Below are 72,089 nucleotides of genomic sequence, written 5' to 3'. Positions count from 1 at the left end.
ATAGATTTTCATTATTTAAATGAAACCTGAATAATCTATTGACTTAAATTTTTGAGTTGTAAATTGTTCCGAACCCGTATAAGCCCGGTTCAACATGTGGTATCAGAGCTAAAAATGAGATTATCCTGGGGAGACACGCGTGCTACGCGAGCCCACATCACGTGTAAGATTATATGTCGCCACGTGAGGGTAGGCGTTGGAAGTAATTGGTGGGGGGACAAATAATTGTCCCACACTAGCTCCAAGAGGAAAGTATGGGTCTGAACCCATATAAGCGCGGTCCAATAATTTCGCACATTTGTACATGGTTGTCTCGAGAACATGCTCCACTGAGTTAAATCCTTTTGACGATTATCGATGATTAAGTGCAAGCAACAACCGACCATTTCTTATTTCAATGAGCTATTTTAGGTGATGTGGACAGGACGAAATTTATAAGCAAGATGAGACGGAGGGACTATATCCCCAGGGGGGGGGGGCAACTCAATGCACGCTCTAAACTATTGCCAACTGTAATATAACAATAGTCGACTAGATCACGAAGGTAATAACATTCCAAAAGCAAACTTGCACTAAACTATTTTAAGTTGTGCACTAATAGGTCCTCATATTTCACTGAATAACTATTGTAAAAATGAGAAAGGGGGTGTAGTGCAGTGGCTAATATCCTCACCTGGTAACCTAAAGGTTCCGAGTTCGATTCTCATCAGTGGGACTACCCGTGCCCCTTAAATTAGATTTCATTTTCATTTCCTTGTACTAGGCAATGAGTTTTCTATTGTAACCGAAAAAAAAAACTATTGTAAAAATAATCATATGTTCCCTTTTCCACTTTCTCTTAAAAGGAAATAAAAAGTTTTGCATCGTAAGGAAAAGAAAGAAAGCGGGGAAGAGAAATGAATGCTTTTGCCTGATAACCGCATGATAGCCATGGTTTTTTTTTTGTTATAAAAGAGATCCAACGGTAGTTCCATTAGGTATCGAACCTACGAACTTTAAGTCAACAGGTGAAGGCATACTCTACTGCGCTATACCTCTTTAAATAACCATGAAGTTTTAGATTCGACTCTTATTAGTAGAATACATATGATTAATTATTTAGATTTTTATTTCCTTATATTAAACTCATGAACCTCCTTTTATAATTCATAAAATAGAAAGCAGAAAAGAAAATGGGTGCACATTCTTAAACCTCCAAAATTATTATTATTATTATTATAAGATGAGGGTCTAAGAAAAAGATATGAAAATCATTGACAGGCACGTGAAATCTTACTAACGAAAAGACGATAGTTTTTTTTATGAAAAAAATATTGGAGACATTACTCTCGCAATTTCGGAAGATCAAATGTAAAATTTTATTCTTCCTCTAAATAAATACATTTCTCGAGACTCGAACTTATAATCTTTCTTTTTTTATTTTTTTCGATTACAACCTTATATTGTCCTTATAGGAGTTGTAATTGTTTACCACTCAATAACACTTCTTTGATAAAACGATAGAAATGACATAACCTTTACACGTGTCATAGAACTTACCATTTATATTTAAGTCAACCGTGGAAGAATTCAAAATGATATTATACGAAGTTGAATCTGTATTGACATATGAATAGATTCATCTTGATTTGCACTGCTGAATTGCGTCAAAATAATTTGTTTCTTACTATTTGGATGCACGCTCAGCAGGATTGAAGCTCAAATAAAAGTAGAAGAATTCCCATTTCAGTAAATATTCAATTTTTTTTTTCTGGAAGATACAAAATAGGGTAAGGGTGTGTTTGTTTCAATTTAATCAAATAAATACCTAAAAGTTAGCTATAAATTAATCATAAGAGAATATGAATAGGAGGAAAGAGAGATGAGAAATGAGGTTAAATTGTGTTTGGTTTTAGAGTATGATTGCTTATTCTACTCTACTCTACTCTACTCTATTTGTGAAATAAGAAAAGATAAAAAAGTAATTATTATAAGTATCGATAAATATGTGAACGAGTGAATATATATCTATATATATATATATAAATAAGTAGATGGATAATTTATTATTAACATTATTATAAAGATTATTGAGAAATATATGAGTGATAAATTATTATTAAATGGGAGAAAAAGATAAAATAGTAATGATTATTGAATTTAGGGAAGAATAAAGTTGAGTTGGGTAGAGTAGAGTTTGTATCCAAATGCAAGCTAATCATTAAGCAAAAAAATCACACAACGAGTTAAATAAAAATATTTGATAATGAAATAATTTTATTTATTTATTGGTACTATTTACCCTTCACAAAATATCTTCCCACTCTTATCATTTCTTAACTCATCTTATGTATTTCTTTTTATAATTAATTAAATATTTAATTTTTAATCACTTAATTTATCTAAGAAGATTGTTTAATGGTTGAAAACAGGACATAATACATTTATCATACAACCAATTATGATATTTCCAAAAAAAAAAACACCAACCAAATTGATGGCACAAAACTGCTCATTTTTTTTCAACGTTCTAAATAACTTAATTAATTAAAAAGAGTGTCGTATGGTAATGCACGCTTTTTCCTAATAACCAAGAAATTCTAGCTTCGATATTCGTTGAGGACCACCCGTGTCTCTCAATTAATTATTAGGATTTCTGTTTCATCGTAGTAAATTTATGAGCCTCCCTTTGTAATCAAACCTAAACAACTTACTTATAATTAATTCAAGGAAATTATATAAAATATAAGTAAATTATTTGATGTCAAGTAATTTATTTGTTAAATTCAAATGATTCACTTAAAATTTCTTTGTTTTTCTTTTCAAATAAACCGATGAGCTGCCTTGAGTTCATTAATTTAGATTAATGATCATAATTCATATGTATATTCATTTTTTCGATGTGCACCTTAATATTCAGAAGCTTAATGGACCTCTAACTAAACCAATCGAGCCGGATCGGCGGATTATGGGGTAAAGCTCTCATATCGTAAAACTTTTTTTTTTCATTCATAAAACTCGAACTCAAGAGTTTACGTAAAAAGAATAAACAAATAAATGTCAATGCAGGTTGGTTATATATTCGTTATGTGATGGAATCCATACTAACCCATTGTTCTCGTATCTCTTCAAGACTCGACAAGACAGAGACTTGAGAATACCATTCCATTTCCTTCAGATTTTCTTTTTTTCTTTTTCTTTTTTTTTTAAAGAAAATGCATTTGCATTAGAAAGCAAAAGCAAAAGCTAGCAAAAGAAAAAAAGCTAAACAAAATATAAAGAAAACGCGTACGTTATGCTTAAAGATTTGTATATTACCCTTTTGTGTTTGGCGTGTACGTTATAGTACTAATTATTACTCATAGTTATTGTTGAGATATGTTGTCCCACGTAGAAAATTTAAGAAAGAAACCTCGAGCTTATATAAGGTTTGGGTCCAGCAACCTACCAGCTTAAACTTTTGGGTTGTAGATGGGTTTAAGTATGTATAGGCCAAAGTGTAAATTTTACATGGTATCAGAGTGGGTTATACTTTCGCGCCCTTGGTGGGCTCACATCACGCCGGATTCGGTTTCGTGGCAGTCAAGAGTGCACCTCATATTAATTAGACCCGAGAGTGGCCCGGTCTAGTTCCGAGGTAGCTAAAAATGTATCTCTATTTAGGTCCGAGTATGGAGCTCGAGGCTAATTTGGTATTTTGTCCCCCATTTCCCAAGCACGGAAGAGGATGTCCGGCTCGTGGTCAGTGACACGTGTTGGGCCACACGTCCTCACGTAAGGGCGAGTGTTGAGATATGTTGTCTCACATAGAAAATTTGAGAAAGAAACCACGAGCTTATATAAGGCTTGAGTCCAGCAACCTATCAGTTTAAGGTTTTGGGTTGCAAATGGGCTCAAGTCTGTGTATGCCCAAGTGGAAATTTTACAGTTATATTATAGTGGAGACAAATATATTGCCTAAGTTATGTTCCGAGGTATCTAAAAATGCACTTTTATTCAGGCCCGAGTATGGAGCTCGAAGCTAATTTGGTATTTTGTCCCCCATTTCCCAAGCAGGGAAGAGGATGTTCGGCTCGTGGTCAGTGACACGTGTTGGGCCACACGTCCTCACGTGAGGGCAAATGTTCAGATATGTTGTCCCACATAGAAAATTTGAGAAAGAAACCACAAACTTATATAAGGCTTGGGTCCAGCAACCTATCAGCTTAAGATTTTAGATTGCAGATGGGTTCAAGTCTATGTAAGCCTAAGTTGAAATTTTACACTTATATTATAGTGGAGACAAATATATTGCCTAAGGTGTGAAGTTATGTACATGGGTCCAAGCCTTGGCTGAGTTGGCTCCATGCATCCGATCAGAAAAAATAAAAAGGGGTCATGCACATGAGTTCACATTGATGTACTACTTCGCGTGGTTTATGCTTAAATCTTTTACACAACCATAGCTTGCTTACTTCTCAATCGATCCTCGATTTGTGAACACGATAGTTCACACATACTTTTGGAAATATGGCAATCTGCCAGCACAGACCTCACATTGCATGCTATTATTTCTTTTTGATGAAAGTGGTCCAGCGAGGAATTATTTGCTTTTGATCAAGACACTTCCAATTCAGCATGTTATAGTACTAATTATTACTCATAGTTCTATTATAGTGGAGACAAACATATGGACTAAGGTGTGAAGTTATGTACATGGGTCTATGCCTTGGCTCCATGAATCTAATCAGAGAAAAATGGGGTCATGTACATGAGTTCACATTGATGTACTACTTCGCTTGGTTTATGCTTAAATCTTTTACACAACCATAGCTTACTTACATCTCAATCGATCCTCGATTTGTAAACACGATAGTTGACACATATTTTTGGAAATATGGCAATCTGCCAGCACAGACCTCACATTGCATGCTATTATTTCCAATTGATGAAAGTGGTCCAACGAGGAATCATTTCCCACTATGGTGCTCTTTGATCAAGACACTTCCAATTCAGCATGGAGATGCCACATATGTGTGGCTCTCAGTCACTCTTGTCAATATGTTCTCATCACCAAGGACCCCTCTTTTATAACCCGCGCGCCCTGCGAATTGTTGGTACGGTAGAAGAAGAAGAAGAAGAAGAAGAAGAAAGAAGAAGAAGAAGAAGAGTAAGCAGTAGTACATTACCAAGGTGTAGAGCGCAACTAGAGTTTGATGGAGGGAGGACCGGAGAGGCTCAAGTTCCTCGGTGCATGCGGAATGTTCGGGGAGTCATTCCGGGTGATCTCCGCCCGGAAGAAGCTCTTCGCCCAGATCACGCTTGCCCTGATCCTCCCTCTCTGCGTCTTCTTCCTTGCCCACTCGAAGGTCACCCAGCTCGTCCTCGAGAACAACATCAAGACCAACGACCACGGTCAGCTCATCAATTATGACGAGAAAAATGGCGAGTACGAAGCCCTCTCCCACAAGAAATACGGTTGGGCGATTATCCTAGCCATAAAGTTCGTCTACTTCACCATCGTCCTCATCTTGTCCCTCTTCGCTACGTCAGCTGTTATCTACACCGTCGCATGCGTCTACAACTCCATCGATGTCCCATTCAAGAAGGTCATGAGGGTTGTGCCGAGAGCTTGGATGAGGCTCATAGTCACATTCCTATGGCTCTTCCTTCTTATCGTCGTCTACAACTTAATTTTTGTAGCGCTCTTCTGCCTGTGTTTTCTATTTGGTCACGTAGTTGCAACCGTCCTTGCAGTCATCCTAGTAATTGCCTATTTTGTGGGCATCGTCTACTTAACAATTGTGGGAGAGTTGGCATTTGTAGTGTCTGTCCTCGAGCATGTCTACGGTAGGAAGGCAATGTCTAAGAGCAAGGCCCTGCTGAGGGGCAAGCTATGGAGCGTCTTCTTCTTCTTACTATTGCTCGGTCTGTGCTTTGGGCTGGTCCAGTTTGGGTTCGAGTTCACCGTGGCTGTCGGGGTTGTAATCAAGAGTGTGGCACTCAGGATCGTGGCAGGGGTCATCTTTTGGTTTGTGCTTGCGCTCGGGACCCTCATTGGTCTCGTCGCATTAACTGTCATTTACTTCGTCTGCAAGTCCTACCACCATGAGAACCTCGACATGTCTATCGTCACAGACCACCTCCAGGTCTACTCCAAGGCCAGGGATGTCCAGCTCGAGCGTTCCCAAGTTTAACAACATGTTTTCTCCTCTCTATATAAACAGTCTTGTTTTGTTGCTTATGTATAAGTGTCCGATGTAATAATTCTCTTTCGAATGTCAACTTGGTTATGATCATCCAATTAGTTTTAAATTCGTGTAGAATATCTAATATCTATCAATATCAATACAGAGCGCAGTTCACTAACTCGTTACAACTCAGTGATTTGTATATGTGTTTTCGATGTATTATTATGAAATATTTGGCACATTTGTACTTGGTGTTGTGTCCTCATAGAGTGCGTGTGTATATGTCAGCCACTGCAGAGAAGGTTGTTTATGTCAATTTCTTCGTGACGATGAATCTCTCATATCATGAGTGGGGGACAGAATTTTTTTTTTCTTCGAAAGTCTAATTAGATTTCAAAAGTCCAATTAGATTCCTTTATTTTCTTTTCTATTGAAACACATGTATGTATTTTTGGAAATAAGATCCAATTTTTTTATAAGGAAAGCTGAAAGTTTAATATAATAAAAGAGAAATCATAAATAATTAATAGAGATACACATGTAATCTCATTAAATATTGAAAACGCAATCTCTAGATTAATAGATGAGAACGTAAATCACTGCGTTACACTCACTTATGATAGTTTGTATGTCTCTTTCATTATTATAATTCACGATGCTTGTAATTGAGTATGATTTGACTGCACCAAAAAACAATTTGATGAGTCGACGATCGATTTAGTGCAAGCAACAGCCATAACATGTGTTATTCACACTCGAGTAGATATTTATCGGTGGATCAAACATCATGAAACAATGAGGATTACAAGGAGGAGAAGAAACTGCTTAAAGAAGTGCTTTTGGTTCGTAACTCAAAGGGGCTTGACCTAATGGTTAAGGGGTAGCTCAAGTATTCATCCGATTTCAGGTTCGAGACCCCATGAAATCATCGGATCGCATTTGGCATTATTACCCACCCTGTATGTCCCCGGCGGTTCACGGAGTCCCAAAAAAAAAATATGTTTGGTTCGGGACAGTGCATGCCATTTATACATTCACGTACTTATCAAAGAACCTTGGCAGTATTTTCTTTTATTTAGCGTGTACACTGATATTTGAAAGCCCATTGACTCCGACTAATCCAATTCGATCTGAGTCAGCCTATTAAGAGGTAAATCTCTCACAGCGTTAATTTTTGTCCACTTGCAAGACTCAAATTCCAGACATTATTTAAGGGGAACGAGCTGTCGAACTGCTTGAACAAATTCAGTTTAGTAGTGTTTTTTTTTTCAAAGAGCAATGTGTGTAGTAGAAAAACTCATGAGAAAATTATTATTTTGATACATGAAATTGTTTTTTGCTGTCAATTTGATGCGCAAAAAAAGAAGAAGAAAAACTGCTATCAATATGATATGCAAAGTTTGATTTTGTCCATCAAAATGCCCAACTGTCGAGTTGCTGGGATGAAATTGTGATATGGCGTCCTACGTGGCTTAAACTATGTTAGAAAAATTAATAAACAATCCACATGACCAAAACGATGTGGCATTTCACCGGGGCGCGGACAGTGGCTGTGAAGCGCATGAACGGGGCATGCTACGTAGCAACGGGTGAGGAAAGGACTCATCACCAGCGGCTGCCTGAGCGAAGCAGATTAGAAAATTTGAAAATATTGGAAAGTGTTTTTAATGCTGAGATATATAAACAATTGTGAAAGCCGAGGAGCACCATTGCTAGCCGTACGCGTGCGAAAACATTTGAAAGAGGTTCACATTTATTATTATTATTATAAGTTTCAAATTCTACGGTGTATGCAAAACCAATACGAACCCTTAGATCCCCTCATTTGATATGAACCATCAATTTTACATAAATTTTTTTAAAAGTATTTACATTCTTTACTTTCCGATTTTCATCCTACAAACCTTCAATAATGTTACAAATTAATCATCATGCATGGACCAATGAGGAAGTGCCACATTATCGACCATGAACCACCGGTCGAATCGAGTACATTAATTGAATCGTACTTCTAAATGAACCGGTTCATAAATTTTGTTTAGTTAAATTTTAATGAAGTCAGTAATTTTATACCCCTCAAAGTCTCCAACTAGTCCATAAGTTGTTGAAAAGTGCCAACAAAACTATGTATGGATAAGCTTGCATTACCGCACCATTGTTTCCATTCTTATGGAAATCAAAGACCTTTGTCCAATTTCGGTTACCAAGAACACGTTCCTTCATTAACACACAGACCATCAATATGCAAAGCGACCTTTTGGCCTTGCCCAGAGATAATTCACTGCTAGTACCCAATTCAAACACATCTCAACATCAAAGAGACTAAACCAGGAGCGACCACACCATGTTATGAGAGCATTGCCGTTACATCAGAAGCTCTCAGCGCGATGTAGTCGGAACCATCAGTTCCCTTGAACTCATTTCCAGCATACTTAGAATACATCACAGTGTTCCTTGGAGAGATTGACAATAGCTTCCTCTTCACCTACTCATCAAGGGGGCCTAGCCCGACTGCGATCACCTACTCAAAACATGCAAATGTGTCGCCATCCCATCGATGAGAGAACACATGAAACTTCTGCAAACATGATCTGTAACCACCAATTATTGGATTGTCGAATTCTTATCTTCTACTGACTTATCGATTTCATACGTTGTTCATAGGATTCGCCCTGTCAAATCATCCTTTGCCCTCTAGCTAGAAACTGTTCTAACACAACAAGCACCAGTACATGCGATAGGCAGGGCAACATGATAAATTCCTCGGCATAGATTTTGAGTGATCAAATGATTTTGTGAGAAGTTGAACTACATCAAGCCTTCAACTCAACTCAACTCCACTTATCTTTAATTCAACATCACAATAATTACTTTTTTTCATTTTAAATTTTTTTTAACCATTTAATTAATTTTTAATATTAAATTCTCTCAACTATTCATTACTTTTACACAATTTAACAACACAATCATTACTTAATCATTACTTTCTCTCAATTATTTATTACTTTTTCACTCTTTTTTTCATAATTCAACAATACAATCATTACAAACCAATTAAAACCAAAATTTAACTTAACTCAACTCTAAATCCAAACGCACTCCAAATGATTTTGTGAGAAGTTGAACTACATCAAACCTTCTACAGATACTTTTGGAAACCGTAGGTTGCCAATAAAATGGTCAATACAATTATACAAACAATTTCCCGATGATATATATAAATGGTACAAATGTATATGGCGCCAAAGGAAGGTTTCCCCTTGGTCGCTTCTGTCAACAACAAGAATCCCGCAGTCTTCTCCTTCACCGCAGTAATCTACTATAAGGCCATGGTTTCATGGAACTCTAGCATCCTGGAATGCATACCTTGATTAGAACTCTGTCATTCAGGGGCTTCATATCCTTGACATCATTAGTCTCGAGAATGCCTACAATGTCATCCTCATTATAACAAAGGGACCAGATCGTGATCTTTCAGGGGTGTTTTTGAAATTTAAAACGTACAAAAATGAACGGTCCCATATTAGACTGAAGGGAATCTAAGAGCCCAAATTAATTACGTATGGTGTGAAAAACAAAAAATATGCAATGAGGAAGCAGACATTATAAGTATAATATAAATATAGATTTTCTTTCTAAGAAATCCTTACAGGCTTACCTTGCGTTTGGTAATGAAATTAAGTTTAATTTAATTTGATTTAGTTTGATTTGAGGAGATGAACTCAAAATTAGTTGGGAAAAGTATGTGAGAGAATTTGAAGAAGATAAAAAAGTAATGATTGCGTTGTTAAATTGATAAATAAATGTTGAAATTGAGGAAAAATTATTGAATCATTGAGAGAATTTAATATTAAAAAATTAATTTAAATAATAGATAAGAAAATATATAAGAAATAATGCGAAGAAAAGGATAAAAAAAGTAATGATTGTATTATTAAATTGAGATAAAAGTTAAGTTAAATTAAGTTAAGTTATATTTTGAAATCCATCCATCAATTATCTCCTCTTTCACGATAACTTCACAAACCCTGTTCATTTCGATTATATATATATATATAAGTTAAATTTCTATTTTCGGTGGTCTTTGAATACCCAAATTCAAATAGTTATCGACCATTGCCGAACTTCTTGTGGGTAATTAGGTCAGGCAGGTTTGCTCTTGAACATCATTTGCTCTTGGATATCTTGAGTACGTATCGTGATATATAAAAGAATCTAGCGTCGAATTTATGTATTGCTATTCTAAATTATGATAAGTTTCTCTACATCCATGGCTCCTACACTCTTCCATAGTGGTGACTCATCATATATAATGTTGTTTCATGGCGTGCATGCATTAAAATTAGGGGCGTACATGAATATCGAGTATACCCGAATTCGGTTAAAACCTATCTATATTGGTATGGTTCAAGTAATTTCAATTGAAAATAGGATAAAGTCCGGATAATAATTTAAGGACCCTGTAAAAACAAGTTCCAGTTTCGATTTCAACATACAGGGTACCCACAGAATAGGTACCCGGAACTTATATTTTTAAAAAAATTATTTTATATTTACATAATCCTCTTAGTTTAGAGAATCTTAAGTAGAGTTTATTTGCTTTATCTATTAAGGATAGAAACATAATCTTTTGTTTTTACTAAATAGCTACATAATCTTTAGTTACTTATTTGTTTTGTCCACTGCATAATCCTCAGGAGAGTTACATAATCTTTTAGTTTTATGGATGGATGGATGGATAGATGAGATCCGATTAATTTCTGTCGACTTTCAAATAAATAAAAGGAGGCCAAAAAGAAAATAAATAAATAAAAGGAGGCTTTGCTTCAATTCATTAACCTGTCTGTGTTAGCTGTGCTTATAACCTTAATTGAATTGTCCTGCCTGGTTTCACGTGCACCCACCAATTCGAACGAAGCCCAGTCTCCTCAAACTACCTTATCATTCCAACAGATCGATTAATCCCATCGTCCATGATTCATTTACCATTTGGCATGCATGCATGTGCCTGCATGAAGAGGATGTATGTGAGTTGTGCGTACATGGTATAATTAAATTATTGTCTTGTAAACACATACATAAGAAAAGTGAAGTAATCAGTGGTCCGATCATAATTAAAAATTTATTCTAGGCCAAAAATATATATAAACTTCATTAGGTCTCCTTTAATTCATCATGAGCGTTTTTTTTCCCTTTCATATACTCATGATTAATATGACAAGCTAGCAATATTCCTATAACGTCAGATCAGTGCACTTCATAAGTATAATAATGCATGCATCCACCAAATCCATTATACATAGCTGACCTTGTAAGTGCTCCATAATTGAACTCTCCCGAACACTAATCTAGTAAATTTTGGTTTGGGCGTGGTGGGCCGAACAAATTATTTTTATTAATCTGGAAAATATTACACAATGCACACTCTCTCAGACTCACCCATATTTCTCGCGCTCACACTCTCTCTTACGCTTTGTTTGCTCTCTTCTGCTTAGGGATGATCGGTTCCAGATATCCTGTATTTTTTAAGATACCCGGACCCTACAAGTTCCAAAATTTTGGAACCAGACCATACTCTGTTGAATCCTGGAACCGGAACCTACCCGGAACCTGTATTATACCATAGGTTCCGGGTACCCTGTAGGAACCGGGACGTACCAACTGTCTAACTCAATCAAACAGCAAAAACTTCCTCTAGATCACTGCTTGATCCAATCCGTCATGTCAAAACTTGCGTAAATGAAACAAATGCACATGCTCATGTCTATGAATTGACCAAGAAAAACATCGGCATTCCACAAAATGACCTCTTTCTTATCATTCACGCGGTAAAAAATGAGTTGAGCATAGCCCAAGTTACCGCATTTAGAGTACATGTCGACGAGGGAGCCCACAACTATCGTATTAGCCCTGAAGTTAGTCCGTATCAGGTGGGCATGGATCTGCTTCCCACGCTTCAGATCATCAAACCTCGCATAAGCGCAGAGACACCTACTGAAAGTGAACTGATCGAGAAGGATCCAAAGGGCCGTCATCCTACTAAACAACTTGAGTGCTATGTTGCTCAGACCATTCCTCATGTACCCAGCAATCATAGCAATCCAGGAAATGGGGTTCTTCACAGGCATCTCGTGAAATATCTCACTTGCCCTGTTTATATAGCCCGACCTAGCGTATCCTGAGACCAAAGTGGTCCACACGAGGACATCTTTAACTTCCATCTCATCAAACACTCTTCTCGCATCTGTCATCTCCCCGCATTTAGTATAAGCATCAACTATCGAGCTTAAAAGCACAATATTCAACGAGTATCCAAGAAGTAAAACCTAGCCATGGACCTGTCTAGTAAGTCCTACTTCTCTCAGCTTCACGCAAATGGTCAAGAGGCCAGTGAATCTGAACTTGTTGGGCCTCATCCCCTACGTCAGAAACTCCTTATAGAACCTTAATACTTCTCCGCAATCACCAGCCTTTGGACGTGGGGACAGAGGGACTATGTCCCCAGGGGGGCCAACTCAACTCCAAACTATCACCAATGGTAATATAACAATAGTCAACTAGATCACGAAGGTAACAACATTCCAAAAGCAAACTTGCCCTAAACTATTTAAGTTGTGCACTAATAGGTCCTCATATTTCACTGAATAACTATTGCAAAAATAATCATATGTTCCCTTTTCCACTTTCTCATAAAAGAAAAAAAAAGTTTTGCATTTGTAAGGAAAAGAAAAGAAAAGAAAGCGGGGAAGAGAAATGAATGCTTTTGCTTGATAACCGCATGATCCCCATGAATTTTTTATTATTATAAAGGAGGTCCAATGGGTAGTCCCACGAGGTATCGAACCCGCGATCTTTAAGTCAACAAGTGAAGGCATGCGTTACTGAGCTACACTCTCTTTGGGTAACCATGAAGTTTTAGATTCAAATCTTGTTAATATAATTACATATGATTAATTACTTCAATTATTATTTTTCTATATTAAACTCATGAATCTCCTTTATAATCCAAAAAATAGAAAGTGGAAAAGAAAATGGATATACATTCTTAAACCTCTATAACTTTTTATTATTATTGTTATTATAAGATGAGAGTCTCAGAAAAGGATATGAAAAACATTGACAGACATGTGAAATCTTACTAATGAGAGGATGATACTTTTTTATGAAAAAATTAAGAGAGACATCACTCCCGCAATTTCGGAAGATCAAGTGTAAAAGGTTATTATTCCTCTCAACAAGTACATTTCTTGAGACTCGAACTTATACTCTCTCTTTTCTTTTCTTTTTTTCTCGATTACAACCTTATATTCTCCTTATAGGAGTTGTAATTGTTTGCCACTCAACAAGACTTGTTTGATAAAACGATACTTTCTTAAATGACATAGCCTTTACACATGTCATAGAACTTACCATTTATATTTAAGTCAACCGAGGAAGAATTCAAAATGATATTATACAAAGTTGAATCTATACTGACATATGAATAGATTCATCTTGATTTGCACTGCTGAATTGCGTCAAAATAATTTGTTTCTTACTATATGGATGCAGGCTCAGCAGGATTGAAGCTCAAATAAAAGTAGAAGAATTCCCATTTCAGTAAATATTCAATTTTTTTTCCTGGAAGATACAAAATAGTGTAAGGATGGGTTTGTTTAAATTTATTCAAATAAATACTTAAAAGTTAGTTATAAATTAATTATAAGAGAATATTACCAGGAGGAAAGAGAGCAAGATGACAAATGAGGTTAAATTGAGTTTGGTTTTAGAGTATGATTAAGTAGTCTACTCTACTCTATTTTTGAAATAAGAAAAGACAAAAATAATAATTATTATAAGTGTTGATAAATATATGAATGTGTGAGTGTATATATATATATATAGAGAGAGAGAGAGATAATTTTTATTAAAACATGATTATAAAAATTATTGGGAAAAAATATGAGTGATAAATTATTAATAAATTGGAGAAAAAGACAAAATAGTAAATATTATTGTATCAAATTTAGGGAAGAATAGATCTGAGTGGGGTGAAGTAGAGTTGTAGCCAAACACAAGCTAATCATTAAGCAAAAAAATCATATAATGTGTTAAGCAATAATATTTGATAATGAAATAAATTATTTAATTATTTATTGATACTATTTATCCTTCACAAAATATCTTCTCATTATTATCATTCATTCACTCGTCTCATGTATTTCTTTGTACAACTAATTAAATGTTTAATTTTTAATCACTTAATTTATTAGACTTCACCTACGTTAATCTAAGAAGATTGTACAATGGTTGAAAAGAGGACATAATACATCTATCATACAACCAATTATGATATTTCCCAAAAAAAAAACCAAAAATATGGCACAAAGCTGTTCGTTTTTTTCAAACGTTACAAATAATTTAGTTAATTAAAAAGAGTGTAGTGTAGTGGTGCACGTTTTTTTCTTAGTAATCAAGAAATTCTAAATTCGATACACGTTGAGGACAACCTATGCATCTTAATTAACTATTAGGATTTCTATTTCATCGTAATAAATTTATGTGCCTCCCTTTGTAATCAAACGAAAATAAGTTACTTATAATTAATTGAAGGAAATTATATAAAATAAGGAAAATAGTCACATATAGCACAGTTTTGACCTTATTTTTACTTCATAGCACGTTTTTAAAAGTTTTTATGCTCTATCACGAATCACTATTTTATTCCCTGATCTAGTACACCGTTAAACTTCGTCTATAAAACTTAATGACGTCTTATAACACCGTCAAACGTTACTAATGGTGGGTCCTTATTCTTCTTCTTCCTCCTCCTCCTCCTTCATGCCTCTGCCTTCCCAGCTCCTCCAAGGTTTCATCGATTTCTCCTTCTGCGGCACTCTCCAACTCCTTTCCTCGGCAATCTCCGTTGCTTCCTCCTCTCCCTTCCTCGAGAGGAGTCTCCTTCTCATCATCTTTTCTTTCCTTCGATTTCTCCACAATGAAACCCTAGAAATCGAAGAGCAAATTTATAGGATAAATCCTTTATAGTTTCTCCGATTGAGGGAGAGGAAGTAGGTTCCGGTCGTAGTCGTTTCTTGTTCGGGTTGGTGGGGTTGGTGTTTCGAAATTCATTTGTCGATTGTCGGTCCCGCCCGACATGGCCATCTTGTTGACCACCATGCTGCTGGCCTGCGCCACGACGGCCAAAATTATCGATGCAAATGTCGCCGAAGAAATCCAGACTCTCTTCCACATCTTTGCCCCTCAGCTATGGAATGGGAAGCAAATACTGAGGTTGTCTCTCCGTCTCTTTGGCAGTTTGTCTTCCGAAAAAGCAAACGTTCTGTTATTCTATGCCATGGCTTGCTCTTTGCAGATGGGCGAAAGCCCCCAGGGAAAATGCCTCTTGTCGAATTTCACATGAATTTGCCATGCCAAGGTCCAAATGAAAATGTAAGATTATTATATGGAAAAGGTTCCTTTTTCTTGGTACGGCTGAAGAATAATTTAATGTTTTGTGGTTGCAAAGAAAACATTGGATATACTCTGCTGAATTATGGCTTAATCGATCTTTTAGGCCAATCAGGCATGTTCTTTGTGGGCTTCCATGGCGATAGTCGTCCACAACAATATTTATCTTGACAGTTATCCAAGTCTGTGTTCTTTTTCAATTAGTATTGATAATTCAATTTTCTTTTTAAATGCAAATTAGGTAAAATAAATAAATTTACAAATCATCTGGCAATCCCTTGTTCATGTGAATCGATGCCAATGAATTCGAATATTTGTATCATGAATCTGCGTGGCAGCTGGAATTTGAGTTGACCGGTGATTTCCAAAAATTGGAACAACCATGAACAAGACATCCTTAAATCTCTATTGAATGGTGTCAGACGATTGTGAACCAAGGAACGCAGGACGATTGTGAGCAGGATAGAGGAAGTGAGAGGGGGCCAATCAGGCCTGCAGACGTAGCCCCAAAAACAAGAGTGATAAAAACAAAAACATGAAACCAAACTTGCAATCAAACAAAAAAGAAAATGGGGACCGCCAGCTATTGAGAATATTCTCAATCGGAGAAACTAAAAGGGATTTATGCTATCAACTTGCTCTTCGATTTCTAGGGTTTCACTATGGAGAAATCGAATGAAAGAAAAGATAATGAGAAGGAGACTCCTTGCGAGGAGGGGAGAAGAGGCGGGGGTAAAGATTGTCGAGGAAAGGAGTTGGAGAGGGCCACGGGAGGAGGAAATCGGTGGAACCCTGGAGGAGTAATGTTTGACGGCGTTATAAGACGTCATTAAATTTTTTAGACAGAATTTAGCGGTGTGCTAGACTTTGGAATAAAATGATGATTCGTGCTAAAGCGCAATAACTTTTAAAAACGTGCTAGAAAGTGAAAATAATGTCAAAATTGTGCTATATGAGGTTATTTTCCATATAAAATATAAGTAAATTATTTGATGTCAGGCAATTTATTTGTTAAATTCAAACGATTCACTTAAAATATCTTTGTGTTAATTTTCAAATAAGCCGATGAGCTGCACTGAATTCATTAATTGAGACTAATGATCATAATTCATATGTATATTCATTTTATCGGTGAGCAACTAAATATTCAAAAGTTTAATAGACCTTCAACTAAATCAATCGAATCAGGTCGGCGTATAAAACTCTCACAGTTTGAACTCAAGACCTTACTTAAAAATAATAAATATCAAAACTCTTGAATCAATGATCTTACTTAAAAGGAATAAATATCAAAATTGTTGAATGAATGCACGTTGGTCATATATTTGTTATGGGATGGAATATATACTATCCCGGTGTTCTCGTATCTCTTCAAGACTCGACAAGACAGAGATACTAGAGACAATTCCATTTCCTTTAGATTTTCTTTTTTCTTTTTTTCTTTTTTTCTTAACGAAAATGGATTTGCATTAGAAAGCAAAAGCAAAAGCTAGCAAAAGAAAAGGGGCAAAAAAAATATATAAAGAAAACGTGGACGTTAAGCTTAAAGATTTGTATATTACACTTTGCGTTTGGCGTGTACATTATAGTACTAATTATTACTCATTGTTATATTACTCATTATGTACATTGGCTCCATGCATCCTATCACAAAACAAGGGGTCATGTACTTATGAGTTCATGCCTTGGCTCCATGCATCCTATCAGAAAACAAGGGGTCATGTACATGAGTTTATATTGATGTACTACTTCGCGTGGTTTATGCTTAAATCTTTTACACAACCATAGCTTACTTACTTCTCAATTGATCCTCGATTTGTAAAAACGATAGTTCACCCATACTTTTGGAAATATGGCAATCTGCCAGCACAGACCTCACATTGCATGATATTATTTCTTTTTGATGAAAGTGGTCCAACGAGGAATTATTTCCTTTTGATCAAGACACTTCCAATTCAGCATGGAGATTCCACAAATATGTGGCTCTCAGTCACTCCTATCAATATGTTCTCATCACCAAGGTCCACTCTTTTATAACCCGCGCGCTCTGCGAATTATCTGTACGATAGAAGAAGAAGAAGAAGAAGAAGAAGAAGAAGCAGTAGTACATTATCAAGGTGTAGAGCGCAACTAGAGTTTGATGGAGGGAGGACCGGAGAGGCTCAAGTTCCTCGGTGCATGCGGAATGTTCGGGGAGTCATTCCAGGTGATCTCCGCCCGGAAGAAGCTCTTCGCCCAGATCACGCTTGCCCTGATCCTCCCTCTCTGCGTCTTCTTCCTTGCCCACTCGAAGGTCACCCAGCTCGTCCTCGAGAACAACATCAAGACCAACGACCACGGTCAGCTCATCAATTATGACGAGAAAAATGGCGAGTACGAAGCCCTCTCCCACAAGAAATACGGTTGGGCGATTATCTTAGCCATAAAGTTCGTCTACTTCACCATCGTCCTCATCTTGTCCCTCTTCGCTACGTCAGCTGTTATCTACACCGTTGCATGCATCTACAACTCCATCGATGTCCCGTTCAAGAAGGTCATGAGGGTCGTGCCAAGAGCTTGGATGAGGCTCATAGTCACATTCTTATGGCTCTTCCTCCTTATCGTCGTCTACAACTTAATTTTTGTAGCGCTCTTCTGCCTGTGTTTTCTATTTGGTCACGTAGTTGCAACTGTCCTCGCAGTCATCCTAGTAATTGCCTATTTTGTGGGCATCGTCTACTTAACAATTGTGGGAGAGTTGGCATTTGTAGTGTCTGTCCTCGAGCATGTCTACGGTAGGAAGGCAATGTCTAAGAGCAAGGCCCTGCTGAGGGGCAAGCTGTGGAGCGTCTTCTTCTTCTTACTATTGCTCGGTCTGTGCTTTGGGCTGGTCCAGTTCGGGTTCGAGTTCACCGTGGCAGTCGGGGTAGTAATCAAGAGTGTGGCACTCAGGTGGCCGGGGTCATCTTTTGGTTTGTGCTTGCGCTCGGGACCCTCATCGGTCTCGTCGCATTGACTGTCATTTACTTCGTCTGCAAGTCCTACCACCATGAGAACATCGACATGTCTATCGTCACAGACCACCTCCAAGTCTACTCCAAGGCCAGGGATGTCCAGCTAGAGCGTTCCCAAGTTTAACAACCAGTTTTCTCCTCTCTATATAAACAGTCTTGTTTTGTTGCTTATGTGTAAGTGTTGGATCTTAGGATGTCCTCAATCAATATATATATATATATATATTGTATTGGCCGATGTAATAATTCTCTTTCGAACATCAACTTGGTTATGATCATCCAATTAGTTTTAAATTCGTGTAGAATATCTAATATCTATCAATATCAATACAGAGCGCAGTTCACTAACTCGTTACAACTCAGTGATTTATATACGTGTTTCCGATGTATTATTATGAAATATTTGGCACATTTGTACTTGGTGTTGTGTCCTCATAGAGTGCGTATGCATATGTCAGCCACTGCAGAGAAGGTTGTTTTTGTCGATTTCTTCGTGACGATGAATCTCTCACATCATGAGTGGGGGACAATTTTTTTTTTATCTTCCATGTGAAAGTTGACATTCGAAAGTCGAATTAGATTTCTTTATTTTCTATTCTATTGAAACACATGTACATATTTTTGGGAATAATCCAATATTTTTTTATAAGGAAAGCTAAAAGTCTAAATTAATATAAGAGAAATTCTAAATAATTAATAAGAGGATACACATATAATTCCGCTAAATATTGAACAAGTTATCTCTAAATTAACAGATGAAAACGTAAACCACTGCGTTACACCCTCTAATTTGTATTTCTCTTTCATTATTATAATTCACGATGCTTGTAATTGAGTATGATTTGACTACGCCAAAAAACAATTTAATGAGTCGACGGTCGATTTAGTGCAAGCAACAGCCATAACTTGTGTTATTCACACTCGAGTAGATATTTATCGATGGATCAAACATCATGAAACAATGAGGATTACAAGGAGGAGAAGAAACTGCTTAAAGAAGTGCTTTTGGTTCGTAACTGAAAGGGACTTGAATTAATGGTTAAGGGGTAGCTCATGTATTCATCCGATTTCAGGTTTGAAATCCCATGAAATCATCGGATCGCATTTGGCATTATTACCCACCCCATATGTCCCTGGCAGTTCACGGAGTCCCGAAAAAAAATATACGTTTGGCTCGGGACGATGCGTGCCATTTATACATTCACGTACATATCAAAGAGCCTTGGCAGTATTTTTTTTTATTTAACGTGTACACTGATATTTGAAAGCCCATTGACCCCGACTAATCCAATTCGATCTGAGTCGGCCTATTAAGAGGTAAAGCTCTCACAGCGTTAATTTTTTTCCACCTGCAAAACTCAAATTCCAGACATTGTTTAAGGGGAACAAGCTGTCGAACTGCTTGAACAAATTCACTTTAGTGGTGTTTTCTTATTCAAAGAGCAATGAGTGTAGTAGAAAAACTCATGAGAAAATTATTATTTTGATGCATGAAATTGTTTTTTGCTGTCAATTTGATGCGCAAAAAAAAAAAGAAAAACTGCTATCAATATGATATGCAAAGTTTGATTTTGTCCATCAAAATGCCCAACTGTCGAGTTGCTGCGATGAAATTGTGATATGGCGTCCTACGTGGCTTAAACTATGTCAGAAAAATTAATAAACAATCCACATGACCAAAACGATGTGGCATTTAACCGGCGTGCAGACATTGGCTGTGAAGCGCGTGAACGGGGCATGCTACGAAGCAACGGGTGAGGAAAGGACTCATCACCAGCGGCTGCCTGAGCGAGGGAGAGCAGCACCGGGGCGAGGCAGATTAGAAAAATTGAAAATATTAGAAAGTGTTTTTTATGCTGAGATATAGAAGCGATATATATCGGGCAAGGAATGCAAGCGACCAAGCGGTTGACTTTTGTGGCGACAAGGCACAATAGGAATTGAAAGGGGGAGACTGCAATTGTGAAAGCCGAGGGGGCACCATTGCTAGCCGTATGCGTGCGAAAACACTTGTGATAATTGCTGAGCTGAAAAGCTTGAATTTCATTGATACTCAAACGTGTACATATACAATTGATTACATCAAAAGAGGAAAGGATGGACCAATGAGGAAGTGCCACATTTTTTTTATTATAAGTTTCAAATTCTACGGTGTATGCAAAATCAATACGAACCCTTAGATCCCCTTATTTAATATGGACCATCCATTTTACATTCTTTTTTTAAAGTATTTTCATTATTTACTTTCCAATTTTCATCCCACAAACCTTCAATAATGTTACAAATTAGCCATCGCGCATGGACCAATGAGGAAGTGCCACATTATCGACCATGAACCACTAGTCGAACCGAGTACATTAATTGAATCGTACTTCTAAATGAATCGGTTCATAAATTTGATTTAATTAAATTTTAATGAAGTCGGTAATTTTATGTCCCTCAAAGTCTCCAACTAGTCCATAAGTTGTTGAAAAGTGCCAACAAAACTGGGTATGGATAAACATGCATTACCGCACCATTGTTTCCATTCTTATGGAAATCAAAGACCTTTGTCCAATTTCGGTTACCAAGAACACGTTCATTCGTTAACACACAGACCATCAAAATGCAAAGCAACCTTTTGGCCTTGCCCAGAGATAATCCACTGCTAATACCCAATACAAACACATCTCGACATCAAGGAGACTAAACCAGGAGCGAGCACGCCATGCTGCGAGAGCATTGCCATTACATCAGAAGCTCCCAGGGCGATGTAGTCATAACCATTAGTTCCCTTGAACTCATTTCCAGCATACTTAGAATACATCACAGTGTTCCCTGGAGAGATTGACAATAGCTTCCTCTTCACCTACTCATCAAGGGGGCCTAGCCTGACTGCGATCACCTAACATGCAAATGTGTCGCCATCCCATCAATGAGAGAACACATGAAACTTCTGCAAACATGATCTGTAACCACCAGTTATTGGATTGTCGAATTCTTATCTTTTACTGACTTATCGATTTCATACATCGTTCATAGGATTCGCCCTGTCAAATCATCCTTTGCCCTCTAGCTAGAAACTATTCTAACACAACAAGCACCAGTACATGCAATAGGCAGGGCAACATGATAAATTCCTCGGTATAGATTTGAGTGATCAAATGATTTTGTGAGAAGTTGAACTGCATCAAGCCTTAAACAGATGCTTTTGGAAACCGCAGGTTGCCAATAAGATGGTCAATACAATTATATAAACAATTTCTCGATGATATATATAAATGGTACAAATGTCAATGGTGCCAAAGGGAGGTTTCCCCTTGGTTGCTTTTGTCAACAACAAGAATCCCGCAGTCTTCTCCTTCACCGCCAAAGTTTACGATGTCGAAATCAAATCTTTAAACGACCATAGTACAACATAGCTGCAATCTACTATGTTTAAGGCCATGGTTTCATGGAACTCTAGCATCCTGGATTGCATACCTTGATCAGAACTCTATCATTCAGGGGCTTCATACCCTTGACCTCATCAGTCTCGAGAATGCCAACGATGTCATCCTCATTATAACAAAGGGACTAGATCGTGATCTTTCAAGGGTGTTTTTGAAATTTTAAAACTTATAAAAATGAATGGTCTAGATTAGACTGAGGGGAATCTAAGGGCCCAAATTAGTTACGTATGGTGTGAAAAACAAAAAATATGCAATGAAGAAGCAACCATTATAAGTATAATATAAATATAGATTTTCTTTCTAAGAAATCCTTACAGGCTTACATTGCGTTTGGTAACGAAATTTAATTTAATTTAATTTGATTTGAGGAAATCAACACAAAAGTAGTTGGAAAAAGTATATGAGAGAATTTGAAGAAGATAAAAAGGTAATGATTGTGTTGTTAAATTAATAAATAAATATTGAAATTGAGAAGAAAAAAGTGTTGAATCGTTGAGAGAAATTAATATTAAAAAATTAATTTAAATAATAGTTAAGAAAATGTATGAGAAATAATGTGTAGAAAAAGATTAAAAAAAGTAATGATTGTATTGTTAAATTGAGATAAAAGTAAAGTTAAATTAAGTTATATTTTGAAATCAATCCATCAATTATCCCCTCTTTCACGATAACTTCACAAACCCTATTCCTTTTGATTATATATATATATAAGTTAAATTTCTATTTTCAGTGGTCTTTGAATAGCCAGATTCAAATAGCTGTCGACCATTGCCAAACTTCTTGTGGGTAATTAAGTCGGGCAGGTTTGCTCTTGAACATCATTTACTCTTGGATAACTTGAGTACGTATCGTGATATATAAAAGAAGGGTAAATTACACTGGTGATCCAAAAAGTTTTACAAATGTTTCAATATGGTACAAAAAGTTGTTTTTGCTTCTTGATGGTACAAAATGTTTCAAAGTTATTTCAGTATAGTACAAACCGTCATCTCGCCATTGACGCCGTCAAACCGACGCTGATGGTGCAAAACCGGTTTTTGTGGGACGTTATATAATGGTACAAAATGTTTTACGTAAGTTACATAATAGTGCAAAATTTACAGTCTTGTAAAGGACGATTTAACAACGTTAATGGCGAGATTACGGTTTGTACTATACTGAAACAACTTTGAAACATTTTGTACCATTAAGTAACAAAAAAAACTTTTTGTACCATATTGAAATATTTGTAAAACTTTTTGAATCACCAGTGCAATTTACCCAAAATCTAGCGTCGGATTTATATATTGCTATTTTGAATTATGATAAGTTGCTCTACATCCATGGCTCCTACACTCTTCCATAGTGGTGACTCATGATATATATGCACCGGAAGGTATCATATATAATGTTGTTTCATGGCGTGCATGCATTAAAATTAGGGGCGTACACGAATATCGAGTATACCCGAATTCGGTTAAAACCTATCTATATTGATAGGGTCCGAGTAATTTCAATTGAAAATAGGATAAAGTCCGGATAATAATTTAAGGACCTGTAAAAACAAGTTCCGGTTCCAATTCCAACATATAGGGTACCCACGGAACAGGTACCCGGAACTTATATTTTTTTAAAAAAAAATTATTTTATATTTACATAATCCTCTTAGTTTAGAGAATCTTAAGTAGAGTTTATTTACTTTATCTATTAAGGAGAGCTACATAATCTTTTTTTTTACTACTAAATAGCCACATAATCTTTAGTTACTTATTTGTTTTGTCTACTACATAATTCTCATGAGAGTTACATAACCCTTTAGTTTTATGGATGGATAGATAGATGAGATCCGATTAATTTTTGTCGACATTTATCTGTTTTGTGTGATTGTGAATAAGATCTTTTGGATTTTATTTATTGTGTTTGAAGAGAAAACAAAATAAAAGAAAAAGTTATAGATTCCAACAAGGTATCCGAAATGTATAGTATAATTCAGGTTCCGGGTAGATTCCGGTTCCAAGTACCAATAGGGTAAGGTCTGGTTCGAAAATCTTGAAGCATGTCCGGGTACCGTGAAAAAAAGGAATACCTGGACCCGCACACCCCTAATTAAAATGGTCCGCAGCCGTCAGAGCATTAGCTTCACGTCTTTTTCTTCTAGTCAAAACTACCTACTCTTAATTAAGAGTTCATCATTCTTGGGTGTTTACGGAAGGAGATCATGAATTAGTTGACAGATATGTATAGATATAGTCAGGTGGATTTTCGGAGAAAGAGGTTTTCTTTTGGTCCACGTTCGATCTATCTGAGGTTGCTCTTATTCCATCAGAATTCATAACCACCCTCTACTTTTATGCCATTCGATCCCCTTTCTCCACAATTCATGTTGCTCTGATCAGTCACTCTTTTCAATTCTTTTCATCGCCGGGTTCCCTCTTTTTATGTAACCTTCTCGACTCTCTCTCACCCGACCTAACTCACACTTTGAAATAATAACTTTTCGTATGTAGAAGAAGGGAGATAGGAATCGATGCAATTTGAGTTTAGAGTTCCGAGTTCATAGAGAGAGGATGAGAGAGGCTCAAGTTTCTCGGGGCATGCGAGATGTTTGGGGAGTCGTTCCGGGTGATTTCCGCAAGGAAGAAGCTGTTCGGGCAGATCACTCTTGCCTTAATACTCCCTCTTTGCGTCTTCTTCCTCGCCCACTTGAAGGTTACTCAGCTCATCCTCGAGAACACAATCAAGACCGATGGCGGTCACTGGATCGACTATGATGAGAATAATGGTGAGTACGAAGTCCTCTACAACAAGAAATACAGCTGGGCGGTTATATTAGTCATAAAGGTCGTCTACCTCAATGTCGTCCTCATCTTGTCTCTCATTGCAACATCGGCCGTTGTCTACACCGTGGCATGCGTCTACACCTTCAAGGATGGCACCTTCAGAAAGGTCATAAGCATCATGCCCAAAGTTTGGATGAGGCTCGTAATCACGTTCCTACGGATCTTCATTGTTTTAGTTGTCTACAACTTAATTTTCGTAGGGCTTTTCTTCCAGTGTCTTCTATTTGCTCGCGTGATCGCAATTGCCCTAGCAATCATCCTAGTAGTTGCCTACATTGCGGGCATTGTCCACGTAACAATTGTATGGGAGTCGGCATGTGTTGTGTCTATCCTAGAGGAATATGTATATGGTAGGAAGGCAATGCCTAGTAGCAAGGCCCTGCTGAAGGGTGAGATATGGAGCGTAATCTGCTTCTTCGTGTTGCTCACCATGTTCTTCGGGCTGGTCGAGCTCGGGTTCGAGTTTCTCGTGGTGGTCTGGTTAGTGATCAAGAAGAGCGTGGCAATCAGGGTCATGCTCGGGGTCGTCTTTTGGTTTGTGCTCGCGCTCGAGACTCTCGTCCGTCTCGTTGCATTTACTGTTAATTAATTTTTCTGCAAATCCTACCACCAGGAGGAACTCGACACGGGAATCGTCGCGGACCGCCTTGAGGTCTACCACAAGTTCGAGCAATCCCAAGTTAAAGTACACGTTTTTCCTCGCAATATAATTAAGTGGTCGTTTCATGTTATCATATTTGTGTTCGATCTTTTCTCGATAAGACCACGAGATATCCGTAACTGGTACATTGGGTTAGGGTCATCATCACTCGAATGTCGAATTGGTCATGAGCATTTCAATTGGTTTTGAGTTCACGCGATGCAAATAAAATTCATCTATATAGAGCGAAGTTTGCCAACGCATGCATCACAACTCATGATTTACATATATGTGGGTGCGGTTTATTATGGGACATTTCTGTTGGAAGTAATGGGTGGGGGACAAATAATTGTCCAACACCGGCCCCAGAAGGAAAGTGGACGGTTTTATATGTGGGCTGAGGTCCGCAAAATACTGTTAAAATCCAAAGGGTTTCATAATTATTTCAAGTTGATCTAAAATAATTTTTTGGTAACTTGATAGTACATTAAGTTTCAAAACCGTTTCAATATGGTACATTCCATCATCTTACGCTTGATGTCGTTATACTCCAAATTTTTTAAATTACAAAACCACCTAAATTTTTTAACTTTTTCAATTTTGGCTCACATTCTCTCTCTTCCTTCACGACTTTCTCTCTCTTTTGCAAGTTCCGGCGAGTTCCCGTCCAATGGCCTCCGAGATCCGCCCCTCCGATCTGACAGCCCTATAAAACCTACCCTCTGTCGAGTTCCCATCCAACGACCTTCGAGATCCACCCCTTCGATCCGACGGCCCTGCAAACCCTCCCCTCTGTCTTCAATTCTCTGCTGTCTAACAGGGCGGGACGATGGGGGCAATCAAGCCGGCGGTCGTGGACGGGATAATGACCTTCGAGTGGGTACTCTGCACCTCGACACTCAGGGCGGCGACAACGGTCATCGCCTCCCTGCTTGGGCTCAACCAAGACGTCCTGCCGTGGGCCTCCCTGGCCATCACCATCGCCCTCGTCTTCGTCCTCATCATCATCTTTGAGGTCATCAGTGGAGCGGTCGGCGGGCCGAGCTCAACCCCACCGCCACAACGTCGTTCTATGTGGATCTCTAGGGGCTGTTGGACGGGAACTCGCCGAGTCGAATAGAGAGGAGAGGGAGGAGGAACAGTGGAAGGGGAGGAGGAAGACGATGAATAGTGGAGAAGAGAGGGGAGTTGGGGCAAAATTGAAAAATTTGGATCGTTTTGCAATTTTAAAAAGTTTGGAGTATAACGTCGTCAAGCGTAAGATGACAGAATGTACCATATTGAAACGGTTTTGAAATTTAATGTACCATCAAGTTACCAAAAAACATTTGGGACCAATTTGAAACATTTATGAAACCTTTTGGACCACCAGTGCAATTAATCCTAAATTAAAAGACAATTTTCACGAGCGCAAGTTTACCAATTTATAGGATCAATAATTCTTTCACAAAATAATCCATCCTTTTCCGGTTTATTCATTTTGTAATGAAAAGTATATGGTTTTGTCACCGGCATGAATTGAATATGGAGTTTTAATAAGATTTCATTCTTTTTTTCTTTTTATTTATTATTTATCGTTAAGGGTTGAAATCAACTTTGATAATAATTCTATTTCCAAATTCATAAAAATAGGATTCAAAAATTCTTATCCAGTCTTAGATCTCTCAACCCATTACTCTGGAGATTGATTAAAAATTCTTAAACATCCATGGATTTTTCTCTATTATACATATCAAACTAAAGCTCCATGGAATACTTCTTGAAACATAACCTAGAATAGATCTTCATTATTTAAATGAAACCTGAATAATTTATTGACTTAAACTTTTGAGTTGTACATTGGTCCAACCCGTATAAGCTCGATTCAACATATGGTATCAGATGACGCAGCGAAACTAAAGAACAATTGTAATATGTTGATTCGCGCACAAATTCCAGAAAACAATCTTCTATAACCTATTGATTCTACGAATACTATGAAACATGCATCAAATTCATTGATTCAATCAATGCCGAATTTGGGAAAATATAGAAAATATTCTCTCGAAATTTTATTCATCCAAAAAAACTCAACTGTCTTTAGTCCTAGGGCTTACAACGCTTAAATAGGCTTAAACGAAATTATAACGAAGGAAATAAACTATTCTGTAAAATAAACTATTTCCTAAAATAAATTATTCCCTAAAAATTGCGAAAACGCCCAAATAACATAAAATTGCTTGTTTTCTGCCGCATCATCAGAGCTAAAAATGAGATGATCTTGGGGAAAAACGCATGTTACGTGAGCCCACATCACGTGTAAGATTACATGTCGTCACGTGAGGGTAGGCGTTGAAAGTAATTGGTGGGAGGACAAATAATTGTCCCCCGCCAGCTTCAAGAGGAAAGTGTAGGTTTGAACCCATATAAGCGCGGTCCAATAATTTCGCACATTTGTACATGGTTGCGTCAAGAACATGCACCACTGAGTTATATCCTTTTGATGATTATCGACGATTAAGTGCAAGCAACAACCGACCATTTCTTATTCCAGTGAGCTATTTTAGGTGATGCGGACAGGACGAAATTTATGAGCAAGATGAGACGAATTTTATATCAAATGAATTTGCAGTATATAAAACAAGTGTTTGATATGTATCGAGGTCTGAAATTTGTATATGACAATATGCTTATTTAATTAATATTTAAAAAAAATATAAAAAAATAATTTTGGGAATTAATAAAACTATTGACGAACCCTTCCGGGGACGATGGGGCCCTTCGCCAGTCACCACCGTCAAAGGTCGACGGCAACCTCAACCAAGCGGTGGTGGCCATGGAAGAGCCGCATCGCTCAGAGTACTCCTCTTGTGTACGTGGTGGCCGCTTCCATATATTAGACTTAATGTCAAGGATGATCAAGTCATTGCCGATATATCATTTATACTATTATATAAAATTAAACTCTCTCTGCAAAAAAAAAAAGAAAAAAATTCAAAACCTTCTCTTTTGATGGCGCTTTTTATTTTCAAAATGCCCAAAAACACTATCTCTAATTAATCACAACCACTATATTTTGAATAATTTACTCTTTATTTGGTTTTACAACTTATTTTTAACTTTATTTCACTTATCTTCAATTCAACAATACAATTATTACTTTTTCATTTTTCTTCTATTTTTTTAACCATTCAATTCAATTTTTAATACTAAATTATCTCAACTATTCATTACTTTTTCTATAATTCAACAACACATTCATTACAATCCAATTAATTTTATATATATTCAAAGTTAAAATAGAATTGAGTCAAAACTTATGAAGTAATTTTCAAATCCACTCACTCACTTTTCTCTCCATCTTCAACTCTCTTTATCTATTTTTCTCACCCATTCCATTCTTATTTTCCTTTTTTTTTCCCTAATAATTTCTCTCTTTTTTCTCACCGGTGCGTAGCGCGGGTTCGTTTGTCTAGTTATCTTAATCCGTCCTAAATCCACCCCATATTAGTATTACCTTAGTTATTATATCCAGTTGAATCTCGATCACAATCTCTATCAGTTTGCTACCAAATGCTGTCAAAGGATATTGAAATTCTTATTCCAATTCATATCCACGTGAATAAACGTGGTGATTGAATAGGTATTTGTCGGGGGCTTGGACCGGACTTCACAAAACAGTGAAGATTATAGAGAGAGAACAGAAACAGCTCACAAGGACATGTGGTTCGGGGTAGTGGTGTGCCAATTATATATTCACTTACAAAATAAAGGAGGGTTGGTCGTGTTTTCTTCTTCAGCAGGCAATGTGTGTTGGGTATATATAGAAAAACACATCAACACTAACCTTAAATACTCAAAATACATCAAATCTGTACCACGCCAGTTGACGAATAATATTCACTCAATTAGACTTACAAAATTTTAATCGATTCTGGTCATACAACAGGGTCACCGTCACCCTGCAATACTCAAAATGCAGTCGACACATTTTTCGTGCGCCATTGACATCACATGCCGACGCTGTCATGCTTTCGGTTAATTTTCAAGAAAATTTGAATTAGTTTAACATTTGATGCCCACAAGGAAAGGAGACAGAAAGATAACATTGAGTCATTTGACAGACAAATTTGTTTGCAATTAATTAAACGCCAAATTCTCCGATTAGACTTATATATGTTCCCAACTTAATCGACATGCCCGAGGTCAAATAGTTTACGTATAGGTGTATAGGCATGCAGTCTCGAAGTTAAATGAAAAGAAATTAAAAAGTACATCAATGTTTACAATGATTTTTTTGCAAATAAGTAATGAATGCGTATTGCTAGCCTTCATAGTTAAGTCCTTTGCTCCCAGGACAGGAATGAACTACGATAGTACAATTATGCCACATTTATATTCAAGAGACTGCATTGGTTCAATTCTTATAGATAAGATTTTCAGTACCCTTTGTTTCTATTTCGTATTACTTTCCTATGCTAAGGATTTTTCATGCAATAAAAGAACTCCTTTCCCCGGCTTGTTGAGACACTTTTACTTCATCTGCCCTTAAGATTATAGTTTAGGCATGCGAAGGCCAAGGCATCGTACTGAGGCCCTTCCTGGCCATGCGTGTTAAGGCAGGCATATCCGCTAGATGTAAGAAGCACCCAATTTTTTTCCGATTCGGCAATTCGATATTTGATGCTCAAATGCTGGTCGTTGGCATTGATACACACATAAAATAATAATAATAATAATAATAATAAAATAACACATAAAGGATAGTATTATTTTGGGAAAAAAGATATTTTTGGTCCTATATGCTCGACATTTAATCAATTTTGGTCATATAAGATTTAAAACTACCGAATCAGTCTTATACATTCGCTCCGTAAAACAATTTCAATTCTATAAGTTTTGAAAAAGAAATTTTTTATCTTATAAGTTGGATTTCAATTAAAATTTGGTCCGATAAGTTTTTTAAAAAAGATAATTTTGGTCTTATAAGTCACAAAATGGACCAAAAGTGCCTTACTGATTAAACATATAGGACTAATTCAGCACTTTTAAAACTTAGATAATCAAAATTGACCAAAGGCTAAACTTAGAGGACCAAAAAAAAATTTCCCTATTATTTTATGACTTTCTTGTGTTCTGGTCTCATACCTCCCAACCGATAGAAGATACAGAGATAGGATAGGACCAAGTTGGATCATATAATGAAGTTTAGGGGGCTAATCAGTCCAAAATAAATCTTGAGAGGCAAATTGTTCAGATCTATAATTTTTTTTAGACTATAGTGTAGATGTTAATTACAGTATGAATTTTATAAAATCCATGAAGAATTTTAAATAAATGATTGAGATATGATAACTTTTAAATATGATTCAACAAAGTAAGACACGCGAAATCAGAGACATTGATGTTCCCTTTGAAGTGTTTCGCACGGCGTGCCGTCAAGGACTAGAAGAGAAAGAACGATCCTCTTCCTATATTTCCAAATTCTCCGAGAATTACAAAGAATCCCCACAATATTTTCTCTCTATCTTAATTCTCCAAACCAAATTATCCATCTATAATTTTTTGGGTAAATAATTATCCATCTATCCTAATTCTCCAAATTATCCCATCAGAGAATTAGAGGGTGTGGGGCAGGTCACTAACAAATTTATGAAAAACACAGAAAATAAATTATCACTCACCTACAGCAATTTATTTTGTAACCGAAACAAATAAGTTCAGAACAAAACACTGCGTCTTAATCCGAAAGCAAGAATTTGTGAGTTCGATTTTTGTTGGACGCAGAACTTTTTTTTCCCTACCCTTACGAAAAAAAAATGTTATCTAAAATGCACTAATTGGGCTATTATTTTGGCTTCAATATATATCCGATCGTAACAATCCATGTGTACGTAAGACAATAGCTGTTTTTTTTTCCCCCTCAGAAGTAATGTTCCATTACTTTAAAAGAGACAACATAAATTGATGATTAGGGCTATGTATTATATGCTCTTTCGTCCGTCTCATAATAAGCATCTTCTGCATCGTTAAGCACAAAAAGAAAACTCCCACATACCTTTTATACCCAACAACTACGTTACATCGACATTACAATATTTAAATATACGTAGATTTCGAGGTCTATATGTTTTATCTTTTCCTTTATATCGATGTGATCGTGAGATTCTCTAAACTTATACGGCTGAGCCTCGATCCCTCTAATAAACATCCGTTTGATTATGACCCCGAAATACAAATGAGTTTAGAATCTTGCCCTACAGATAAACTTTATATACTCACATAAACTTTAATGTTTTTGGTCATAAAGGAGGTTCAAGAGCCTATTATAAGGACAATAAATAAAACGAGATAAATCGACGCATAAATCTCATCCATGAGAATCGAACTCGAACCTCTTGATTCTTAGTCGGGGTTTCGTGCCATTAACTAAGACCTCTTACAATAAATTATAATTTAGCGATTTCATTATATCTGGCGATTTACAGTAATGTCCATTCTATTCTATTTGCTAGACAAGCCAAGGGATGAAGCCTATGCTGTCTTGTTGTCATCCTCGAAAGTCCGCTACCTTTGGCTTTGCCTCCCTTCCATATAAAAATTCGTTTGGTTTCTCACCTTAATCGTCACTCAAGACCCAAAACAATTAGTAGGGAATTCAATTACTTAATACACACCTCATGGAAAGAGACCAGGAGGAGCTTCAAAACTTTGGCTTCTTCGCAACCTTCAAGGAGTCCTTCAAGATCATCTTCTCATGGAAGAAGATCTTCACACAAATCACGCTCTCCTTAATCCTTCCCTTGTCGTTCGTCTTCTTGATCCAAATGCAAGTCTCTGACTTCCTCTTCTGGAAGCTCCGTCGTGACGAGAATATGCTTCACCGATCCCAGTCGTCTAGCCACGAGTGGGGCTCCTACACCTATGAGCACTGGTCCGAAATCGTGACCTCCGACAAGATCTCACTCGCACTCTTCAAGATTGCGTATTACATCGTCACACTCATCCTTTCTCTCCTGGCGACCTCAGCAGTTGTGTATATGATTGCATCCATCTACACCGACAAGCCGGTAGCCTTCAAGAAGGTCATGGGCGTGGTCCCTAAGGTCTGGAAGAGGCTGATAGTCACTTTCATATGGAGCTTCGCCATTGTTATTGTCTTGAACTTGTTGGCCTCTGCTCTCTTCTACTTGTGGGTAGTCAACCTAGGGTTCAGAGGTGTGTTTGGGGTGGTCGTTTTCATCATTTTACTCATCGCGTACGTGGTGGCAACCATCTACATAGGCATCGTATGGCGGGTGGCTTGCGTGATTTCCGTCTTGGAGGAGTACTACGGGATCAAGGCCTTGTTCAAGAGCAAGGACTTGATCAAGGGCAAAATCGGAATGTCAGCTGGACTCATATTCCTAGTCACAGTGTTCTACGTGGGCATCATGTTGGTGTACCAAATCTTCGTGGTGTATGCGCTCAGATACGCGCTCAGCTACGGTGCCCCAGGGTACATGCTTGTGATTGGGCTTCCTTGCTGGCTCTTGCTCACCTTTGTCATGCTCGTCGACTTCGTCCTGCAGACTGTGATCTACTTTGTCTGCAAGTCGTACCACAACGAGAGCATCGACAAGCCAGCCCTCGCAGATCACCTCGAGGCTTACAACGCACAGTACGAGGCAATGAAATCGGAAAAGGACGTCCAGATGGAGCAAGTGATGGTCTGATCATCAACCATCTGAATGGATTGAATTCTTTTGATGAGTATGAACCTTCATATAATAGAATAAAAATCATGAAGGATAATCTACCTAAAAAATCATGAAGGATATATCCTTAATGTTTCATACTTACGTACTTGAAAGGCGTGCAAGTGAACAACATGAAATTAATCTCGTACATGTTTGTAGTTCTAAAATCTGCAACGAAAAACCAGATGACGTGTGGGGCAACTTTGCGTCTTAATAAGGAAATCATGCGTGGTTTTGAACAAATTGACACATATATACCTATATACGAGCTTCTTATCATTTGGAATATATAATGGCCTGTACCGCCCTACATGACCAGGAAATATCACGCCATATATCATATACTATATATACATAGCCGAGTTTCAAATAAGTTTCATGTAAATAATTTAGTTAATAAGATGGAAAATACCTTCTTCTTTTTTTTCACAAAGCAACCCAAATTCAGTCGAAGGGATCAGCTCCCATACTTGTCTGCCTTTACTGATGAAATCGAAAAGGACACCGCACAGCATCTTGCGTTTATCCCTTGAGTGCAGTCTCATGTTTAAGCTAGCTCTGTGTATACGTATCCTTGGGCCTTGGCAGTTGGCAGACGAATTGGAATCTCTAGCACCATCGTTCAAATCATATAGGATTGGAGTGGTAATCTTCTACGGGAAAGCCTCTCGATATCCCGGAAAGCTAGCGTCTCTTCCTGAGGAGAGAATTCTCCTGCAGGCCTGTGCCTGATACAGGAAGGCTGTCCTCGAGCCAGAGGGCTCCCAACTCGATCAATATCATTTACGTATGTGTTATCACATCTAATTTAATCGCAGCCATCAGGATCTGTGTATAACATGAATGGTGACGGAGAACGGGGGAAGATGCTTGTAGTTCCAGACCAGCTAGATGGGAGTGTTGAGATTTCAACTGGGAGTCTGTATGCTAAGAAGCTTATGTGGAAATTCAGCTCCATGCTAGAATTAATTAGTTCTGCTAGCAAAAACAAATGACTTGTTAGCTACCGAAAAATGTTCTCTATTTTTCTTTTGTTTTTAGCTTTACAGTGTTGCCAATTTGAATTGAATTTATTGCTTTTCCCCTATGATATTTATAATATGAGTTGCTCAAATCAGCCATTAAATTAAACAGTTTCTTTTCGGTGTACGCTATCTGTTGAATTAATCTTTAAGGGAAGATTGAGAACTCCCCCATAAGTGCCTCTCAGACATGGATTTCATCTATGTATCCATCGCTTGTGCAAATACATCAAGTAAATTATATTTATCGTTGACATATATATATATATATATATATATATCAGTGTGAACCTTAATATCCGGAAACTTAATTGGGCCTCCATTAATTCAGTCAAGTGGGGTCATCCCACTAAGAGGTAAAACTCTTCCGCTATGGATTTTCTGCATTTCACAAGGAATCAAACATGAGACCTTACTTAAGTGGAATAGGCGCCGAACCGCTTGAACTAATCCACGTTGGTCGTTGATATATATTTTTATTGTTAGTATTCGACTAGGTACACAGTTATAGAGAATCCGCATAATTATTTTAAGAGTAGAATATCACTGTCGCCATCCACTTATTCATTAGTAACCGTTTTTGCCTCCCACATATTTTTGTCACCAATTAGCCCCAAACGTAGGCATTTCTTCTACCATTTATACTCTTCCGTTAACCTCCGTGATGAAAAATTTATGGACGACGTTACCTTTTCTGTCACTTTTCCATTATGGAAGAGTATAAATGGTAGACGGAATGCCAACGTTTGGGACTAATTGGTGGTAAAAATATGTCATGGGCAAAAACGATTGTTAATGAATAAGTGAATAGCGACAGTGGTAATCTACTCTTATTTTAATTACATGGTAAGTAGATATCAAAATTGAACAGGTTTCATTCAACCAAAAAAGAAAGATAAACAGATTTCAACTGTTCTATTTTCTGTTATGCATGCTAATTTAATTACTTATCTTACGGATAAATATAAAAATCAAGTTATTTAAAATTGATGTAAGGGCTTCGGCCCCTTAACTTGCCCAAGAAAAAATAATAATAATAATACTGCAAAGAGCTAACATGATGAGCCTACAATTGTTATTTCAAGTAATCAATTGACAAAAATGATATATTTTAGTGTAACCGAAAAATGACATACTTTAGTAAAAAATAATGTTGTCGAAATTATGTAAAATAATAATATTTTAAGGCAAATAATTAAAAAATTCCATATAGTGGTTATATGTCCCCCTTACCTTTTTCTTGGATAGGCGGTAGCTTCATTAGTCAAAAAGCAATTTCCGTTGCCGGGACTTGAACCCGGGTCTCTCGGGTGAGAGCCGAGTATCCTAACCAACTAGACTACAACGGATGTTGATTCCCAACTAATCATTATATTAAAAGTCTGTCACCAAAATGTATACATACTTGTGTGCTATGCATCACATTACAATTATGTCCATAACTTTTACCAAAGACTGTCGATAATGATGATTTATTTATGTAAAGTGCACGATATTATAAGTAGATTGATCATACTATGCTGAAAAATCACAAAATAGAAATTGGGCGCGTGTTCAATTTCTGAAAGGAAATGCAAGATGGCATATGCAAAAAGAATTGTCAAAGGCTAAGGGTACCATAAGCCATAAGGCCGTATCTCTAGAAAAAAACTTATTGAATCTTATAATGAAACGACAAGGTACATATACGAGCATCCAAACTTTTGTACAATATCAAAACAACTTTTATCTTCTACACTAATATCGGGAATTACCAATATTGTTTAATATACAAAAGCCGTTTTTTTTTCGGTGGATTTTTTTTTGGTGGATTAAAAGCAGATTAATTTTTTTCTGAAAAGGGCTGAGCACTTTTTTGACTTCTCCAAAGGGGCAGGAGAAACTTTTTTGAATAGGGTGTGGGTTTCCACATGTGTCCTGAATGTGAATGTGATAGCTACCTACTTGAATCAAACAATTATGAGGATTTATTAAATCGGCCAATTTCTTTCCTCTGTAGATATATACAGTCTATACAACACGAGGAATGCTTTTAGATATGTGATTATACCTAGATGTTTGCGGCCGTAACAAAGTATATATATTAGACATGATTTCATCAAATGAAAGAATGAACATTAAGTGTACGAAAGATAATTTGCGGCAGGTTGTGTTAATTCACAAACTTCCCTTTTTGAGTTATTTTTCTTGCTACATTTTTTATTTGTTGGGAAAGAACAAATTTGTGTATCTAAAATAGTCTATGACTTCACGGCATGCTTGCGTGTAGAAAGACACCAATTGGACAATGAGAATTCTATGTCCCAACCAACTTGGGATTTTGCCAGAGGAGTTTGAGTTCATTTAAAATAAGCAAGCGGAAGCGTCTTTGTCAGTAGTGTATGCGCGCTCACATATATAGGGTTAGCTAGAGAATTGAGATATACATGTCCACATATTAGTCAACTTACATGTGCTTTGCACGAGAAGTTTTCTTTCTTTGTAAAAGGATACATGAATTAATAGGCCAAAAGATGTTTATGAATTCAAAATTAAGAAAACTCTTTTAAAAAAAGAAACATATAAATTATAAATCAGAGGTTGCTGGTGATGAAGCTTCCTCGACTGAATTAAAGATGAAGTATATGAAATTAAAGATTAAGGAACTGTAGAAGGAATTAAAGCAAATGAAGAATGAGTCATGTGATTTTAGAGTTATTGTGATTGTAAGTTTCATCTGGGGTGTGTTGGGCATCTTGATTGAGACTTGATTGGGTTGTAAATTGTGTATGGTTGCAGTTGTGGCTGCTATAAAGTTGTTTTGGGTTTTGGATATCTTGTTTTATATGAGTATATATGTACTCGACTCCCTTATTGATAATGAAATACAAGGTAGATCTTTTATGGCCAAAGTTGTTAATCTCTGCTCATAAGATGAGACACGGTCATAAGATGAAATAATGGCCAAACAAAGATGAAATATAATCATAATAAGATGAAACAATGTCAAATGGAGGGTACCAAATACTGAATTTGCATAATACTGCAGGAAGTTCATACATAATGCTACAGGAAGTTCACACTGATGCTACATTAAACCCTAACCTTGAACATCAAAGAGAATCTGCTGCTTCACGGTAATGTCTTCTTCACCTCCATTAGGATATGCTACACGAACATATTCTTCAAGAAAATTTGATCAGGTGTGCTACGGATTTGAGAGAAGATCGAAAGTGCTTTTCATGTTTTGGATTTTTGGAAATTTGGCTATTCAAAAAACCTAATAAATGGTCCGGTGGACAATGTAGGTCAGTGTAGGGATAATTACGATAATCGGGTTAGGTTTAAAGAAAACAGATGATCGTGTAGGATATGTCGAGTCGGGATTTGGAAGTTGGGTTTGAAGTTGCCACGTCATTAAAATAATACCATGTATACAAGAAAGGGCCATTTGTCATGAAATTCACGATGTTTAGTCCATGTTGGCATCGCACTGACGGCTAGTTACGTATTGGACTAAATCAGCAACATTTAGTAACGTTTTAGGACTTGTTTTTTTCAATGTTAAACTTTTAGGACTCAATGTCAAAAAAGGCAAACTTTTACGACTACTAATGTAATTTTCCCATTTTTATAGTAAAAAAGTATGAAAGGGTGCCTTGAAATAGAAATTTCATATGAAAAAATAGCTATAAGTTGGTTTTCAAAACTTAAAAAAAATAAAAAGATTATGGTAGAAGAAATATAATGTGGGAATTTTTTTTTCCAATGATTAACAAAGTCAAAAAATAATAATAATTAAAAGGAGAAGTAACTACAAACCGAAAGAGAAAATAGAAAAGATATAAATGAAAATAGGAACCGAGGATAGAGGAACCGCGAGCGTTTATTGAAGAAGTTAATTCATATTTGAAGTGCTTGTCAGAGTGAATAATTATGGGAAAGAGCGTGCTACGTAATTTTTATAGTGAACAAGTATGAAAGGATGCCTTGAAATCAAAAGGTCATAAAAAGAATACGTATAAGTTAATTTTTATATTAAAACGAATGAAAAGATGCCATGCAATTAAAAAGATGTGATATTTAATAGCATTCGTATTATATGAGCAAATCATAAAATAATATTATTATTAATTTACCAATGGCAAAAAGGAAAAAAATTGGAGAAATACTTTGAGGAGGGTCGTACTTTAAAAGAAATGTACAAAGTTTAATTCGGTTGAGGCAATATATAATAGAATATGTGAGGCAATGAATGTTTAGAATGAGCAATGATTTGAGAGTCTAAAATATGTGAGAAAAAATCATACTAACAAAGTATACCAAAAGTGTGAGAGTAAAATGTATAAAAAGAAATGTAGAAATTCACAAACGATACAGATATTTTTTGGGACAAAAATTGAGGAAACATGAAGTTTTAGAAATAACCACGTGATTCATAATGATGAGACAAATAATGGATGACTATGTGACAATAGATGTTGAAAATGAACATATAGTGCACTAAATTTTGAAACCATAAATCGTTATGAAATAATAATATAACAAACATACATGTGATGAGTGACTCACTCTGTAGAGAGAGATGCGAGGCAATAAAACGTCCAAAATGAGTAATGAATAAAAAGAGCATATATATATATATAGTGAAAATGTGCGATTAAAAATCACAAGCCGAAAAATTACGAGAAAATGTCATGAAGGTATAAAGATATTTTTAAAATATTAAATATTGGAGAAACTTGTCGTACTTTTTATATAAAGTATAGATATAGATATAGAAATAAAATAACATATGCTAATTCCTGTCAGTATTTACCCAAAAAAAAAATGCTGTCAATCGATCATAGGTAGAAATCATAAAGAGATACTATCTGTATTTTTTTTTCGGTAAGGGAGATGCTATATGTATTTTATTTTTTTTGGGTGAATAATACCGTATGTAATTTTGGATTACAAAGGATGCTCACATGACGTAATACACGGAAAGAGAAAATCGAATAAAGGAATAAATCATAATCACATTTAGAATCGGTTTCAGGCAAGCGTGTTTGTCAAAATGCATATGCCACTCCCTTTCTCGATTAGATGTAACTAATTTATCCCACATATATATAGTTTAGAGGAGCCTAAGGACAACACATGGTAATGCATTAAGAACAAGAAAATACTCAAAACAAATTTGATGGGAACATGAATGACGATTGAGGAATCCTCCTGCCAGCATCGTGCCCTCTGCCTCTTCTGAAAACCGAAGAGAATCCCTGATTTGGCCTTCCGACCTCGCAAACAGCCCAATCTTGTGAAAATTGGAAGGGAATGGAAAGCTTTGCCTGTTTGAGTAAGAGTTTGAATTCGAAAGTGAAATTAATATGCACGTACCTTGGTATCAATATCTTATGTAGCGAGGTAATTATGGGTCATTTCAGTAAAATCATGTAACTGACATTATTTTCATACGAAGATTAAAAATTCAAGCGAGAATTTATTTGAGCCGATATGGTTGAGGCCACTTTGTGATTTCACCAACGAAAATGACAACTATCGTCATGTTAACATCAATAAGGAACATCCCATTTTCTTTGCAACCTTCCCGATCGTTCGTCAGTATGCACAAAATTAAATCATACATCGAATTAAATTCGTTTGGTTGGGTCCAGTCCACATGCATATTATTCATCCCTCTTTGGACCTAAGCAACTTCAGCAGCACCCTTGCCCTTGTCTTGGTCCTACCGCTGCACTGGCTCTGTAGAAGCAACAACAACTGTGTCAATACCCCAAACCCGATAGCCGCTTCCCTCGCCCGTAATGAGTTCTCACACACTATGGTTAGGCAGCTCACTGCGCTCTCGCTCCCCTCGAGATCAGACACCCGAAAGACCATCTTCACCAGGGACTTTATGCCGTTCGGGTTGTCCAGCAGCGCTTCTCTTGCCTTCTCGAGTCCTAAGATTTGCTCCAGTGTCGCCATTGCCATCAGGTGGGTAGAGCCAACTGTGACATCCTGAATGTGAGCGACAAGGCCGTCCAAGAGACCTCCTTGAACCAAGGCGTCCCTGTTTGCTTGGACTGAGCATAAGGACCTTATAGCCCTTAGACCGGCTTCCAGTAAGACCTCGTCGTTCTGGTAAAGAGGAACCATCAACTCGTTTGAGAAATTAGTACCGTTTTCCACGAGCAAAGTAGAGATTTCTTGTGTCTGAGGCGATGAACATATTGCCTCAATAAGACGGCACAGACTCGTCTTTGTGATGGAACTTCCCCCTCGGAATAATTCATGGAATGATGCCAACTTAGACTCTTCCTTGAACATATTGATAGACCATGAAGATTCCGGCTCATCGGCAGCCTCCAACAAACTTATCACACAAGCAAGCGCTTCTTCCACAAACACCTGAGACTGAGAGGATTTCAGAGATTGTGCTTGCCCGAAAACGAGCTCCAACAGCAATGATAAGAATCCCATCCGAATCAAATAAGAACATCTGGACTTAGATTCATCAGAGAGAAGCCGGACTTCCTGGAGTGCATGAAGCTTTTCGGTCAAGGTGTTCTCGTGGGACTCGAGGTCGTGCTTGAGAGCGATCAGTGGACGGCCGGGATCCACGGGTTGCCTACCCAGAAGAGTCCACTGCTCGATGAGGTGACGGAGGGTGTGGTTTGGGACGACGGATGGGTCTTGGAGCCTCTGCATTGTGACGGGGCAGGTGAGGTTGCCGAGTTGGAGCCATCTCTCAATATTGGGCCGATCGTATGTCTGCCCAGTGCAAAGGGTGACGGGGTCCGTGAACACGTCTAGGCTTATCGGGCACCTGAACAGGTGCGGTATCACCACTTCTTGATCAAGATCTTCTCTCATAGCAAGGGGACAAGACCGGCGGCTCGAGGTGGCTTGAGGTTTGTGGACTGACGCTGTTATAGGCCCAGATTGCATGAGCACTCATGCATCGAACGGTCCAAGGAGCCGCGGAATGTTATCTTATCTGGATTCATCGGAAATAAGAGAGTGTAGGAAGCTGGGAATAGCAAGTCTTTGTTTAGAGGAAGAATAAGAAGAGAGCACAAGCATACAAACAATAGCGAGGGCCAAGGGAGAGATTGATGGGTCTTATGTCCAGTGAAAAGTTGCACCTATAATAATCAATTGATAATTGTCCAAAAGCAATGGTCCCCTCCCCAACTCCTTCTTATATATCTTGTCAATATTTATTTTTTATGGAATCAGTCAAACTGACCCACTTATAAAGAAAATATATAATGGGCATTGTCTTTGAAGGTTGAAATCTAACCTAATCTGCACGTATGCTGGAAGAATAGGCTGACTGTTTGCTAGCTAGGTGTAGATATATTAAAACCCCAAAATTATTGCGAGAACTAGGTAATGGTTAGTCTTCAGTTGGAACTGATGGTTGAGCCATCGTGTTAGCTGGTGGATTCAAGTCTAGCTGCATGAAGGCTTTCGGATCTGGGAAATTTGGATTTGTCAACAAATAATCTCCTGGATAACCCTAGAGAACTTGGACAGTTGCAGGTGGCCAGATGACCTAGGGAATTATTATGTTTTTTTCACAGATCATCCTCTGAAATTCTCGATATTAGTTCTTGAGATCTAGGATATCTATAGTGAATGTCCTCCACACGTCAAAGGAACAAGATCGTTGAAACCCTGCAAGTAAATCGAGAAAATTCATCTGGAAATTTTATCTCTTTAGTTCATCGGGCTCGAATTAAATTAGTCATGACCCGTTAAACTTTCAAATATTAGAGTATGCAAAAAAAAAAGATGTAGTACAATGCCGTACACTTTAGCTTAGAAAAATTCATGCTTGGAGAAAACTTTATCCCCTCATCAGATTGACGTGGAACTAAATTAGTCGGTATCTATTAAATTTTTCGATATTAGGCTACAGATCGGGAAGAATCTTTCAGAGAATTGAGAAGATCTCTTTATAGGTAAGGGTGGATGCTATTTGCATCGTCAGGGTCCAACCAGAGAGCTTCTCCTTCTGTTGAGAACTAAAGCTTTTATTTATTGAAACGCTAACTTTTCCACCAAGAATATGTTCTTGTGCTTAATGTGTTTAGATTATTCTTGATCTTGGCCAAAAGCAAACATGGGAAGATTCCCTCTTGATCAATATATGTTTTTTCAAGCATATGGCGAAGGCTCTGGTGTTCAAAATCAAAGATGTTCCCAGCATACTCTTCTAGAAAGTAGCGGGAACTCCCAAAAAAAAAAAAGTCTGCCCAACTTTTGTCCATTAATTAATATTTTGTTATATTTCTGATCACGTAATACAATCAGTAAACTGCGCTCGATGTATGTGACTAAGTGCAGAGATTTAAAATTCTTAAAAATTAAATATATCATGGTCATGATTGAACTATATATCCAAGCGAAAATCCAATGGCATAGCACAACACACATCGTGATCTTATATAAAAAAAATTCATTAATAATTTCTTTGTTCAACCTTTTCAATCTTTGCTTGGTTAACGGAATCTTGTTTCATCACCTTTTGATTCCATTAACGATTTGATTAGTGCGTGTACAAAAATAGAAATTATCCATTAGTTATTACTTTACTTTGTGTCAAAACCAAACTCTCCTAGTTCATGCATTCAGTCAACAATTTCTCCCCACACATGTTTGGAATTTTTTACCACTAATTGAAAGACTTGTTAAGGATTGGTAATCTCTTTTATGCGTAAAAAAATAAATTAAATTTTTAGAGTATACTACTGTAATTACCTGAAAATTTAGCTTGTTGTGACGCATCACGAATCGAGGTTGCTGGTGGGATCTGAACTCGCCAACGACCTCAATCAGAGGGTGGATGGCCAGTGGAGACGCCTGCACCTCTTCCAATTTTAGAGATTTCCCTTGGTCCTTAATTAAAAGACTTAATAAGTTTTGATAATCTCTTTTATATCTATGTGAAAAAAAACCTTGCTATATTTAAATGAATAATTTTTTTTGGGTGTGAATCATACTATTCGGATGCCCAATTGAACTCCGACTAATCCAGTCAAATTAGGTCAGTCTACTAAGAGGTGAAGCTCTCCCAGCGTGGATTTTCTCCATTCACAATACTCGAACTTAAGATATTGCTTAAAAGGAACAAATAACTAACCACTTTAACCAACAACGTTGGTTAGGTAAATAAAGTTTTTAGAGTAGCTGGACAGTTGCAACCATCTCAAATAGTTAAGTTTTCTTCAAAAGAATTACCAAGCTATTTATGTGTTTGGCTTGCATAATGTAATGTAAATTGAAACAGTTAATTATATTTAAAAGATTAGATACACGAATCGATTATTATAACAAGATATAATACGAAATTTTAAAAGTACATATATAGAGAGTGGTCGTGATGAAATATTGATTACTTGACCTTATAATTATTCATAGCAGTCGGGTTAATAACACCCACATGCATGCATCGGTGACATGATCGATGAAAGCTGGGATCCCAACCCAAAGATCCAATTGTGCCCTGTGGCTCTCTTAATTAACTTTTTGACTGCTGACTTCTGAATAGTCAATATAAAGCAGCTGTTGGTTGTTGGTTCCCATTACCCAACGCAACTTCATCATGAAGCATCTCATCGATCTTTCATACATATATATATATATATATATATATAACTAATGATATATATATATATATATGATACTAATTAATTAAATAATTAGCAGGTTAAATCCATGTACTCTTAGTGGATTGATCTAATTCGAGGTGAATTAGTCGGGATTCATTGAGTTTTCAAATACCAAAATGCGATTGAAAAAAATAGAGAAACAAATTCAACTTTTATTTAAAATCTGGAAACACATGTACTTGTAACTTTCTGATGGCTATTCCCTAAATGAAGGAAAAAGAAAAAAAAAAAAAAAAGCTAAATCGGTTAATTTATTTGAAAATGGTATGTATATAGTTCACTCCACTTCTTTGTTTCGATTATATTGGAGGTACATACAGTGTCATTCCATTTCTATTTGATACCTTGAGATTTCGAATAGGTTTTTTTTTTTTCATCATTAGACATTTCCTCTGTTCCTTGTTAGATATACGGACCTATAATATAACAAATAATTGAGTGAGTGTTTCGAGCAGCCGAAAAAAAAAATCACTAAGTGAGTGGAGTAATTATATTGTGATGTTGCATATCATACTTTATCTATCGGACCTTATTTGAAATATACTATCGTATTTCATCAAATGATCATTTTAAAATGTTATGACGGTTTTTCAAATAACAAAATCACAAAAAAAAGACCCGAAAAGATGTCAATGTGAAAGAGGAGTACCGCCTAGAGAATTCACTGATGGAGATATTTATCATGTTAGCTATTGATTATGGATTAATAAAGTTCGTATAACTTTTCAAACGGGTTATGTTTTATATAAGAAGATGGATGAAGGTGATCGTGTGAGAACATATGCAACCCAAGGTAAGAATTAATGCTTGGACAAAAACAAATCCACTTTCTTTCTTTCTTTCTTTCTTTCTTTCACTTATGTTTGTGATCTCCGATCCAGTATATGTACGCATGGCCATCTAATTGAGTGGGCATGAAGAACCTATTAAAAATTGGTCAAAATTGGTCAAAGATGGAAACATGCCAATATTTCATTTCTAAAATAAAACAGTCGAGGGCTACCCGTGTACCACTACAAATATATATATATATATATATATATATAGTAACTAAACGATCAATTTTAATTGCTAAAAAGTAATTTTTAACAATTTAAATACTTTCGGCCATTACATATATTTAGTTGTCAAGTTCTTTAGCTAATGAGTTGTAACAACTGATATGCAATCAAGTCATTATAGTTGTTATATGTATTAACTAATTACGTTTTACTCTTTGGTAAAGTGAAAATGTTTAGTTGTCACAAGAGTTTATTTGGCAACCAATTAATAAACTATCTATCAAAAAAAGGATATAGCGCAATGGAACACACCCTTATTTGCTAACCTTGAAGTCACAGATTCGATATCTAGTGGGATTACCTATGCTTCTTTATTAATTATTTAAGATTTCTCTTTTATTATACTAGGCATTGAGCCTCTCTTGTATTAAAAAAAAAGTAAATTTTTAGTTGCTAAATAGCAAAGTATCGTTACTAAAATCTATAACAATTAAAATACTTAGTTGCATAACAATTGCCATAGTTAAATGGCTAAAGTGTTTGATAACTAAATATTGTACAGTTGAAAAAATATTATAGCTGTTAAAAACCACTTTTTAACAACTAAAATTTATCACTTGGTTGCTAATAAATTATTTTGCTATAGTATGTCACTTTATTTAGTTATTAAGATTTTATCTCATTATACTAGACTTATGTATCTCCTTTATAACAAAAACAATAATAATATGAAATAATCGATATCATATATTAGATATTCAGAGTTTATAATCCTGATATTTTCATTATTTATGATACTCATGCTTCACCGTATTCAAGAACATCAAATCTATAAGTATAAGATGGAGCGTTAGATACCGCAGGATATCTATAGACACAATACCAATAATCGATCGCCCATATATTTTAATATAAAAGATAATCTCACATGATGAGGGCCGGTCAGGCTTGTTAAAGGAGGAGAGTTAACATGGAGAAATATAATGGGGTCCTTTGAACGCTATCTTGTCTGCCAATGGAAATCAAATGAATCCAAAGTATAATGATTAAACTAATGATGGCCCCCATATATTATAACAAGAGATGTTGGTCAATTATTCCTTGTTGCGAAATTCAAAGGCGTTCACAAATATTCTTCCGAGGTAGCCGAAAGGCATACGCAAACCAAAAAAGACCATTTTTCATTTTTTACATCTTTATATACATAATAATCTTTTTGGCGAGTGTATATATATATATATATATATATATATATAGTGAAATTATGCATAAGTGGAGGAAGTACGGCATGCATTTTTTCTAATTAATTAGGTATTGACAAAATCAATCACGTGTCCTTCATCAGATAAGACCTACCAATATGCTGTTGATTCTCTAAGTCTTATGAAATACTAAATTGCATATATTATAGCTCCCTTACGATTCAGGGCGTATCAGGGAAAAGCACATTTCTGTATTTTTTTTTAAAGGAGATATACATATATATTAACTAAAGATTGTTTATGTTGACTATATATGGGAGGAGAAATGAAGAAAATGCCGTAAGAGAATTGCCTATAACTATATAATTAATTATTTAGGTCCCGTCGGAGATCACGTTGGTGCGAATAGAATAAAAGTACCGAGTTAAGATTTAGGTGCCTGTCGCTTTGCAAAAGGCATAATCAATGGTAATGTATGTGCCCTCTGTGCAGGATACCGTTGCTTTTGTGCGGAGGATAATTTATTTCATTTTTTTATTTCAAACTAGTAAAGAATTAAAAAAAGAACGTATATACGTGAAATTAACTTCAATAATTAATAAAGACTGTTCCCATAATTTTTTAATGACACGTCGAGGATGAGTTTCAATGTACTAGACCTGGCTCTTGTCTCACAAGTCAAATTATTTAGCCAGGTCTAATGTATAAGGGCATGAGATGGATATAGGGTGTGGTCTTAATGTAATTATGTGCGCCCTCTTTCTTTGATAATTTTCACAATGGTAGTCCATCCATCCATATCCATATCCACATCCATTTAACATTTATCCAAAAAAAGGTAAAATCCATATATATAAGTAAAATTGACTCCTATAATAATAAATATTTTCTCATTAACAGAAAAATTAATAAAATAATATATATAAAAAACTAAGAGAATTGATCCTATCAAGTGAAGTCCAATTATGAAAATCCAATATCTTCTCGGCTTAATAGAAAAGGCCCAATTTAAACAATAAGTGAAATTATATGTACTAACAAATAAATATTTAATTAGATGTTAAGCTAATTTCTATTATTATAAGAGTAAAATTATTATAATATATGAACTTATGAAATAAACACTGTATATTTAAAATAAGAATATCACCAAATTTTATATTAAAAAATGCATAACCAATCTTATGTGAATATTATAAAAAAAAAACTTATCTATTATACAGTGATTAGATAAATATATATAATGCATTGAGACCATTAATTAAACAATTTTTATCGAACCATTCAAGATTAGTCAAATATTATTAATTGATTAATAAGTGAAACTTGAAATTAACCTTGAGCATATTTTATTGTGTTAAAAAGCAAATATATTTTTAAAAATTCAGAATAATTGTTATGGAAAAGGATATATATGTGTGTGAAAATGAACATATATATACTATACAAATGATATAAACTACAAAAAAAATCATCATATGTAGAATTTCTAAAAAAAAATCATTATTTTATAAAAGAAAATATTTATGACATACCTCTATTAACTAGGAAAAAATAAAACTTACAAATAAGAATAACAATGTTTTATGTGATAAATCTATATTAAAACTAATTTTAAAAAGTGAGACTTATTAACTGAAATTATCAGTTTTAAATTATTATTTTTGAATATTAAAATTAATAATTATAAATTATTATTTTATATAAGAAAATTTATGTTTCAAAATATATATAATTACGATAAAAATGATATAGAAACATACAAACACGAGCCCGTGCAACAAGTACAAAAAAACTAGTACATAAATAAAATTAAGTCTTATTGTAATAAATGATCCATCATTGATGGAAAAAATTAATAAAATAATATTTTGAAAAGATAAAACTATTAATCTAATTTCTATTATAAAATTAGAATTATTATGATATATATTTATGATAATAAAAAATAAATTAAATATTTGAAATAATATGTCATAAAATTTTATAATTGAAAAATGTGTAATCGAGTTTGCTTATATGAATCTTTATAATAAATTTGTCTAATATATAAACAATTAAATAAATATACAATTTCACACCAATTGAGAGACGCTAGTTGCATATTTATTGAATCATTAAAATTTAGCCTAATTTTATTTATTGATTATTGTAAAAAATTTGAAATTAATCATTAAAATATTTTATTGGGTTAAGAAAGAAATATGTTTTCCAAGAATAAGAATAATTGTTATAAGAAATGTTATATTAATGTGCTAAAACAAACATATACAACATAAAGGATATAAACGCCATGAAAATTTTAACTAATTAAATATACAGAATTTTCAAAATAATAGTGGTCTTGTAAAAGGAAAAAAAAATGATAACATATTACTATGAACTTAATCTCATAAATAGAAAAAAAAATAAAACTTAAAAATAAAAATGACAAAACAGTATTTTAGAAAGGACAAAACAAATTTATATTCTAATTACTATAAATTGATGTAAGTGACAAATCTATATTAACAATTAACTTAAATATTATTATTATACAATTTATTTGACCAAATTATTATAATTATTAACTTACTCTAATTTAAAAAATATATATTTAATATTTCTATTTGAAAATTACAATTACTAATTGAAAATCATTTTAATAAGAAAATTGGTGTTTCAAAATGTAACCTATATATATAAAAGTAAAATTGACTTCCAAAAGCAATTAATAGGGTTATATTTAATAAGGTTAGAGTTGTCATTTTGCTTTATTGATAAAATGATTTTTATAAAATTTCTTACGTTATTCTAAAATCTAAAAAAAAAGTTTAAATTTTTCTATTATTTTAGCCACTGTATTTTTTATAATAAAGGTTTGAGATACAATATAATTTGAAGTTGCTTATATAGTTATAGATTTGTATTTCAATTTAATTATTGTATCCATATATCCACATCTGTATATAGTTATATACCCTATTTAATGTATGTAAGAGCAAACTCCCTCGAACTAATATAATTTAGAAAATTATTAAAAAATTATAATAACTGTAGAAATAAGTTTCTATGTGGGATTTAATATGTAGATATACATGTATATAATACAGCTAAAAATTGCTTTATATAAATTACAATGCATAATATCATATATATAATAATTTTTTATTAATATTGTTCAAATTTTCAACCGAATAAGTAATCAATGAAATGACTAGAAAGTAAGTTTGTTTTTCAATGATCTACATATATTATATAATTTGTGATAACGATTCGGTGCATTGCAATCGATAGCACACTTATTTAAATGACATTAAGGTCATTTGAAAAGTTTAAAATTAATTGCAAACCACTTATTTCATAGACTTATGATTCATAAAATAAAAATTAAATCAAATATTTGAAAATTAAAAGCTCAAAAAACAATAATTTTATAGCAAAAATAAATATGTAAATTGTAAATGCATGAATAGAATAGCCATGATATATTTTTGTAATATATATATATTAATGATTTCATAGATATATGATTCATACAAATAAGACAATTGGTTACAACATTATTGTGGGATTATTTTACTTAGTCTAATGTTAATGAAAATTATGTTTTAAATTCAAATTAATCATTTATTTTTACTAATAAGAAATAATTTATTAAAAATGTGAGTGATTCCCATAATGATGATAATAGGTATACGATAACGAACCCGTGCAACACAAGGGATAAAACACTAGTTATTATGATAAGAACTTAGATAGAGATATATAAATGAGAATCGGTGGAATGCACGATAGAAAAATACTAATAATTATAATATAATTTATAAGGAGAATCAATAAACTTGCGTTTGGTTTTCAAGTTGGATAATGATCCAACTCAATTTGTTTTTGTGCAATAATTGAAAGTGTTGATAAATATATTGATATGTGAATATATATATATATATATATGTGAAAGTAGATGAAAAATTTATTAATAAAAAATTAATATGGATATATATATGTGAAAATAGATGGAGAATTTATTATTAAAAAATTAATTTTAAAAATGATAAGAAAAAAGTATGGCTGTCTGGATCAGTCACAGCCATGAACTATTCGTTCATATAACTAAGATTCGTAAAATAGCACTGGACCTATAATTTCCAATATTCACATATCTATCGTAACTTAAGAAATGAAATAATTATGTTGGTGGGTATAATAAAAAATCTAACATGATTTCAAGGAGCATCGGGCCTTTAAATTTGGGCCTGAGGAGGCCCATAATAAGCGGATGCAGAAACAACCAACCAAAAAGTGGTCATCCCTATGACTGACGCGGATCATTAAAATAGCCTCTGCAGTTGATCCCACTGCCGTTGGAGAAGCGGTGTCTATCAAGCGAGACTTGCTTCATGCTTCAACCTCGTAATCATGCGGGGAACGAACTGAACTCTGTACCCTCAAAGGGAATTCTGCATTTTGGGATTGCCCAGAATTCGGAAAATCCTTCTCAATGCCCGGACTCATTTGAAAAGTCCGATCTTTCGAGCGCCGACTGGACCGAAAATGTGGTGCAGGGTACCTGTTCGATGAAATGTCCGGGCCGAGTTGGAAACTCTGCCTTGAAGTCTTTCACGTTCTTGTAAGATCCATCTGGAGAATCTAAGGCCAGCAAGGAGATGATATTCTCGTGCTTTGCAAGAGGCACTTGCAAGCGAAATTTTCTGAAACCTGCCGAACCCCTAAGTTTCGGTTTCTTCTGGCTTCAGCCCTCTCTGACAACAACACTAGGTGAGCCAAACCATAGCGTTTCCGATCGATAAAAGCTGTAGACTTCGGAAGTAAAATGCTGTTAGCATCGGAGTTTTTGACATTGCCTAGTAGGCTTCTTTACTTTGTAAGCTTAATCTGTCCGTGTTTTATGTTTCTTATGGCTAGATAGACTTATTTCTTGGAGCTGCCTACGAACTTTAACAACACTGCTTTACAGGAAGGAGTGGAAAGACAACCCAAGCTCGTGCGGGATATTCTTCTCTTTCTGTTGCTAGTGACACTTTCAGCAGCAATTTCGGGGAAAGATCTCTGGCGCATGAGTTAGCTTGCCTTGTGGATGAGACTTCTACCATCAAGGAGAGGAAACCAAGAAGCCGAACGGAGCTCAAGCGATCTCTAGAGCTCCGCGTGAAGAAGAGGGTGAAGGAGCAATTCATTGATGGGAAGTTTCATTCCCTCCTGCGAAGAGTTCTGGCCAGTCGCGAAACTCTGGAAGATGCTTACAACTGTATCTGCTTGAACTCGGATGTCGATTGTGGTGGTAAGATGCCCTTTGATTCCTTAGCGGAGGATCTCCAAAGAGGAAGTTTCGATGTCAGTAAGAACATATTCTCCATCTCAACTAGGGGTGCGAGGAAAGAAGTCCTTGTTCTTCCGAGTTTGAAGCTGAAAGTCATTCAAGAAGCTATCCGATTAGTCTTGGAAGTTGTATACAAGCCCCACTTCTCAAAGATCTCTCATGGTTGTCGAAGTGGGAGAGGCCATTCGACAGCTCTGAAGTACATTTCTAAAGAGATTTCAAATCCCGACTGGTGGTTCACATTAAATATCAGCAAGAAGCTAGATTCTCGTGTTTTCTCTAAGTTGATCTCGATAATGGAGGAAAAGATCGACGACCCGGAATTGTGTTCACTCCTTAGAAGCATGTTTGATGCTCGGGTGATAAATTTGGAGTTTGGTGGTTTTCCAAAGGGCCACGGTCTTCCACAAGAGGGAGTATTGTCCCCCATACTGATAAATATATATCTCGACCAATTTGACCGGGAATTTTATAGATTATCCATGGCACATGAAGCTCTTGGTCTTGGCCCCGGGTATTCTAATCAAACTGGGCCTGCTTCCAATCTCCGCAATTGGTTCCGGAGGCAACTGAAAGGCAATGTGGACACAGAAAGCATAAATCGGCAAAATTCTAATCCAAGAATTCATTCATGCAGGCATATGGATGAGATGTTTTTTGCTGTAAATGGACCTAAAGATATTGCAGTTAGTTTAAAATCTGAGGTCGTCAATTACTTGCAGGAGGTCCTGTTTTTGGAAGCAGATGATCAGGCAGAAATATTCCCATGCAATGGGCGGCACGGAATTCAGTTTCTTGGCCTTCTCGTTCGGAGGAAATTAAAAGAAAGTCCTGCAGTGAGAGCTGTTCACAAGTTGAAAGAAAAGGTTGAACTTTTCGCTTCGCAGAAGGAAGCTGCTTGGGATGCTGGGACAGTTAGGATTGGAAAGAAGTGGCTCGCTCATGGCTTGAAGAAGGTTAAAGAGTCAGAGATCAAGAGTTTGGCTGATGAAAATTCTGTTCTAAGTCGGATATCAAGCTATAGAAAAGCTGGTATGGAAACGGATCACTGGTATAAACATTTGTTAAAAATATGGATGCAAAATGTGAATGCGAAAGTTGCGGACAGCGAGGAGATTATCTTATCAAAATATATTGCCGAACCTTCTCTTCCCCGGGAACTTACAGAGGCATTTTATCGCTTTCAGAAGTGTGCAAAAGAGTATGTGTCTTCTGAAACAGCATCTACTCTTGCTCTGTTGCCAAATTCTCCTGAAGCTGAGACCATTACCGAGATTGTCGCTCCTGTTGAAGTCATAAAAAAGCGGCTGCTAAGATACGGGTTGATGACTTCTCGAGGATTCGGCCGTTCTGGGAGTCTTCTTATCCTCCTAGACAGAGCCCAAATCATTGAATGGTACTCAGGTATTGTCCGCCGCTGGCTCAGATGGTACCGAGAATGCAACAACTTTGACGATGTTAAGGTCATAGTATACAATTGCCTGCGAAAATCTTGCATTCGCACTCTCGCAGCAAAGTACAGAGTGCATGAGACTGAGGTGGAGAAAAGGTTTGATTTGGAGCTAAGTCGGATCCCTTCAACCATTGAGGTGGATCAGGAGGAGGAGGAGGAAGATGAGACCAAGTTTCTCAAGTTTTTGAGAATGATGAGGCGCTGAACTATGGAATTTTATATTCTGGGGCGTGTTTGCTGTCTCTGGCAAGATCGACAATCGCGTCGAGGCCCTGTGATTGCTTCACTATAGGATGTACATCGAAGGCACCGAGTGTTTATACTATTAATGTGATGGAGAGACAGAGATTCCCAGGTTGGAAGACCGGGTTCTCGAGTTGCATCCACCCTAGTTTGAACAGGAGGCGAATCGGGTTGTGCGATAAACATCTGAAGGACCTCTTTTCCGGTCGCATATCACTGCAGTCGATCGAATTTGGGGCGTGGAGAAGAGGATCTTCTTCCGTTGATTCAGAATGAAATGTATAGGGAGAGAGATTCTTCTCTCTTTGTTCTTATTGTAGCTAAAGCAATTCAAATACAATGTAGAAGTTGCCACAGATGAGTATACTAAGATCGATGAGTTATCTTTCCTGGAATCGAACATTATCAATGAACGATCGTGAGGCATAACCATGCCTATCAAAGCTACCCGAAAGACACAGTAGATTAGACCCTCAGCTGAAGCACATCTTCAAAGTCTATCCCTTTTGCATTAGACGAACATGATAAGTATGTTTCCTTTCCTAAATATATTAGGCTATTGGGAATTGAAATACAAGTCATGACACTTTTTTTTTTTTTTTTGGTACCAACCAGGATTACAGGGACTCAGTTTAAACCCATACAATCCAATTATAACATATCGGATGGAAGTTTGGAATCTTTTCCGGGGAAAAATCTGAACTTTACATGGAAAGCAAACGGCCACTTTATATTGCAGACGCAGATTTCGATTCTATTCCTGAAACGGCGGAGGAGGGGGCTGGGAGGGAAGGCAACAACAGGAGAAGTGGGCAGGAGGGCCGACACCAAACATGTCTTTACTTTACTTGCGAACATCAGCATTGCTGTCGTCACCTTCTTCTTCCTCCTCCTTCTGCTATAATTGCCCAAAGCTGAAGTTCACTAAACCCCATTTCTCCTTCTCCTTCGTAGCCTCCTCTCCGTTTGCTGCGCTCTCGACGATGTCGACTTACGACCAGGAGCTCGCCGCCGCCAGGAAAGCCGCCTCTCTCGCTGCCCGCCTCTGTCAGGTCTCTCTCTCGCTCTCCCTTTCTCTCCCTCTCCCTTTCCCTCTCCCTTCCTCGGTGGCACTCGCAGTTTCCAGTCGAAGAAAGAGTAAGATCTATGGTGTGCTGCTGCGTTTTTCGACAAAGGGTCACTTGGGTTTGCTCCACTGACACAGTTGGTGCATCCTTTGCAATACCCAGAAATCAAAGCTGTTGACTCTGAATTCAATTCTGATGGAAAATGTTTTCCTCTGCTTCCAATTGCTTCTTGCTTTCTGTTAATTCGCACATTTCCTGTTCTTTTTGTTGCAGAAAGTGCAGAGGGCACTCTTGCAGTCAGATGTTCAGTCAAAATCCGACAAGACTCCTGTCACCGTGGCCGATTATGGTTCAGCACTGGCTTTCCTTTCTTTTATTGTATTATTGTGAGCTGGATATTTCATTTGGGGTCAGAGCATTCATTTGTATATCAAATTAGGTAATGCAGGGAATATTTCGAGATTCAGGGCAAACTTATGAAAAATTTAAGCTGGGTTTGTGGGGGCGATCAAACTAGGAGCATGGCATAAGTCTAGTTTTGATGGTTTTGGCATGAACCAACTTTGGTTTCTTTTGCTGATTCCAGGCTCGCAAGCTCTTGTTAGTTTCATTTTGCAACGGGAACTTCCATCAGAAAATTTCTCTCTAGTGGCCGAAGAGGTAAAATAGTTAAACTTGTCGACAAGTATTGGATGACTATTTGCCATTTGTATCGCGCAATGCAACTTCAGAATCTCCCACTCCTTTGCCTTCTAGGATTCAGGAGATCTTCGTACGGCCAGTGGAACAGAAACGCTTCGCCGCATCACTGAAGTTGTGAATGAAACTCTAGCAAATGACGGTTCCTACAGTTCTACTTTATCAGCAGAAGACATCCTTGCGGCAATTGATAGTGGTAAATCTGAAGGCGGTCCTGTGGGCCGACATTGGGTCTTAGATCCCATAGACGGCACCAAAGGGTGAGTTTTCAACCTGAATGGCTTGACTAGTGGATTGACAATAGACCATTGGGCTTTGCAGTTTTTGCATAATTTGCCTCGACATCTTGCAATTAGTATTTCATGTGCTTTTACTGATGGTCATCATCCACAGGTTCTTGCGAGGTGATCAGTATGCAATAGCTTTGGGTTTGCTAGATGAGGGCAAAGTAGTATTGGGAGTCCTTGCTTGTCCCAATCTTCCCTTAGCATCCATTGCAGGGAAGGAGGATTCAAACAAAGGTGTTGGCTGCTTGTTCTTTGCAAAGATCGGTTCAGGAACCTATATGCAGTCACTTGATGGTTCATCACCTGTAAAGGTTGGAACTCTTAAATATTTTGTTTTCTCATTGCTTTCCTTCTTATTAAAGCTGCCATTCGATGCGGATATTCTTTTGAGCTTGCTGGGTAGGTTCCGGACTTTTAGCTGCTATCTGATATCTTGTACCTTCTAGGTGAATGTCTCTGCTACTGAGAACACTGAAGATGCTTCCTTTTTTGAATCGTATGAAGCAGCACATTCCATGCATGATTTAACGAGCTCCATCGCAAAGGTAATGCCATCTCATTTTGTGTGTGGGAAACTTATCAAGTGACATTAGAACCTAACACTGTTTAGATAGTGGGGATCTTGACTATAATAAGCTCGGTACCGCCCTACCCTTTTATTTGCCCTATCCAAAGAAGATGAGGGGTTTGGTGGGCTAACTACTTCCATACCACCCCCTATTTGTGCAAAGAAAACAAGGAATCCGATACCCCTCCACACCCTTTCCCACCTTTCCCCACCCTACCCTTTGGTCTCTCGGTATCCAAACAACTCAGTTGAGAAGAATCAATCACAGTAAAGGATTAATGGGGGAATCCACACGATTGTTGTGGTTTGTAATGAAAGCACTACTGTTTTTGGTAATGTGATGATGATTGGTTTAGTAATCTCTCTTTTTTTTTCCTCGTGCGTTCGTTTTGTGTGTGTGTGAGAGAGAGAGTTTTTTTTTTTTTTTTGGTGGAAAGAGAGTATCTTTACGAGACTTTTTTTTTAACAGAAACTCGGAGTTAAAGCCCCACCAGTCAGAATGGATAGCCAGGCGAAATACGGGGCTCTCTCCAGGGGGGATGGAGCTATTTACATGCGCTTCCCCCACAAAGGTTACCGCGAGAAGATATGGGATCATGCTGCTGGATGCATTGTTGTGACTGGTAAGAGATTAGTCCGTTCAGACTGCTCTGGTTGACTTCTAGTTAGTTTATTATTAACATTTTCGCTTTCAAATCTGCGGTTCTGAATTCTTTAGATGGAAAATGATCCTTGTCAGTCGAAGCTCGGTTTAGTTCTGTTCAGTTAATTACAATCCTACGTTATACTGGATGCGTGATTTCTTTGCTTGAATTGCAGAGGCGGGAGGTGTGGTCACAGATGCTTCGGGTCAACCTTTGGACTTCTCAAAAGGGAGGCATCTCAATCTTGACACAGGAATCGTCGTCACCAATCAGAAGTTGATGCCTCTGCTGCTGAAGGCAGTGAGAGAATCCCTGGAGGAGCAAGTTTCTTCCTTATGATGATATTAGTTCGGTGGTTGTCAGCAGTTATAACAGTGATGCCTTCTTTGTTTTGCAAATGTCCTCATAAGAGAGATATCCTGTATGATTGAAATTCTCTGGCAATAAATATATGTTTTGAAACTCCCAACTCTGTCTTCCGCGATGATGAGGAGGAATCATGGAAGTTTTAACATGTTTAAGATACAGAAGATTGAACCAAATGGATTACATTGACACTTTTTTTTTTCTGGTTTTTTGGGGGATAACTAGATTGTATTGACACTTGAATGAAAAGTATCTTTCTGCATATTTGATAACTCTCCCCCAGGATTTATCTAAAGGGGCACATCCTCCGGGTAATCTCGTGGATGCCTCTCAATGGTCTCTCTTAGCAGTTTCTCTTGCTCCCGGAGATTTGAAGGAGGGACATCGTAAACATCTGTGAAGAGATCAGCAATCGGTGGCTTCTCGACTCTCTCTGCCACTTGAATTGCATCTAGTAGCTGCAACAAGATAAGGGACATCTTACTAAAGCTGACGAGTTCTTAAGAACCAAAGGAGCAAATCTTTTAAAAGGTTTTTACCTGCTTTCTCACATCGATTCGAAGCTCAGACTCAGCTTCACTGCTCCACCAACCATTTCTCTCAATCCATTTTCTAAGCCTATTCACTGGATCCTTCTGCATTCTCCACCATTCAATCTCATTGGCCGGTCGGTACTTGGTGGAATCATCAGATGTGGAGTGATGGCCCACTCGATATGTCATGGCCTACATTATAAACAGTATCAACAGAAGTAAATATTGCTTTCAGCTCGATCGGAATGAGAAACTGCCTCAATCTCTGGACGTATGGTAAATTAAGATTTAGAGCATCTCTTTTTCTTTACCTCGATCAAGACAGGCTTTTGCTCACCAATCGCCATTTCACGGGCAGCACGAACTGTATTATACATGGCAAGGGCATCATTGCCGTCTACCCGAATGCTTTTAACTCCATAAGCTTGACCTCTAATAGCAACCCCATCACCTTCCGAATAATAGAGTCCGTCAACGAAAATCATATAAAGATCATATGAATTCATTGGTAAGGCTTGACACAAAATAACTGAAAACATTAAAAAAAGGAGGAAGAAACAGAATGAATAAGTACTTCGAAACTGGTCGGACGTGGGTGTACTGATTGCCCACCCATTGTTCCGACAAATAAAAATCACCGGGGCCTCCATTACCGCCGCAAAATTTAGAGCAGCATGAAAATCTCCCTATATATCAATACAAAGAATCAGTTGGGCAAGAAAACATCGTTGAAAAGTTTGTTCGAAATTCTAAATGGCAATCGTGTGTGCTGTTTGTAAAATTTCTACCTCGCTAGAACCACCATCACCGAAATATGTTACTGCACAAGCATCTTGTTTGTCCATCTTCAAAGAATAAGCGGCACCAACTGCAGGTGGAAGCTGTGTGCTGAAAGGAATATTGAAAAGAATGATGATCCCGATGCCGTAGCTTTCATTGATGGTTACTATTAGATGTCATGTGACTGATATGAAAGAATAAACTACTCATGCCTTAAAATTATATCACAAATGTCCCAGTGATGAAAATGATTCTTATGTACACAACAAGTACATCTTACGCAATTGTTGATGATACAGTGAAGTAATTGAGCTTGTTGGACCCGTAATGAATGGGCATTTGCCTGCCTTTTCCATAGTCAGCTTTGTTTCCAAAGCACTGATTCGCAAACTCTTGTAAGGTGAAACCCCGCCATAGCAGTACTCCGGGCTCCCTATACTGCAAAATACAAGAATCCTCATTCCCGAGTTTGTGCAACTTTTTGCTCGTTTCAACTTTTAGCTCGCCTCATATAGTTGAATTAAAATAGTCAGTGCACAAGGGACAGTCTGGCCAACTGCTTACATCTCTCCATCTACTAATAATTCTAATGAGTACACGATTAACTTACATTTTCACTCGAATGTGAATAATACACACTTCTCAAACTTTTTGTTGTTCCTATAAAAACATGAAAAGGTCGTCTCATTTCGTTATTGGAAAGCTACTAGAACCCAAAACATTCCCATTTCATGAAAAGCTAGGAAAAATAACTCTTTCCCGGGAAAACCATAGCATAGTTAGCCAAAATCCACACAGTAAGGTCATATTTTCTGATCGAGAAGATGGTGGAGACCCTTTTGTATTAGAATAGATAGGATAGACTTGGACCTGAGGGAAGACAAGGTCATCCATAGTAAGTGCCGCAGCAGACGCAATGTTGATGGCCTCTTCTCCAATTGTGGTTACATAAAACGAGATTCTTCCTTGCCTTTGCGCTTCATAGAAGACTGTGTCCAATACTTGAAGCGTGACCATCCCAGTGTACATTTTCACAGCAACTTCCTCACTGATCTAAACAGAAAAGAAGGGATGCCTGTTTTTCCTTTATGATCGACACAGAAGACTGCACAGTAAAAAATGAATGAGAATGCACGAATGACACATGCACATAGACATACCTTTGTCAAACCGCTGTCCATAAGGGGCCGACCCTCTTCATCGATAACCCGATAGCAACGTATGCGTTCCTCAGGGGACTCGGGGATGAACCTCATGCTAGACGTGAACGCTATTCTTCCACCGGGAAAATCCAACATCTGCAAAATGAAAATTTTTCCCTCATACTTTGAGCAAGGTTCAGGGCAAAATTCATGCTTCATCTCGAATCAGCTCTCATTTGTCATGACATTTAGAAACCCACTAAACTAAAGGCAATGGATTGATCAGTCTCCACCCAATTTAAAAAACTTCGACTAAAGTTCGTCACAGCGAACTGGCATTCGTTCTCGCTCATGAAAATCCTGGAAAAAGTTTACTTCTTTATCCACCCTTATTTGCAGCATTATGCACGTGTACTGACTATTCTATTCTATTCTAATCTAAACATATCAAAGGGACAAGTTCTGCGCACTGAAGAAGAGTGTGAACTGCTCGCAGGGAACGCAAAAGCTAGAAGATCGCAGTAAGCAAGTTCTGATGCAAAAAAAAAAATGCGGGTCCCAAGCCCAGAATCTGGAGCAATCGAAACATATTCCTCAGAAACGATGAGACGGCAAGATTCCATTTCCAACTTTATTCTGCAGGCCATCAACAGTTTCTTCCTAGAGAATACCAAAGCCTTCCCTGATTATTGGACTTTTTTTTTTCGGTAGAAACTGATTATTGGACTTTGATTAGGCCATGCAAAGGCATATCTAATACATAATGACTGTAACAACAACATGAATTCATTTCATTTATCAGCTCAAACTTTTTCAGACAAAATGATTGCAGCAAATTCGCACGGAAATGTGCAGAAATTCCAAAAGCCGCCGCTGACATTTGATGAAGGAACACCCCAACATCATTATCCAAAGCAAATAAACCCATTAATACAAGAAAACAAAAGGAACTCGAAGACGGTGCTGAAGCTTAGCTCACACTGGGGAGTGGAGTGGCAGTAGCAGAGACTACCTGATTATCATCGCCAATATCGGTCATACACTCAGCTTGTTTCTCGGCTTCGGTCGATTCGAAACGGCGAGATGAGGAAAGGGCCGCCGGGCCGCCCCAAGTCGGGATTTTTGTGGGGAATTTGGAGAGATGGGTCCGATGAGACGAAGCCGAATGTATGTGCTCGAGGACACCCAGTGACTGATGAATTTGGGAGCTGCTGATGATGCGATTGATGAAGTTTCTTGATTTTCTCATGCCCAGACCCGCCATGAATGGAATGGAAGAAGCAGAGACCGCAATGAACTGTCCAAGGGAGAATGAGAGGTAGGGACGCAGGGGCGGAGAGGAGAGCTGCTGCAACTGTATCTGGCACGGTTCATGAATCTTTCGTGGATATTAGGAATTTTTGTCTGTTATGGTTGCCCATATCTAAAGAGAAACTGAACACGTAACTACGTAAGTGGTTATTAATGGTGAGTTTAGTTTTAGAGTTAAATTTTAATTTTGATTGTGGAAAAATACAAATGGTTGCATAGTGTATTGAATTAAAATTAAAGTTAAAATTTTTAATTTGAGAAATGTGTATTTTTATTGTATAGTATGTTAAGTTAAAGTTAAAGTTAAAATTTTTGTAATTTTAACTGCGAAATCAAACGAAGCATAACTTGCCAAATGCATAAGAATATACATTGGATGCACTACACATATATGTAGATATCCATCAAATTTTTCATTGTCGTTACGACTATAACGGAGTTAAAGGGCCATGAGTCTAAGTAGATATCAAAAAAGGGACGCGAAAAATCTCAACAGCTATGATCGATTTTGGTATGGAAGTTGATTTGACTTTGATCATAAAGTACTTTTAATCATTTAATCCCATACTACAAATTAAATTTGCTCATATAAAACACAATTTGACAATTATGTCGTATCTCAATAGAAATACTTTCTCCAACGGGAAAATAGGCTCAAAAATCAATTAATTTTATGAAATTCCTCGATTTAGTAATTTTTTCAACTTTCACTTGAAAAATCACAACGTTTAACTTCATTATCCTTATCTATAAATCCATTAATTGGGCCGTCAAAACTATTGACGTGATCGTTATCAATGCTGATATGGCATATGATTGTCTACGTGAATGACATATCATAAACATTTTAACCTAAAAAATCGATTTAATTTGAATGAATTATCCTTCCAAGAAAAAAAAAGGGACGAATGGATAGTTCATAATAAGGTGTCTAAGATAATCACAACAGATCAGCGTCATTTGCACTTTGCCTTTCTTCTCCTGACGTGGAAGTCTCCCCCTTATCTGATGTCACACCTTCCCCTCGGCTTATTCATTGTCAATTTATCAATTCACCCAACTTTACCAAGGACAATAAATAATAATCCATTAAATTTAGTCTGGAATAAGGGCTCGCATGATTTTGTTTATGATGTCTAAATCTGACTTGGGGTGTGTTCACGTTAAAATCACATGCAGGACCACCTAATTGACAATACGTGAGTGATCCAAGCATGCCTAGAAGCGATTCCAAAATATGAGACGTGTCAATGGCCGGCCATACCTATTCAAATCGTGTACCACGACCTAGATGTCCACGGGATTGATCGGCGGCTAGATTTAACTTCAAGTAATAATTTCCACTTCAGACGATAACATGACTCTAGGATTTAGCCGTTTAGGATTCTCCACAAATTTTTTACTTACGAACACAAACACAAGTTCGAACAAGTGAACTCAAACCTTGAGTACACTTTGGCAAGTAGTGCCGAAGGAAGATAAAATCTTCGCCTTGAAAACCCAGAAAGGACAAAGTTATTCATCCACGAGGAATCAAATGAGTGATAAACAAACGGGAATTGAAAGGTGCGATAAACTAAAGTGTGGGTAAAAGTAAAGCGCGATAAACGAAAGTGCGATAAATGAAAGATAAGAAAAGTACAGGTTTGATTGATTGATGTGCAAAATCTCATAACAAACAAGACAATAAATATAAATATAAATATATATATATATATATATAGGCGATACAATGAAATTTTAAGAAATTTATCTAAATTAGATACGCCACAATATATAATATCGGGATAACATCAAAATACGAAATTGACCCCTAAGACTATCTAAATTGTCTAAAAATAAAATAGCAAATAAAATTAGAGGGATATCCGACCCATCCGAGTGTCTAAATTCGAAGATATCACGAGACCTTCACATACTTGATCACCAGGTATATCGGCTGCCAAGGAAAAATAATTCTTCCATCACCACTGATGTATATGCATGCTCATGCACATGTATATATGCTCCAGCCACCATGATGGGCTTCTCTTGGGCGTGATCCATTGGGCCTTCTCTTGTATGTCTTGGACTCATCTTCAAAATATGGGTCTAACTTCAAGACTTGGGATCCAATCCGACACAGCCGATGCTATGACAATCACGGCCCGCCTTCTCAGTCCCGGACCTGCACATTCCCAAATCCCTGGAAAATTATCGAAATCACCAATCACACATCACGACTCGGCTAAACTCACATATTACGGAAAATAGGTGTAAACAAGGTGTAAGTGAAAAATGAAAAGACTTGAAAACCCGACCCCGTGGCATCTGAAAAATTCGGTTTACTAAGGTCGCATGAACTTGTGAGGAACTACCACATGTCCCATCTTTCTCCTAGGTGTGCTATTACGGTAAATCTGATGAAAGCTTTCGATTCATTGGATTGGAGTTTTCTACTGAATACCTTGGATGCTATGGGACTTCTTGGAAAATTCGTTGACTGGATTCGCGTGCGCATTACTTCTCCATATTTGTCGATTTCAGTCAATGGTTTAATTGCAGGCTATTTTCTAGTGAAGAAAGGTGTAAGGAAAGGTGATCCCTTGTCCCTTATCTTTTTGTGATTGCCGTAGAGGTTTTTCGTCAAATGTTAAATCAGGCTGCTCTAAAAGGCCAATTTGGTTTTCATCCGAGATGCAAATCCTTGGGAACTCACTCACTTATGCTTCGGGCACGATCTATTTGTCTTCTCGAATGGTACAGAATCCTCTCTTTTGGTAATTTTGGATGCGCTTTAGAATTTTCACAAGTTGTCAGGATTGAAGCTAAACCTTGAGAAATCTGAATAGTTTTGTGGATGTGCTTCTATATCCGCACGGGATTCTTCATTGGCATCGACTGGTTTCAAAAAGGGAGTTATGCCTGTTAAGTATTTAGGGCTACCTCTTGTAACTGGTAAGCTTCCCATAAAAGATTGTGTAGTTCTTGCTGATAGAATTGTGCACAAGATCAAGGGCTGGACTGCTAGACATTTATCTTATGCTAGAAGAATTCAACTTCTAGATTTTGTTATATTTATCATGGTTACTTATTGGTGCTCGAGCTTTATTCTTCCTAAAAGGGTAATTAAATTAATTCGTCAAAAGGGTCGGGCTTTTCTACGGAGAGTTCTGACAAAGCTCAAAAGGGTGGCTCAAAGGTAAAATGGGAATATGTTTGCCTTCCCAGATGTAAGGGTGGGCTAGGGGTTAGAGATATGGGCATGTGGACTGAAGTTTGTATTATGAGGAATGTCTGGATTTTGTTACTTAGTTCAGGTTCAATTTGGGTAGCATGGGTTCAGAAGTACTTAATTAAGAATAGGAGTTTCTGGGCTTTGAAGATTTCAGATGAATGTTCTTGGAGGAGAAGCTATTACAATTAGGAATCATTTGGTAATTGATAATCTATCTAGATTATCGGAAATGTGTCTTTTAAATTGCTTGGGCCCACATATTGCCTTGTTTGGCTAACACACATTACCGGTAATTTGGCAATCCACTTCACCACCAAAATGGTAATGTGGATAGCCCTCATGGAGGGTGTCTTAATGGTGGTAATCTTATATGCCAAAATTACCCTCTATTTATTTCATTCTCAATCAAGCAAGACGATTGCCATCATCGATTCACCATGGCCATCCCAACCACCACAGTTGCCATCCCAGTACCGCCGCCATCCCAATACCGCTGCCGCACCAAACAGCACCACCGCCTACAACCACCATCACGGTCGTCCCATTCCCCATATTCTTCTTTCTCCACTCTATAAATCCTAATTTCAAGTTTCAGATTCAGTTTTTTTTTTTTTTTTTTTGTGATGGAACTCAAGTTTCGGGACTTCGAAATTGAAGCCTCTCCCCCTAGTCGGAGCTTTGTCCATTGATTTAGTTGCAGCAGGGGCCGGGAATTCGTCAACAATAGGGATAGAGCCTCTTCTCTTCAAACAAAAAAGAAAAGATCGAAGATGCTGATGTGGTAGACGAGTGGGGAATAGTACCGGAGTGGAACTGGTTTCGGCATAAAGGCGTGGAGGAGAGATGCAGGAGGTGCTAGCAAGAGGCAGCTATGGCTTTTTGATTAATTGGATGCGGCTGTGGTGTTATTATAGACAGAAGGAAGGAGATGGAAATGGGTGGTGGTTGGGCAATTTAGGAAGTTTGTCTTTAATTTTTAGAAATTTATTATAAAATCAAATATTATTTTAATTTATTATAAAATTAACTATTATATAATAAGATGACTGGTAATATTAATTGGACACCAAACATAGCAAGATAGATTACCGGTAATTTAAATGCTAGTAATCTATCTCGAGGTAATGTAAATTCCCGATAATTTGATTGTCGGCAATCCACCAAACGCCACCTTAAGGCCTATGATAAAGCCTCTGCTAAGAATTGTGAATAATTATTATGAAAACAAATCCGTGCAATGTACAAGTTAAAACACTGGTAAGTAAATATAACATGTAAGTCTCATTTATTATGACAATTTCGTTTTGTTATTCTTGTACTAGCGAAATATCCTCGTAGTCTGAGGCCCCAAAAAACATATGTCAATCACTTCCAATTCCCTCGTTAGACAACTGCATCTAGAAGCTCATTACTCTCCAACTTAGATGATCGGATCAAAATTGTTATGCTTGATTTTTCTTCACCCCTAATGGCTTTCGTGCAGTCTATCTCTCTAAATCTTAATATATATATATATATATATATATATATATATATATCTGGGGGTCCTGAAAGTATGTAGAATCGCAGATAAGACCCGATCCGCACAACCACTTTCAGTCCTAGTCCTGGTCATTCGTTCTAGGTCAATGATATTGATGTGTAGTTGCATATCGAATGGTTGATGCCACCAAATATAGAGAGAACTATTACTACTCAAGACAATACAGACGTTAAAAACCAAAAACACTGGCAAGGTCATAGCATATGAACTTCTTTTCCTTTACTATTACAAGAACTAATATGTACACAATATTATATATATATATATATACATATATATTGTATTCTATAACACATGTATAAAAGAAAAGATAATGGTGTACATGTTAGCCGATGGCTTAGCATGGTGAAGTTACATCATCAAGATCATCATCTAATGCCATGAACATTTCATCAAGAGACGAAATCTCACTTCCACAATCATCACAGTTGCCCCGGTAGCAGCGCTGATTAGAACCATAGTTTTTCCTCTCATGGACCCGGCACAGGACTAGTGACCCATGTTCCTGTTGTTTTTTTTTTTTTTTAAAAAAAGGACCGAAGTTAATATCGGCTTGGTCAGAAGGACAACAGAATTCAATACTCCGAAGAAATGACGCGAAGATGGCTCCGGCCATATGCACAATTGGATATGCTGGTTGGGCTAGTTTTCTGGGCCCATGGACCTAACCCACTTAGCTATAGCTAGGTAGGTCACCAGGCCGGCCCCAGACACCCTTTACCTATATCGATGATTATTGTAGACAACAAAAGTTACTATATATATCTCAATGGATTTAACTCCATCAGCTTCGCCCGTCAAGCACGTCAGTTGAACTATTTCAGCATGTGGTAACTAATCGCGGTATTGTGTCTAAAAAAACCATCCAAGCCGCTATATCCAGGTCTGATAAATCCTAGTGTATCAATGGCAAGTCCTAGCGTGAGTCTGAAGTAATATATATCTCTCTTACTCAATGTGTTAAGATTCTCGTCTTAGTTATATCTCAGTCTAACTTGAATATATAACATGGTCTAGTAAATAGCCTAATCATCACCAGACTCGATCGACCGTTTTCACTTATTTACAAATTTTCAAATATCTTATCTACCATACTAGGCAAATGTTCCCACAAATCTAACTCTTCGTGGTGCAAAACAGCTTGAGAGGGATAATACTAACTCCCTCATATATACTTGTAAAGAGAAGACAAGAACATCAAAGTAACAATAAGACATTTCCATCACATAATAATTAATTATAACTCACCTGTCTTTGATTCCCAAACCTCTTGTGGGAATAACCATTGACGGTCGATCCATCGCGGGGAATAAGACGGTACTCCTCCATTACCCAGTTTGTTTCCTCGCCTTCTATTGCGGCTCCACAGCGACGACCGCCACCGATGTGGAAGACGAGGAGCTTCTTGGTCCCTATCTTAATACCATTAGCAGCCCTGCTGAAGATAGGTTCCTCCATCTCCAAATCCTTCCAATACCCACTGCTTGTGCTTCTGTTCTGCCTCTGTCGGCTGAAATAAAAATACTGATTTCCACTGGCAATTGCCTTCCCTACATATTATACATGAACATAAAAAAAATATGTGTATAGCATCATCTGATCACAATCCAATGCATATTAAACAAATCTAAACTATATTTTGCAAGTATATAATTGGAATCGATTAGACTTTATAGATTTAGAACAAAACCTTTTTGCTCTTTTTTTATAAGTTTGTACTAAAAAAGAATTTTTCCCTTATTTTGAAAATTACAATTCAAAGACTATCCTAATTTTAAATGAAAAATTCATCGATAGAATACATTTTCTTTGTAGATAAACCAAGATATTGTTCATAGACACATTGTCTCTATTATTGGAAATCGAACTCGTTTTATAATCAAGCCAGGCGAAACTTCAATTTATTTCCCTCTTAATCTATACATGAGAAACCGGCCATAACACATAATTTTCATATATATATATATATATATATTATTAAAAAATATATAATTTATTCTTCACTGTGGATACGATGATAGTCAGTGTAATTCGATTATAAATTTTAATAATATTTATTTCCATAAAATTATTTATAATAACTTAAAAAATATAATTTACTGTATATGTGATGATAGTCAGTATAATTCGATTATAAATTTAATAATATTTATTTCTATAAAATTATTTATAATATAAAAATTATGTACATGATTATTATGGCAAACCCATATATATATATATATATATATATAATACAATATATCATAACTTGGCTGTAATTTTTGCATTATAATAATCTCAACATGTTATAACAAATGCCAACAATCCTTTTCTATACACTATCTGCGTTATATGTGTGTATATGTATATGTATTCGTATGTGCATCCGCACTTAAATCGCTAAATTTATAAGATGAATAAAGCCTAATCAATCATTATCATTCATTTATGGATTTTTCGATATAAAAATATTTTAAATTTCATGAAATTTAACAAAAAAAGTTATGTTCTAATATTTGTGGTGGAAAAGGTTCACACTTTCATATATCAACCATTTCTTAAGAAATAGAATGAAAATGGGTTGAAATTAAAAACCTATTAGTAAATCTGTATATTTATATTAAATTACACGTAATAGTATATAAATTTACTTTGTACGTGTAAGCCTTAGTGAGGCTCTTTATGAATATACATATATAGATTATTTAATATATATATATATATGACTTAAAATTAACATATATAAATTTAATATTTTAAGGTGGGAGTAAATTTCAAATTCACCTAATATGGTGGGGGTGAATTTCATAATATGTATGGACATCCAGATGGATATATGTTGAGCAATTAAGAAAATCAATTTCTCTCCGGGGTTCGGCCCGTAATTTACCGCCCAAACACCCCCACACCCCCAACCCACCCCCCCACCCAAACAAAAAAAAAAAAAAAAAAAAAACTCCAAAGGATGAGTTATGACAAAGCGACATATCTTTAGTCTATTTGCATTCGGAGGGCTATAAAAATGTCTAATAAGGTCAGAAAAAGAGGTTAAGTAATTACCTACAAAAATATTTTTACTTTTTTTGTGTAGACATTTTTTAACTAAACCAGGCAGATTTCCTTTAAACACATGTACTCCATAAGCTGTATATGTGAAGATTAATTAAATGGGAGATGATCGGTAAAGCTTAGCTGCCACTAAACAAAGGGAAGAACAGAGACCGTGTCTTCTTATAACGAAAATATCCAAAATCTAAAAATAAATGAAAGGTTCAGCCCGTCGCTTCGATTTGTGAAAGAAGCTATACTCCATTTAGGGTAGAGTGATGAAAGACTCTTTTCCAGCAAAAAAAAGAAAAAAGAAAAAGAAAAAGAAAAGAAGAATCAAAGAGATCATAAATAAATGAATACCTTATAGACATGGAACAATTGATAATATTTATTTACTTTCAAAGAAACCAGCCAAAAAGCTGGAGAATAAGAAGAGAGTAATTGTATTAAAGTTCAGAGTAGATTACCATTGAGCTCCCAAGGATCAGGTTGAAAGGCAAGAAGGTCGGGGATGATACTGTAGGAGAACAGAGAAGAAGTAGAGGAGGAGGAAGATGAAGCAGATGAAGAAGACTTGGGGTAGAGGAAGTGAAGGATGAGCTCCTCATCTGTGGGGGAGAACCTAAACCCGGGTGGCAGCTTCAGGCTGCAGCTTCTTCCCCTCGCTGCCTCATCCATTTTGTTGAGATTATTCTTATTTCTCTGAAACTACACTTTAGCTTGTGATATACTCAGTGTTAATGGATCTCTCACACACCCACCCACACACACACACACATATATATATATATAAAGTGACAAGGATATAACATTTCTCCTAAGATAGCTTGCCCCTTTTCTCTCCTTTTATTTTCTCAAAAAGATATATATTTACTCGGAGGTTAATCAGTGTAAACCGAATAAAGTCTGGTAAAATTCATACACACTATACGTATCATCTACAATGTAAGAGTTCGAAATCTACTAGAAATATTGAATACATGGTCAGGCCAAGCCAACACCCATGTGAGGATTAGTTTCCATCATCTTATAAGTTGTTAAGGACACCTCATGCTTCCAAAAAGTTTTTGCTCTGGTGGGGAATCAAACGTCTCATAACTGAGTCTGGGTGAACTTTGAAGTATTGAATTAATTTGCAGTATGTTAGACCACCACTAAAACTCAGACGTTACGTTTTAGCATTTTCTTTATTTTGGCTAATAGAATATCTTTTTTTTTTAGTGTGAACTCTAGTATTTGAAACCCTAATTGGACCTGACTAATTCAGTCGATTCGGGTCAACCCACTAAGGAATAAAGCTCTTTCAGTGTAGATTTTGTCCATTCACAAGACTTGAACTCGAGATCTTACTTGAGGGGAATAAACGTCAAATCGCTTGAATCAATCCATATTGGTACTAATAAAATATCTTCAAAAGACAAATATCTGTAAATATATATAGAGGATATCCAATAAGACAAACATCTATATCTATATCTATATCTATAAATCTTCCATATATCTATATCTAAATCTATATTTATATCTATATCTATATCTATGTCTACCTTTAATGTTTTGGCATTGTAAGGGAGAGTATGACAGTTTTTCATACTCACAATTTTTTTAAAATTTCATTATTTTTTAATTTTTTAATTTTTATTTTTATTTTAAAATTTATTATGTTATATATTTCATTTATTTTTTATGAAAAAAAAGATGGAAAAATAAATTCTTTAATATAAATAAATATATATATAACTTTAAAGTTTTTGACAAAGTGTAAGAGATTACGAAAATATTACATACTCGCGGTTCTTTTTAAAGTTTTATGTTATTTCATTAGACACACTTTATATAATATATGTGTAGTTTTCAATTAAATAATTTAGATTTTAAATAAATCCAATATTTATAATTCATAAATAAGGAAAAGAAGGAATTCGTCCGATTTTTTTTTTCTCGGGCTCTCTCATTATCATTATGATTATACTGGTATATTTGTAAAAGGCCATGAATAAAAAGATTTATTGGCCTCCATGTTTTTGTGTTTTTGTAAGAATTTTGGCATCTCATCTTGGTTAAGTCATTGAGATCGTGTTCATTATTGTCTACATACATTACTCGTCGACTTTACAAAAAACTTAATAATATTATTTTTATCATTAATTTGGTTGTTTCTATTCTCAATCGATTTTCTGTTTTATATTGTAAATACATATTCTTCCTGTAATATATTCCATCGCAAAAAATGAAGATGTCGCGGGGAGTGAATACATGTTTATAATACCAATGATTATCCTTTTAGAATTCTTGAATATTAAAAATTAAAAAAAAAAACTTCATGGGTAAATTAGTAAGATAAAAACATAATAATATACACCCATATAAAGCATGGTAACATTCTAGTTGTATATGTATATGATATATACCCAGTTTTGATAACATATATGCAGAAAAGAGATGATTAAAGTGCAGGGGTGAGTTGAAAGTAGCCGATAAAAAAGGCGGCGGGTACATGGAAGACAGTGATTAGTAGTTGGATTAAAGCCCCCCCTCTCTCTCTCTAACTACTATTATCTGTTAAGTTGAGTGCGTTCTAATATTGCAAAGCTCTTGTGATTAATTAAATTAAATTCCCAGGATATAAAGTTTCCTTACTTATTTGATCAATTTGGTCAAACCAATATGATCATCTACTTCCCCTTTTCTCCGGAAACTAAAAAATTTCTGAAAATCCGAAAGAAATTTCGGAGAGAAAAAAGATGTACAATAACTCGTTCCAAGCAATCAAAGTAAAATATTTAAATTTGTTATAGAAAATCTCAATATCAAGTAGATTACTTATATCATGGGCTCGGGGAGAATAAACTCTCATTATCAAAAAAAATAAAATTTGAATTTTTAATAAATTGCTTATAATATTTGGTCAAATCATATGATCGTCAATCAATTTTAATCCATAACATAAAAGTTCAGTAAAGAGAAAAAAGAGAGAGAAAAGAAGAAAATAGAGGCACCAATCTTGAGATAAAGGGAAAGAGTAAGTGGAGATTTAATTACTGCTTGTTTCCTCGGCCCCATACATGACATGCATGTCAAACCTCTTCTCGATCCATCTTTTCCGCAAACAACTCATTAAAGAATCCGTAAAATCATATCGTTCTTCTGACAATTGATTCTTAATTTATGACACTCACTGAACCGTTAAAATCACAATACATGAAGCCAATGGAACCGAAAACCGATCGATCGAGTAGGAACCCACACCAGAAAAACTTAAAAAGAGGAACATGCATGAAGATTCAAATATGAGATTAGATAAAATGTGGTCTTGTTGGATCGTATGGTCTCTAGTTTGTAAGCCATAAGACCTTTCTTGCAATGACAATTTACACGAGCTACGGAAAAAATGCGGTCATGTTGAGTTTCAATTTATTGCATGATCATTGAATCATCGAATGATCTTGTATAGTCCATATATGCCTAGTTAAAATTATTAGGACGGTTTCTCTCTTATATGGAGAATGGTGAGGGTAGGTATTGAAAATAGTCCCACATGAAAAAGTTGAGAGGAAATCCATAAGTTTATAAAATACAATGGTCTAGCAAATATTGACTTAAGCTTTTGAATTGCGGATGAGCCCGAGTCCGAAATAGGCATGTGAATTTTTTCTAACAAGCGGTATCAAAACCCAAAGTAACACTTCTGGGGAAGTGCATACTCTATGCGTGGAAACCCACACCACACCAAGGCTCGAGTGTAGAACTCGTGGCTAGTGAAGGGCCTAACAATTGGTATCCGAGTCCGGAAGTGGAAGCTCGGCTCGAAATC

General features: G+C 36.4%; 8 protein-coding genes and 1 non-coding gene across 9 annotated transcripts; 5 read left to right on the top strand and 4 right to left on the bottom strand.

Annotated features, from left to right (window-relative positions):
• Positions 1 to 5,174: 5,174 nt before the first annotated feature.
• Positions 5,175 to 6,155, top strand: LOC116210950. Its single transcript, XM_031545116.1, has one exon. The coding sequence runs from the start codon at positions 5,175 to 5,177 to the stop codon at positions 6,153 to 6,155; it is 981 nt and encodes a 326-aa protein (XP_031400976.1).
• An 11,584-nt stretch (positions 6,156 to 17,739) lies between these two features.
• LOC116210949 lies at positions 17,740 to 18,594 on the top strand. Its single transcript, XM_031545115.1, has one exon. The coding sequence runs from the start codon at positions 17,740 to 17,742 to the stop codon at positions 18,592 to 18,594; it is 855 nt and encodes a 284-aa protein (XP_031400975.1).
• Positions 18,595 to 32,141: 13,547 nt separating this feature from the next.
• LOC116210948 lies at positions 32,142 to 33,176 on the top strand. The gene has a single exon (XM_031545114.1). The coding sequence runs from the start codon at positions 32,142 to 32,144 to the stop codon at positions 33,174 to 33,176; it is 1,035 nt and encodes a 344-aa protein (XP_031400974.1).
• A 2,322-nt stretch (positions 33,177 to 35,498) lies between these two features.
• TRNAE-CUC lies at positions 35,499 to 35,571 on the bottom strand. Its single transcript has one exon. It is a non-coding gene; the product is annotated as a tRNA-Glu (tRNA).
• Positions 35,572 to 39,666: 4,095 nt separating this feature from the next.
• On the bottom strand, positions 39,667 to 41,361 carry LOC116209855 (U-box domain-containing protein 26-like). Its single transcript, XM_031543586.1, has one exon. The coding sequence runs from the start codon at positions 41,135 to 41,137 to the stop codon at positions 39,878 to 39,880; it is 1,260 nt and encodes a 419-aa protein (XP_031399446.1). The 5' UTR covers positions 41,138 to 41,361; the 3' UTR covers positions 39,667 to 39,877.
• Positions 41,362 to 50,371: 9,010 nt separating this feature from the next.
• LOC116210491 (nuclear intron maturase 4, mitochondrial) lies at positions 50,372 to 53,441 on the top strand. The gene is given in 3 exon segments (XM_031544372.1): positions 50,372 to 50,827; positions 51,027 to 53,014; positions 53,017 to 53,441. Coding segments are annotated over 3 exon segments (2,445 nt in total). The 5' UTR covers positions 50,372 to 50,715; the 3' UTR covers positions 53,362 to 53,441.
• A 26-nt stretch (positions 53,442 to 53,467) lies between these two features.
• LOC116210493 (SAL1 phosphatase-like) lies at positions 53,468 to 56,819 on the top strand. The gene is made up of 10 exons (XM_031544374.1): positions 53,468 to 53,613; positions 53,701 to 53,920; positions 54,040 to 54,137; positions 54,426 to 54,501; positions 54,739 to 54,812; positions 54,909 to 55,111; positions 55,245 to 55,449; positions 55,585 to 55,683; positions 56,176 to 56,329; positions 56,526 to 56,819. The coding sequence occupies exons 2-10, from the start codon at positions 53,794 to 53,796 to the stop codon at positions 56,687 to 56,689; spliced, it is 1,200 nt and encodes a 399-aa protein (XP_031400234.1). The 5' UTR covers positions 53,468 to 53,613; positions 53,701 to 53,793; the 3' UTR covers positions 56,690 to 56,819.
• On the bottom strand, positions 56,805 to 60,547 carry LOC116210492 (2-oxoisovalerate dehydrogenase subunit alpha 2, mitochondrial-like). Its single transcript, XM_031544373.1, has 9 exons — positions 60,184 to 60,547; positions 59,190 to 59,327; positions 58,900 to 59,082; positions 58,310 to 58,467; positions 58,038 to 58,137; positions 57,824 to 57,935; positions 57,561 to 57,700; positions 57,256 to 57,441; positions 56,805 to 57,174 (listed from the first exon to the last, which is right to left on the bottom strand). The coding sequence occupies exons 1-9, from the start codon at positions 60,433 to 60,435 to the stop codon at positions 57,007 to 57,009; spliced, it is 1,437 nt and encodes a 478-aa protein (XP_031400233.1). The 5' UTR covers positions 60,436 to 60,547; the 3' UTR covers positions 56,805 to 57,006.
• A 4,890-nt stretch (positions 60,548 to 65,437) lies between these two features.
• Positions 65,438 to 69,010, bottom strand: LOC116211788 (NAC domain-containing protein 104-like). The gene is made up of 3 exons (XM_031546303.1): positions 68,743 to 69,010; positions 66,491 to 66,792; positions 65,438 to 65,747 (listed from the first exon to the last, which is right to left on the bottom strand). The coding sequence occupies exons 1-3, from the start codon at positions 68,951 to 68,953 to the stop codon at positions 65,580 to 65,582; spliced, it is 681 nt and encodes a 226-aa protein (XP_031402163.1). The 5' UTR covers positions 68,954 to 69,010; the 3' UTR covers positions 65,438 to 65,579.
• Positions 69,011 to 72,089: the final 3,079 nt, after the last annotated feature.

The sequence above is a fragment of the Punica granatum genome, chromosome 6 (assembly GCF_007655135.1).
Source record: "Punica granatum isolate Tunisia-2019 chromosome 6, ASM765513v2, whole genome shotgun sequence".
In the NCBI taxonomy this organism is placed as follows: Eukaryota; Viridiplantae; Streptophyta; class Magnoliopsida; order Myrtales; family Lythraceae; genus Punica; species Punica granatum.
Note: the sequence above shows the minus strand (reverse complement) of the source record. Positions and strands in the feature narration are given on the sequence as shown.

Bases quoted from the DNA above. Each gene is read 5' to 3' on its own strand.
- LOC116210950 (XM_031545116.1), top strand. From the start codon at position 5,175: ATGGAGGGAGGACCGGAGAGGCTCAAGTTCCTCGGTGCATGCGGAATG.
- LOC116210949 (XM_031545115.1), top strand. From the start codon at position 17,740: ATGGAGGGAGGACCGGAGAGGCTCAAGTTCCTCGGTGCATGCGGAATG.
- LOC116210948 (XM_031545114.1), top strand. From the start codon at position 32,142: ATGGAAAGAGACCAGGAGGAGCTTCAAAACTTTGGCTTCTTCGCAACC.
- LOC116209855 (XM_031543586.1), bottom strand. From the start codon at position 41,137: ATGCAATCTGGGCCTATAACAGCGTCAGTCCACAAACCTCAAGCCACC.
- LOC116210493 (XM_031544374.1), top strand. From the start codon at position 53,794: ATGGAAAGCAAACGGCCACTTTATATTGCAGACGCAGATTTCGATTCT. The intron at 53,921-54,039 runs GTCTTTACTTTA...TCTCCTTCGTAG, and splicing joins GGAGGGCCGACACCAAACAT to CCTCCTCTCCGTTTGCTGCG. The intron at 54,502-54,738 runs GTTCAGCACTGG...TGCTGATTCCAG, and splicing joins TGTCACCGTGGCCGATTATG to GCTCGCAAGCTCTTGTTAGT.
- LOC116210492 (XM_031544373.1), bottom strand. From the start codon at position 60,435: ATGGCGGGTCTGGGCATGAGAAAATCAAGAAACTTCATCAATCGCATC. The intron at 59,328-60,183 runs GTAGTCTCTGCT...TTCATTTTGCAG, and splicing joins ATATTGGCGATGATAATCAG to ATGTTGGATTTTCCCGGTGG. The intron at 57,936-58,037 runs GTAGAAATTTTA...ATTGATATATAG, and splicing joins GTGATGGTGGTTCTAGCGAG to GGAGATTTTCATGCTGCTCT.
- LOC116211788 (XM_031546303.1), bottom strand. From the start codon at position 68,953: ATGGATGAGGCAGCGAGGGGAAGAAGCTGCAGCCTGAAGCTGCCACCC. The intron at 66,793-68,742 runs GTAATCTACTCT...TATAATATGTAG, and splicing joins TGATCCTTGGGAGCTCAATG to GGAAGGCAATTGCCAGTGGA. The intron at 65,748-66,490 runs GTGAGTTATAAT...AAAAAACAACAG, and splicing joins GGTTTGGGAATCAAAGACAG to GAACATGGGTCACTAGTCCT.